At 42.1% G+C, this 72,089-nt stretch overlaps 2 protein-coding genes across 3 annotated transcripts in view; both read right to left on the bottom strand.

Annotated features, from left to right (window-relative positions):
- nell2 (neural EGFL like 2) overlaps positions 1-10,691 on the bottom strand; it is a 257,810-nt gene extending 247,119 nt beyond the window's left edge. The window contains exons 1-2 of the mRNA XM_033038138.1: positions 10,276-10,691; positions 9,056-9,184 (exon numbers count right to left, since the gene is read on the bottom strand). Of these exons, the coding sequence (XP_032894029.1) occupies positions 9,056-9,184; positions 10,276-10,327 (181 nt within the window). The 5' untranslated portion in view covers positions 10,328-10,691. The remainder of the gene's footprint in view (positions 1-9,055; positions 9,185-10,275) is intronic.
- A 36,563-nt stretch (positions 10,692-47,254) lies between these two features.
- On the bottom strand, positions 47,255-56,942 carry dbx2 (developing brain homeobox 2). Of its 2 annotated transcripts, XM_033038136.1 has the most exons (4): positions 56,501-56,942; positions 54,312-54,407; positions 50,703-50,902; positions 47,255-48,007 (listed from the first exon to the last, which is right to left on the bottom strand). In XM_033038136.1, exons 1-4 carry the CDS (start codon positions 56,811-56,813, stop codon positions 47,693-47,695), a joined length of 924 nt encoding a protein of 307 aa, XP_032894027.1. In that variant the 5' UTR covers positions 56,814-56,942; the 3' UTR covers positions 47,255-47,692. The 2 variants fall into 2 exon arrangements, with proteins under 2 accessions (XP_032894027.1, XP_032894028.1); XM_033038137.1 differs by lacking the exon at positions 54,312-54,407.
- Positions 56,943-72,089: the final 15,147 nt, after the last annotated feature.

Genomic DNA, 72,089 nt, shown 5'->3' with positions numbered 1-72,089 from the left:
TGGTCAGGACCCTTCTTCAGACTTCAGACTATTGTGTATATGGTTTTATCATCTTATTCAAATAGTTTGCCGAACTTTAAGCTGCCCAGCACAAATAAAGTCCTGGGATTGAACCAATTGGACTGTGGTTGTATGAGTTCAAAAGTGGCAGAGTTTCAAATTTGATTGTTATTTTCAGGTTGGAGGGTGTATAGTGCTGCCCTCCCATGGTGGGCGGTGGAATCACTACATATTTTAATAAAAATGCTACATAATTTCAAAGTCTGCATTTGACACAAAACTCAGAAGTGTAGTTAACAGTGGATACCCTTATAATGAACTCCCTGCGAACAAAGATAGTCAGGTATGAAACACATAAGGATAGGTAGGTGAAGTTTAAAATGGAGAAGTAGAACTAATTTTAGAAAAGTGCTGGAGTAGCTCAGTGGGTCAGCCAGCATCTTTGGAGAACATGGATAGGTGACATTTCGTGTCGGGACCCTTCTTGAGACCCAGTCATAGAGCTAATTTAATTTGGTTGGAACATTTAAGGAGTTGTAGGAAAAACATTAGATGGTAGAATGTTAAAGGGAGATACCATAGCTGCGGATGTTGGAATGTTGAGCAGAAAACAAACTGCTGGAGAAACTCAGTGGGTCAGGCAGCTTCCTCAAAAGGAAATGGACAGACTATGTTTCAGGTTGGGACCCTTCTTCAGACTAATGGAGTAAAGGGGAGATAGTTGGGAGAAAGAGAAGAGGTCAATGGGGTGGGGGAGGGGGGGGGGGGCAAGAGTGGGCAAGTGATATGTGGATAGACACAATATGCTGGAGTAACTCAGTTGAAGAAGGGTCTCGACCCTATAAGTCACCTATTCATTTTCTCCGGAGATGCTGCCTCACCTACTGAGTTTTACTCCAGAATTTTGTGTGTATCATTTCGTTCCTCTTGCCTCACCCCTTCCTGTCTCTTTTTTACACCAGTGATCTCCCCTCTACTCAATCAGTCTGAAGAAGTGTCTCAACCTGAAATGTTGGCTGCCCACCTACTTCCACAGATGCTGCCTGATCCAATGAGTTTGTTCAACTGTTTGTTGTTTTGCACAATTTTAAAGAGTGTATATGAAAAAAGAGATGTACTTTGCAGGTCTTTGACTAGATATGTTTCTAATGAGGAAAGTAGGATCCTTGATAGAATAGTAACATGGAAAAGAAAGCAGAATGTAGGCTGGACCTACATTGAACATTAGTTAGGATCCAGCTTGGGTTAAATTCAAGGGACCACACTTTAAAAAGGAAAACAAGACCTTGGCAGCAGCAAAGAAGAATTCATTTAAAATGCAGCAGGGATGACATACATGTAAAAAGATATTGATATTGTTCTCGTTGCAGCAAAGAAAGTATTTAAAGAGGATATTGAAAAGCAGGAAAATATTCAAATTCTGGAGATAGAACCTATTTCCATGAGCATTATTGTCATAGCCAGAGGACACAGATACAAAGCAATTAACAAAAGAACCAAAGGCAAATTAGGAGGGAAACAGTCAATGGTTCATAGTCATACAGCATGGAAACAGGCCTCTAGGCCCAACTTGCCTACACCGACCAACATGTCTCATCTACACTAGTCCCACCCGCCAGCGTTTGGCCCATATCCATCTAAATCTGTCCTATCCAATTTTCTTATTATCATAGTGGATGATTTTTTTCACCTGATGATGGGCCAAAGAAACTGAGTCTTTGCAATCAACTTGTCAATCATCTTGTCAATGCCGACCATGATGCCCCATCTGAGTTAGTCCCATTTGCCCGCATTTGGGCACATATCACTCTAAACCATTCCTGTCCATGACTGTCCAAATGTCTTTTAAGTCTCTGTACAAAGAGTTGTCATGTTATAATTAGTTGTTATGACGTGAAAGCTGATCAGAAGGCGATTCAATAATAATTTTCAAAAGGGTATTATCTATATGTTGTAAAATTTATAGGGCTGTGAAGAAGAATGAGAGGGAAACAATTGGACAGTTTGAATAGCCAGCACATGCATGATGGGCCAAATGCCCTCCCTCTAAGATGCATCATTCTACATTCCAATTAATGTTTAGTAAAGCAGCATCAAGCGCCCTTCTTCAGCTGGTAAATCATTAGCATCTGTCAAAGTTTGCTTTATTGGAATAGCTTCCAGCGCGCTCACCGGCAAGCTGAAAATTATAAGATCCCTTTCCCTGGAACCAAATGAGCACTAAAGGCCAGGCAGCAGAAGGCTGGCATTATCAAGATGCTCCAACACATTGCAGCTCACGTGACTTTATTCCCTTGAAAGAAGATTGTGGCTTTATTCGGAAAGCACTTAGAAAGCTGCATTCTATCTTTTTTTTCCCCCCATCTCACATGGTGAAGTACAGGCAAAGAAAGATTCAATTCATTGGATATTAAATACATTTTGCACTGGCATAAGAAAAAAACAATGCCAGTGCAACACTTGAATAATTTAACATTCATGGCATTAACAAAAATCGAGTTCAATCTCTTACCATTCATTTCAGCATAAAAGTCTTTGAGCCAGTATTCAAAACCTCCTGAATGCTTTCTTGATGAAACATGAAAGGTGTAATATGTACAAGACCTTAATCAAATACTTCAGTGCCTTTTATAGTGAATTATACTTTTTCGTTCTTGCAGAACCTATACATAGGTATAAATAAAAGCCATTTCTACTAATCATTTTGACAAGCAGAAGCCATCAATTTGTTTTATATGCTTCAGAGGCAGTGTCTTGATGTCACCGTAGCTGCATACAGTTGATTCTAATCATAAGCCATATGTTTCATTTTAAAGTCCATGCACATCCCATAATCAGACTCCTATTTATTGACTATAGTTCTGCCTTCAACACCATAATCCCAATTAAATTCACCTTCAAATTCCTGAGCCCCTCTGCTACTGGATCTTTAACTTTCTGAACCACAGACCTCAATCCATGTGGTTAGGTACCAAAATATCCTCCACAATAAATCTCAACGCTGGTGCCCCATCAGAATGCGTTCTCAGCCCCTTCAATTTATTCACTATACAATCAAGAGCATGTAACTATATTCCACTCTAACTTCATTTACAAGTTTGCAGATGACATTGCCGCAATGGGCAGGATCATTAACTATGAAGTTATTAATAATAGGATATTAATAATGAGACGGAGTATGGGGAGGAGATAGAGAGCTTGGTAACATGCTGTCAAGACAATAATACTTTTACAATCTTAGCAAAATGAAGGAGCTTGGCTGAAAGCCTGGTGGAGTACACACCCCAATCAACATCAATGGTGCTGAAACGGAGATGGTTGAGAGCAAGTTTCACTAACAATTTGTCTAATAAGTTCTGTGTTTACAGACCTGTTATGCTGTGGCAGGTAAGTATTTTATTGTTCCATTTCAGTACAATTAAACAGTACTGACTCTAAACATTTGTCAATTAAAGACAATTAATTAAATGACAATTAAACAGTACTGACACTAAACGTTTGTCCTGAGCTACACATATTGAAGCCATGGCTGAAAAAGAACAGCACTGTATCTACTCCTTTAGACCCAGAAAATTAAACATGTCTCCAATGACTCTTACCAACTTCTACAGATGCACTGCAGAAATAGTACTATGGAGATGCATCACAGCTTGGTTTGGCAACAGCTCTGTCCAAGACCACAACAAACAGCAGAGAATTGTGGATTTAGCTCAGTCCATCGCACCAACCAACCTCCCCAGCATTGAATCAGTGCCTTAAGAAAGCAGCCAGCATATTCAAAGACAAGTTTCAACCTGGTCATTTCCTTTTCTCCCCTCTCTTTTCATGCAGAGATACAAAAGCTTATAAGCAAATACTATTGGATTCAGGAACAGCTTCTTCACTGCTATTTTCTGACTACTAAACAGTTCTCCCATCAACTAGGGCGTAGTCCTGAACTTCCAACCTACCTTAAGTTGGACCTTGAAGTTTTCTCTGTAACTGTAACATTATAATGTTGAAACACTATATTCTTCACTAGTATTTTTCTCTTTGTACTACCTTTGTACATGCATATGGTTTGACTGTACTCATGTATAGCATCATTTGACTGAATAGCATGCAAACAAAGTTTTTCATTCTATCTTGGTACACGTGACAATAATAAACCAACATCAAAATAATAATTATAAAGAAACAAACAATCCAAAAGCAGCCAAAGAGTCCTGTTGAAGGAAAGGATGGTACAGTGGTGCAACTGGTAGAGCCACTGCCTCACGGAGCCAAAGACAAGGGTTCGTTCCAGACCTCTGGTGCTGTCTGTGCAAAGTTTTCACATTCTCTCTGTGACATCCTTCCACATCCCAAAGACCTGCAGATTTGTAGGTTAATTGGCCTCTGTGAATCACCCTCAGTGGGTAGGGAGTGGATGCAAAAGTGGGATAACATAGAAAATTGTGCAAATAGGTGATTGACGGTTGGCATGGACTCGATGGGCCACAGGGCCTGATTCCATGCTGTATCTGTAAACTAAACTGGACTAAACTGATTAAACAAATAAGAAGTTGTGGGTTTATGAGGGGAAGGAGGAATGTGCCTGCTTGTATCAGCGTGGAATGCTTTGAGAGTAAGTATTGATTAAAGTGACCAAAAAGACCCCTTCCATGCCATATGAGAAATATAGATGAGTAGTTTGAGCCATACCGAGGTGGAATATACACTGTCCCATGCTAGACTTCTGGCAGGTTGACCTGGGTTGAAGTGATCTCAGGACAAGGCCGAGAATAGGCTGTCAATGGCCTAAACTATCTTGGGAGTACAAGAGTTGCTGGGTCCACTTAAGATGGAAATATTTAAGCAAGCAATAAGCACACCACCACACCTCTTTCAGATGAGTGGGCTGCTTGCTCAGTATTAGGTGAGATTGAAATTTGAAAATTGCTTTCAACAATACTTGGCCATCAAAACAGCAGCTGTCAATTTTAAGCAACAGAAGAGTCCAGCTGTCAATTTTAATCGCTGGCTGCTGGAATTGAGAAATACTTGAGATGTTGTTCAGAGCTTTATGTACCAAATAGTGAAAATATTGGCACAAGTGAAAATATCATTTAGGGACATGTGGTAATTGCATTACTTTCTGTTCAAAGCAGCCCCCCCACCCATTAATCTAGGGAGGGAGAAGAGACAAAATAAACCGTAAATTTTAGGATGTGTTTCTTCAATTCATTAGTCCTTTTCGTTCAGTCAGTGTCATGCCCGCCTCTACATCCAGAGTTTCAAGCCACATTCTAGGGCTCAAGCACATGGTCAAGGACAGCAGAATAAAAAGGTGTTACATTCGGAAATGGCACAGTCCGTCAAACAATACATAAGATTAGAGATACCCTGATCATGTGTCTATACACTGTAAATGGATTGATTGTAATCATGTATTGTCTTTCTGCTGACTGGTTAGCACGCAACAAAAAGTTTTTCACTGGACCTCCCTACACGTGACAATACACTAGACTAAACTGAAACTGAACTGAACTGACATTCACCCTCTTCTTTGGTCAAACTTAGCGATCACTAAACCTACTCAAATATATATTTCAAATATCCTGATCGACAACATACCCTTGGCAAACACCAACAACCTTCTCGCAAATTGATCATTTAGTGAATGATTGCTGCAGGATATTGCTGTGTGAATAATGGCTGGTGTATTAATCCATACAATAACGTATTGTATAGTAAGCGCATTTTGTGTAAAGAGTATAACGTTTTAATTATAGAAATCTTTTTGCCTTTCTTTGTTTGACAGAATCCCACATGGTACATGAAAAGATGTTTAAACTCTGAAATATAAACAGAAAATTATGGATGTATTCAGCTAGTTGGGCAGCATCATTGGAGGGGGAAACAGAGTCAACAATTGATATCAATGAGTTTTTATAAGAACTAATGAAAGGTTATTGACCTGAAACATTAACTCTGTTTCTCTCTGAGATGCTGCCTGAACCCCTCAGTTTTTACCCCACATGATCGATTCTAATGATGTAGAAAATCTTGATTGACCTTGATAAACTCTAAGAAGCTCCTATATTGATAAGCTCTACTGACATCAATTGAATAATAATAATAATAATAAGTATGTGTAGGGCGGAACTGCAGATGCTGGTTTAAACACAAAGATAGGCACACTGGTTTTTACATCCGGGGGCGCTGCATGATGGCTGCCTCTGCCTACAATCTGTTTGTTTTTCTAAGTTTTTTTTATTTTTAGTTTGTTTGAAGTATGTTTTTTTTCAGTATTTTATGTGGGGGAGGAGGATAGGGTAAGGGGTGAAACCGTTTTCAGTTACTTCCTGGCGAGGATGCGAGTCGCGTCCTCGGCCCCCTCCTCGCGGCCTACCAACTGGATTGGCGCGGCCTTTCCTGCCGGGGACCGGACCAGAGATTCAGCAGCGGTGGTGCAGCGCTGGATACATCACGGAGCAGGCGATGCCTCACCTGGGATCGCCATTTCAAGCTCCGGAGTGTTGGGTCTGCTGCATCAACATCGCAAAGCTGTGGTTTGCGGAGCTCCCAACGTGGGTGGCGCTGACCAACATCGCAGAGTCCAGGGACCCTTTGCCGAGGGCCGCCAGCGTTGAATCTCCACCCAGCTCGGCCTGTGGACTTTGGGAGCAGCGGACTCCGATAGGAAGTGGCTGATTCGGAGGTCCAGGCCACTGAGGATGTTCTTCCGTACCGACGTCGGAGTTCCATGAGAGGGGCCTGAACATCGGGACGCCCGTAGTGGCGACTGCGGGGGCTCGGGTGGCCCCGATCACGGGTGAACATCAAAGAACATCAACGAGGAGGTTGACAGAACTTTGGTGCCTTCCCTCACAGTGGGAAACTTTGATACCGCTGTGGGGATGTTTATGTTAGCGACTATCGTGTTCTGTGCTTTTATTTTTTTTTAATTTGTATTGCTGTATGGAAAAAAGCATTTTGTTGTCTCAGTACTTGTACTATGGACAATGACAATAAAGTTGAATCAAATCAAATCAAATCAAATCAAAAATCTAGAGTAACTTTGCGGAACAGGCAGCCTCACTGGCGAGAAGGAATTGGTTACTTTTCGGGTCGAGACCCTTCTTCTAATAATTCCAGTGTGACTAATTTTATGATAGGTTAATATATGTTCACTACTGCACCCGTTTTCAAGTGCTTAATTGCCTCCTGAGCCTTCAATATGGGAGCCAGGAGTATGAAATCTTTGCAGCCATAGACCATAAGTAGAAATTTGCCATCAATACCTGCAGCAAATAAAGTGTCTATCTCCTGACATCTGCATTAATCTGATGTATACACCACAAATGTCTCAATTTAGCCTTTAAAGGGGCCAGTATATCCCAGAATAAGCAAACTCTGTGTTTAAAATAAACATGCTTCAACATGGCCAGGAGGAGCACCTTTCCAGACCCCACCTTAAATCTACACAAGCCAAAGCTGACAGTGCATCATATGATTGCTGCCACAATATCACTACCTTCCCCATTTGTAACCCTAGACTTCTCCCATCACTCATGATCACCTTCCATCACCCATAGTTGATGTGCTGGCACCTCTTAATGCTACACACCAAGAGAGGGATGGTTGGATTGGTTTAAGTGGCTCTTTGTTGACCTCTGTAATGGATCAATGCTGTTGGGTTTGGAGTGTTGACCTATAGATTTGCAAGCTTGTGATTTTCCATCCACCTGGCCCAGTTGCGCCCTGCTATCTTTGCAAGAGCAACTAGGATCGGGCAATTAATATAGGCTTTGCTAACGACAATCACATTCAAAGAACTGACTTTTCAAAAGAGCCCATGATCATTTTCTTTGCACAACTGATAATAGGAGGATTTGTTTGTAATTTATAGTAAAAACATGTTTATTCAGTATTCCAAGTAACTTGAATGCATGATTGTGCAGTTTAACTGTTTGTTTAGTTTTTGTGATATTACATCTGTGCTGAAAATGCAAGTCCATTACCTTACAATGACTTACATTTACATAATGCCTTGGACATGGTGAACAATCAAGAGTGTTTCACGGGGTCATTATCAAACAGAATTCAATACTGGTAAGCCATCAGTATGTTATGTTCAAAAATGGCTTGCACAGCTCAAAATCCCAATGAAAATCAAATCCTAGCTTGGATCTCTTGCTTATCAAGATTGTGTGGGATACTCTTAGATGTGCCTGTTCTATTAAAGAAGGATCTTTGTGTTGGTTCCGCTACATCTTGGGGACATTCAAAAGCCATCCTATGGCTAATCTAATACATCTGAAGAGCAACCATCTCCCTGATGTTGACACAACAGCCAATGTGTGCACAGTAAAATCCTAAACAGCAATAACGTTTCAGTTGTTTTGAGCATCGAAGCTACAATAAAATGATTAATAAACCCAGCATCTGCCCTCTAAGAAAAAAAAATACCATCATTGTACCCAATCCCATTTTGTTTAAGTCACAAGCAGAGCAGAATGAATGAACGCGCTCTTAAAATCTTTTGAATATGTACTGGACTTACATGTACACATTTGCCAGGAAGGTCTTATCAACGCGCCTCGTTCATTAGTTTCAGTTAAGAGAATATTTTAAATCTATTTTTTGTTTGCCATAAATATCTTTATGTTCACCGACTGCCGCGGATGTTTTGTGTGATTCGGGTAAAGAAAGGGGATTATCTGTGTATCAACTCTTCCTGTCGCTTGATTTACCATATGACATACCGATAGTAGCTTATTTTTAAGTGTTGATCTGGCGTTAAGTAAGGTTTCACACAGCATCTTATCAAACCATGCAGGGGGTTCTACTTTGTAATTTCATGCAAACAACATGTTTAACATGCAGGCAGGTGCACAGCGAAACCCAGTGACTATCTCAACCTGTACGTGCTTTCCCCGTGCCGGGTTCGAATCTCGAACATGTCCCCAATTCGCCCACATTCCCTTCCGCGTTCGCACTTCTCCTGAACCAGTCGTTTAAACTATAATGTCATTTCAGTTTGGATTCTCGCCCAAGGAAGGTTTGTTAAAGGGGCTGGCGCCCGGGTTACCTCGGAATAAGAACGCCCTGCTTCCATTGTGGTATCCCTGGACTTGTACGATTCCCTCTGTAGACCCATCCAGTTCCAAAGCAGAGAAGAGGTCGATTTCCAGGGCTGGATCCACACCGAATCCTAAAACTGATATCCACCGGATGTTACTGGACTTTCGACCACCGAACCGAATGATAAAAACAAGCGTGCAAATTAAAAGCGCACCATTCTTGCTCTTAAATCCATCCGCGGTATTTGCATTAAATGTACGTGGTACAAAGATCTAATGAGCGGTGGGAAATAAAGCAAGCGCAGCTCAAAAAATATATACAGTCGTTTATTTTTAATATATTTACATTGAACTCGGGATTATATTCCAGTCAACTACTCAAATTGATTGTCTGCCAATATTCTAACGTGGCACGCGTTTCCCCAAAAGTACCTGCGATTAACTAGGGAATGGCTCTGGTTTGAAATCGTTCTTGGGTTGAATCTTTTTGCGGGATGTTAGAAGTGGGTTGATCTATCTACAGTACACGATGTTAAACCCTTCTTACTGCAATGTTGAATCCACATAATGCTAAACCTTGGCTTCTGTTACAGGATGTCAGATCCCTTGTATATCATTCTAGACTACGCTAAACCTCGCATTAATCCACGGGATATTAAATCCATCTTTCATTTAAATGATATTATACCGGGTTCAGACAGAGTGTATTCAGATCGCCGCTGATCTGTCGGGTGTTAAAACATTGATCCACAGCCGAGACGTTAATTCCTCGCGTCTATCTCGTGGATATGAAACACTATTTTTATATACAGTGCTCGTACTGGTGACAATCTATAGGGATCTAAAACTGCTCGTCCAGCTATCGGACGCCAAACACCTTGTGTACATACACTGTGCTCCATCTCTTGCTCGCCTGCCTGACATTAAATCCCCCTCTTCGCCCGTAGAATGTTAAAGTATTTATTTATTGTCAAATACCTCGTTTATCTATATAATCTCAAAGCCTCGCCACCAACCCAACGCGTTTATCATAGTCTTAACCAACTAGGTAATTAATAAAATATTAGCCCTTGTCCACCTATACAATGTTTAAAAAAAACTTGTCTCTCAACAGGCGTTCAGATGGTAAGATGATAAGACTTTTTGCTTATGCAATGTATGCCAATCCCCTGTCACTTTACAGACTGGTAACATTTTTTGATAGCCGCGGGGAAACTGAGGACATTACCTGGTGTGATGTGAACAAGTGCAAGGACTGTGCTGAAGATCGTGAATGCCATTGTGTAGAAGGGGGGTAAAAAACAAACCCTCCTAGTCCATAATATCCGTGCGCTTTCACTTCGGTGACGGCAGCTCAAAAGTGGAACAGAGCGGGATGAAATCTGCTGGTCCCGCGGTCCGGAAGATCAAACAGCCCAAAACACAGACAGTGTGAGTAGCATCGCCAAGCTGCAGAACATACTTCGCCCTGGCTTCACAGTACCGCCAGTCCCACAGTACCGCCAGCTATACGGAGAGGGAGGTCTGGAGAGAGAGTTTGATAGCTGGGGCTTTTGGTAGCGGCAGTGGCAGCGCTGGAGGATGAGAGGGTGTGTTTCAATGTCCGGGAAACTGAAGAGAGACGTCCCCCCTCCCCCCCCCCCCACAGCGTTATCTGGAGATTCTGCACCTCTTGCAACGCGCACGCACTCACACACACGCAACTGGCAGTTCAGGGCGACTTACAGCCCCTTGTGGGTTTCTTACAGGAACGAAAATCTCCTCTATCGAGCAAATGCAGGATGGACCTTTCTAAATGTATCCGGCTCCCGTGCATTAAGTGGTCCTAATCCGCCCCGATGCTCAAATTAGCTGCCACAGTTTCACAGCAGGCAGGGACTAACTACCCTTCAAATGGATTTGCTGTGAAAAGCTCTGGGAATTCAGAATGAAACATTAAAAACACCATATAAATGCAAGCTTTTCTTCTCACACCCATTGTAATGCAAAGCATTTCGAAAAACGATCGTTAATGTCTGTGGCTCCAATAGGTTATGATTTTTTTTTTGCCTGCATCATGGTGGTGGGGGTGGGGGGGGGGGGGGGGGGGGGGGGGATTCTGCCTGTAAGTTATCATCAGCAAATAAGTTATAGCAGAAACATAATAACAAAAGGCAATCTAACTCGGAGGGAAAAAAAGTAAATGAAAGTTGCCTTGCACGTTATTTCGTGTACAATGAATGCAAATATCTCTCAGCAGGCAACCGGGGGCGAACTTGATTTACTTCGAAATGAATCTACACAGTGTCTACGGTGTCAATCTCGCTTGCCATTGAAAGTCGTGATAAAGTGGGCATTTTGCAAGGCCTTGCTTGCATTTCTTAAAATAAGTACCATGTTGTTGAAACGGTTCTTATTGCAAAAGGACACGGCTTGAGATTATAGTTCTCTTCACTTTGGATAAAACGTATTCCTTGTATTTCTGTAGGCATTAGTGATAACAGCTGAGAATTATTTCCCCAAATGTGTATGATTCATATCTATATTCATTTCGAATCCAATAGGTGTTCACATAAGATGTGCGGTCTATAACTCTTGCAAACTTGAAAAGACAAAATCATTTTTTATTGCATTTTGTGGAATCGATTTTGATCCTTCCACTGAAATTCTTTCCATGTTTCTCCCCATGGTTGATGGGTATCTGGCCTACAACCATTTCATATGTCACACCCAGCCCAAAGCATAACTAACATTATTTATCACTCAGTTCTGTTTATTCCCTTCCTCTCTGGCTCTCTCAAAATGCCAGACGTTGTATTGTGTCTTCAAGGCCACTTCGCCCCTAAGAATGGGAAATCACATGATGCCACTTGGTGGCGTAGTATGTCAGTGCACTCAATTTGATGGAACTATCCATCTAATTCTCTGAGCTCTTTATTTAACAAGTTACAACACATAATCATTCAATATCCACACATAAGTATTTCAAAAGCAGCCTTGTTACACTGTATATTGATAAAATAACTAACGTTTTGCAAAATAATCTTAGTCCAAGGATGGCAAGGTGGACATTAATTTAAGATCAACAACTTTCCATTGCAATAAGAAGATTAAATCAACCTGTCTGACTCTCTCTGTACCATGCCACCAAAACACCACTTATCTTACCCATGCTTATATATAACCAACTGAGCACTAGATTACATAAGTAACAATTGCAGATTATAAATAAGAGTCATAATTCAACTGTCCCCACCTTGAGTAAGGTCTAATTTAAGTCACCATGAGATGAATTGATCGGATAGATGTACCGAGTCTCTTGCCCAAAGTATGGGGAATCAAGAACCAGAAGACATAGGTTTAAGGTGAGGGGTTTAATAAAAGCAAGAGGGGGTAACTTTTTTACAGAAAGGGCGGTTCATGTATGGAATGAGGTGCTGGAGGAGGGAGTTGAGGCAGGTACTATCACAATGTTTAAGAAACATTGAGACAGGTACATGGATAGGACAGGTTTAGAGGGATATGGGTTAAAATGCAAGCAGGTGGGACTAGTATAGGTGGGACATTTTGGTCGGTGTGGGCAATTTCAGCTGAAGGGTCTGTTCCCACATCGTATAGGAAAGAAACGGAAGAAGTTACTGCTCTTAGATCAATGCCAGAGTACAAACAAACAAAAAACTTCTACTAAACATTGTTAAGGTTGGGAGGAATATTGCTTTTAAATAACATTTTCTTTTGCGGTTGATACTAATTTATTCAAATCCAACTCCCAAGTCCTGAACTATTTTCAAATCTCTTCAATTTATGGGTAAAAGTTTCACCTTGGATTAGTGGTGCAACTCCACACACAGTGCATTCAGAAAGTATTCAGGCCCCTTCACCTTTCCCACATTTTGTTACGCTACAGCCTTATTTTAAAATGGATTAAATTCTTTTTTTTTCATCAATCTACACACAATACCCCAGAATGAAGAAACGAAAACAGGTGTTTAGAAATTTTTGCAAAGTAATGAAAAATAAATAACTGAAATATTGTCACGCAGATATTGAACCCGGCGTTCGGAAGCCGCGGTCACGTGACTCAGGAGGGGCTGTTGTTTTCGCACGGTTTTTCCCCTTGTGCACGTTAGTTCAGCGCTGACCACCGTTGTGGGCAGACGTGTCTGATAAGCCTGTATGCTGCAACTTGAACTTTTGAATAAAGATCTGTTGAAACTCCAGTAGTCGTTTCTCAGACCACTAAAATATCACATTTACGTAAGTATTCAGACCCTTTGCTATGACACTCAAAATTAAGCTTAGGTTCATCCTGTTTCCATTGATTATCCTTGAGATGTTTCGACAACTGATTGGGGGCCACCAGTGGTAAATTAAATTAATTGGACATGATTTGGAAAGGCACACACCTGTCTATATAAGGTCCCACAGTTGACAGTGCAAGTCAGAGCAAAAACCAAGCCATGAAGATGAAGGAATTGTCTGTAGACCTCCGAGACAGGATTGTGTCGAGACACAGATCTGGGGATGGGTATAAAACAATTTCTGCAGCATTGCAGGTCCCGAAGAGCACAGAGGCCTCCGTCATTCTTAAATGGAAGAACTTTGGAACCTCCAGGACTTATCATAGTCGCCCGGCCAAACTGAGCAATTGGGGAGAAGGGCCTTGGTCAGGGAGGTGACCAGGAACCCGATGGTCACTCTGACAGAGCTCCGGGGTTCCTCTGTGGAAATGGTTTAACCTTCCAGAAGGACAACTATATCTGTAGCACTCCACCAATCAGGCCTTTATGGTAGTGTGGCCAGACGGAAGCCACTCCTCAGTAAAAGGCACATGACAGTCCACTTGGTGTTTTCCAAAAGGCATGAGAATGAAGATTCTCTTGTCTGATGAAATGAAGATTGAACTCCTGGGCCTGAATGCCAAGTGCCACATCTGGAGGAAACCAGGCACCGCTCATCACCTGCCAATACCATACCTACAGTGAAGCATCGTGGTGGCAGCATCATGCTATGGGGGGGCTTTTCAGTGGCAGGAACTGGGAGACAAGTCAGGATCGAGGGAAAGATGAACGGAGCAAAGTACAGAGAGATCCTTGATGAAAACCTGCTCCAGAGCGTTCAGGACCTCAGAGTGGGGCGGAGGTTCACCTTCCAACAGGACAATTATCCTAAGCACACAGTCAGACGGCTTTGTGACAAGTCTGTGAATGTCCTTGAGTGGCCCAGCCAGAGCTCGGACTTGAATCGGACATCGAACATCGCTGGAGGGACCTGAAAATAGCTGTGCATCGACGCTCCCCATCCAACCTGACAGAGCTTGAGAGGATCTGCGGAGAAGAATGGGAGAAATTACCAAATACAGGTGTGCCAAGCTTGTAGCATCATACCCAAGGAGACTTGAGGCTGTAATCACTGCCAAAAATGCCTCAACAAAGTACTGAGAAAAGGGTCTGAATATTTATGTATATGTGATATTTCAGTTATTTATTTTTAATTACTTTGCAAAAATTTCTAAACACCTGTTTTCACTTTTTTATTATGGGGTACTGTGTGTAGATTGATGATAAAAAAAAAAGAATTTAATCCATTTTAGAATAAGGCTATAACATAACAAAATGTGAAAAAGTGAAGGGGTCTGAATATTTTCTGAATGCGCTGTACATGGTGTTGCTCCTTTGATTAATGAACTACCTACGGCTGCAATGAATAGATATTGTGGCATTCATTTCAAAAGATTGAATGACTGAGGCAGGAAGGTAATCAGAAATCTAAAGCAGAGTTGACAATACCTGACTGATTAACACATAGCCATTCTAAGCCTGTCACAAGTTCAGATCCAGAATGAGTAGTAGTTACTGTATTTTCAGGCAGCATTAACGGGCTGTCCCACTGCGCCGACCTAATTTGCGAGTTTAGAAGAGTTTGTGCTCGACTCAAACTCGCAGCATGGTTGCCAGGTGGTCCTAGGAGGTCCTAGGAGGTCACTGGAACTCTCCTTCATGTTCGAGGGAAGTTCCCGCATACTCGCAGCCTCAGTTTGGTCAAGGAACATTTTTCAGCGTGCTGAAAAATTTTCTGTGAGTAAAAATTGGTCGGCATGGTTCTTTTGAACTCGTAGTGCAGTGGAGTGGGTTCGCTAGGCAGTCGAGGTAGCCGTAGGCAATCTCCTTTGCTGACCGGGCATTTTAATTGGCTCATTGGAGCTTTCAGAACCAAGGAAAACCGACCGGTAATGTTAAATGCCCGCTAAACTTTATTAAAAGTTGTCTGGCTTCTTAAAAGGGTCTCCACTCCTTCTCCTCCCCTTCTCCCCCCCCCCCCCCCACCAACTCCGCGCTCTCCAAAGGAATTACCGTGACTGTGCCAGCCGTCTTTTACCTTCCTGTTCATCGCGGGTGTGAATTTCAGACAGCGCTCCCCAGCTTTCCCTGGCCCCCGCCTTCGCAATGTGTTTGTTTGTGTGTGTGTGTGTGTGTGCAGACAGTCGCGGTTTCATCGCAGATGGTCAATCGAGCTCGAGGTTTTTCAGGCTAGTGCCCTCGAGCTTGAAGGCGAAGACAGTCGCTGAAAAGTTGCATTAGTGGGACAGACCCTTAACTCCATCTTCGGAGTGTAACATTTATTAATTATTTTCTCATATGATTTGCAACATAGACAGACACTATTTGGCTCATCAGGTCTCTGCATTACCCCTGTCCCATCCCCAACTTATTTCCTATTCACCTATTCCCACTCACATTTCCATTGATACCCCCAAATTCTCCTCCAACCCACTGACTGAGGAAATTCAACATGTGTCCAATGACCCTTACAAACCTCTACAGATGTACCGTGACAAGCCTAGTGTCAGGTTGCATCACAGCTTGATTTGGAACCAGCTCTGCCCAAAACTGCAAGAAATTTCAGAGTTGTGGATGTACCCAGTCCGTCACACAGACCAGACTTCCACCATTGACTACATCTACACTTCACGCTGCCTCAAAAGAGCAGCCAACATAATCAAAGGCTAGTCCCACCCCGTTCATTCCTTGCTCTCTGCTCCCATCCAGCAACAGGTACAGAAGCTTGAAAACAAGCACTACCAGACACAGAAACAGCTTCTGAATGTTTCTTCCATTAGCTAGGGGACCTCCAATTGACCTCCACCCGGTTGTGTACATTAGACTTTGTCTATGGAACTGATGCACAACAGTGCTGAGAACTATATTCTGTACTCTGTATCTTCCCCTTTGCTCTACCTATTGTATTGGAGTTTGACTTGATTGTATTTATGAATGGTATGTTCATATTGAATGGCGGTGCAGGCTCGAAGGGCCGAATGGCCTACTCCTGCACCTATTTTCCATGTTTTCTATGTTTCTATGTGCGATCTTTTCGGATAGCATGCAAAACAAAGCTTTTCACTGTACCTCAGTACACATAACAGTAATAAACCTAAGGTACACAAAATTGCTGGGGAAACTCAGCGGGTGCAGCAGCATCTATGGAGCGAAGGAAATAGGCGACGTTTCGGGCCGAAACCCTTCTTCAGACTGATGGGGGGTGGGAGAAAGAAGGAAAAGGGGAGGAGCCCGAGGGCGGGCGGATGGGAGGGTGGGAGGAGACAGCTAGAGGGTTAAGGAAGGGGAGGAGACAGCAAGGGCTAGCAAAATTGGGAGAATTCAATGTTAATGCCATAAGGACGCAAGGTCCCCAGACGGAATATGAGGTGCTGTTCCTCCAATTTCCGCTGTTGCTCACTCTGGCAATGGAGGAGACCCAGGACAGAGAGGTCGGATTGGGAATGGGAGGGGGAGTTGAAGTGCTGAGCCACCGGGAGTTCAGGTAGGTTTTTGCGGACTGAGCGGAGGTGTTCGGCGAAACGATCGCCCAACCTACGCTTGGTCTCCCCGATGTAAATCAGCTGACATCTAGAGCAGCGGATGCAGTAGATGAGGTTGGAGGAGATACAGGTGAACCTTTGTCGCACCTGGAACGACTGCTTGGGTCCTTGAATGGAGTCGAGGGGGGAGGTGAAGGGACAGGTGTTGCATTTCTTGCGGTTGCAACGGAAAGTGCCCGGGGAGGGGGTGGTGCGGGAGGGAAGGGAAGAATTGACGAGGGAGTTGCGGAGGGAGCGGTCTTTGCGGAAGGCAGACATGGGGGGAGATGGGAAGATGTGGCGAGTGGTGGGGTCACGTTGGAGGTGGCGGAAATGGCGGAGGATTATGCGTTGTATTTGGCGGCTAATGGGGTGAAAGGTGAGGACCAGAGGGACTCTGCCCTTGTTGCGAGTGCGGGGATGGGGAGAGAGAGCAGTGTTACGGGGTATGGATGAGACCCTGGTGTGAGCCTCATCTATGGTGGCGGAGGGGAATCCCCGTTCCCTGAAGAACGAGGACATTTCCGATGCCCTGGTGTGGAATGTCTCATCCTGGGAACAGATGCGGCGTAGGCGGAGGAATTGGGAGTAGGGGATGGAGTCTTTAGAGGGGGCAGGGTGGGAAGACGTGTAGTCCAGATAGCCATGTGAGTCAGTGGGTTTGTAATGTATGTCGGTCAGGAGTCTGTCCCCTGCGATGGAGATGGTGAGGTCAAGGAATGGTAGGGAAGTGTCGGAAATCGTCCAGGTGTATTGGAGTGCCGGATGGAAGTTGGTGGTGAAGTGGATGAAGTCAGTCAGTTGTGTGTAGGTGCAGGAGGTGGCCCCAAAGCAGTCGTCAATGTAACGGAGGTAGAGGTCGGGGATGGGGCCCTGGTACGTCTCGAACAAGGATTGTTCGACGTACCCGACAAAGAGGCAGGCGTAGCTGGGGCCCATGCGTGTGCCCATAGCTACGCCTTGTGTTTGGAGGAAATGGGAGGAGTCAAATGTGAAGTTGTTGAGGGTGAGGACCAACTCCGCTAAGCGGAGGAGAGTGTCAGTGGCTGGGTATAGGTTGCTCCTCTGGTCGAGGAAGAACCGGAGGGCTCCGAGGCCATCCTGGTGGGGGATGGAGGTGTAGAGTGACCGGACATCCATGGTGAAGATGAGGGGGTGAGGGCCCAGAGAGTGGAATGCGTGGAGGCGGCGGAGAGTGTCTGAGGTGTCTAGAACATAGGTGGGGAAAGATTTGACCAAGGGGGATAGGATGGAGTCAAGGTATGTGGAGATGAGTTCGGTGGGGCACGAACACGCAGAGACAATGGGTCTGCCGGGAGAACCGGGTTTGTGGATTTTGGGGAGAAGGTAAAAACGGGCCGTGCGGGGCTGGGGAACGATGAGGTTGGAAGCTTGGTCGGGCAGGGCGTGGGAATTGATGAAGTCGGTGATGGTGCTAGAAATGGTGGCCTGGTGCTCGTCAGTGGGGTCATGGTCCAAGGGTAAGTAGGAGGAGGTGTCCGAGAGTTGGCGCGTGGCCTCAGCTTTATAGAGATCGACGCGCCAGACTACCACGGCACCTCCCTTGTCGGCTGGTTTGATGACCCAATCTGGGTTTTTGCGGAGTGATTCAATGGCAGTGCGTTCAGCGGGGGAAAGATTAGAGTGAGACAGGGGAGTGGAGAAGTTGAGGCGGTTGACGTCGCGGCGGCAGTTCTGGATAAAGAGCTGGAAAAACCTAAACCATCTGGTGCATAACTTTTTAATAATGCAACATGAACGCTGGAAAAATTATAAAGAATTTACCTGAAAATTATAACAGTTCAGCTAGTGTTATCATTTAGATGGGCAGCTAATAGTCAGCTAATAAATAATGTAAGAAATGCCTGAAGAGTTGGAACAGTTTCATGGAACTAGAGCCAACCGTACCAGGCACCAAAACCAAACACCAGATGGCACAAGGCCACCACCTGCCTTGTACTAACTGGAAAGCCCTAAACTGCCTCCGCACTGGAGTGGGACATCGTGGACTCAACCTGAAGAAGTGGCGTCTCTCGAACTCTGACAAGTGCAACTGTGGAGAGGTACAGACAATGGTCCACCTACTCACTTGTGTCAGAGAGCCATGCACTGCGGACGATCTCTGTAGAGGCACAGATGTGGCACTGGCTGTGGCAAAGCGATGGCAGAACGTCGTCTGACACGCGAGCAAAAAATTGATTCATAATATTGGAATGGTGACATTCCAGTCAAAGAGGAATTGCATTTTGTTGGTACTCAGTGTATAACACCAGTAAAAACTGACCTGAGAGGAGTTGCTTCTTTTTAGTTTAGTTTAATTTAGAGATACACCGTGGAAATGGGCTCTTCAGCCCATCGAGTCCTTGCTGTACACTAGTTCTATCCTACACTCTGGAGATAATTTACAGAAGCCAATAAACCTACAAACCCACACGCCTTTGGAATATGGGTGAAAACTGGAGCACCTGGAGAAAACCCGCGTGGTCACAGGGAGAATGTGCAAATTCCTTACAGACAGCACCTGTAGCCAGGATCGAACCGTGGTCTCAGGCGCTGTAAGGCAGCAACTCTACTGCTGCACACTTGTCAATATGCATCTAAGTAAGTTTATAACATTTATCAAAAAGAAACAAGATGACATCTTTATTCATTTCATTAGTTAAAACAAGTGTAGGGAAGGTATTTTTGTTCTCTTATTTAATTTGTGATTATTTATTTTTAAGTTCTACTTATTTGATTCCATGTAGACTGCTAAAATGCAGCTTCAGTTCTGAAACCCACCATCTTGCAGAGTACATTTTCCACCCTCTTAATATGATTGCATCTTCCTGCTTTATCACCAGAATAATAGGCTGAGCATAAGACTCAATAAAAATCATGCACAGAAGCAAAGCACAAGAAATAAGTTGACAGAATCCCTCCGTTAAATCAAACATGAGAGGTTCTGTCAAATAAGTGATTAATTTTTCTCTGCTAAAACAATTACTGTAATTTTTTCTCAGCGCCAAGGGATTCTATGAAATCTCACATATAATTGGGGAAATTGAGATGGATCCAATGTCTTCACTGTCGTAATTATGGATTCCAGTAACCACATTCTCCTCCTCTAATTACTGACACTTTCGATGTTTCATTTTTCATTCTCCATTTCATTAATTATTGTTATTTCCTAATGAGTTACTGTGATATATAGATGTCGGTGTCTTGATAGGGAACAAGCACAAAAGAAATCCGGGCTTTATAATCTGTGGTAATCTCTTGATCTTTTTTTTCCTGCATATTGTAGTCTCTGGAAATAAAATAGCTATAAATCAAATTAGTAACTCCTCATGCAAATGTGCAAACCATTTCCAATGAATCTGAATTACTTCACAAAACTAGGACAAATAGATTTCATTTTTTTTTTTTGGTAAAATAAATATATAGCAGCTGCAGAAACTTCTTGTTTATTTTTATTTATTTTATTTAAAATCAAGAGGAAAAACATATCACTCAATTGTCAAGTTGGATTGTAGCATCTTTTGGATTCACAAATAATAGATCAGTAAAGGTATTACCTTTAATTTAAATGGTATTAATCTGAAATCTGCAGCACCACTGATAATTTACAAGAGGTTGACATATCCCAAAATCCATCTGATTGGGTGAAATGAACTGGCCCATCTTTATGCCGAGCACCCTTCAGGTCACCTCGATAAATTCCAATTTGTTTCAGTTCCACATATGTAAAGATGGAATGCTGCCACAAGTGAGGAGATAATAAATCAGAGGAACTGGAGGTGAAGAATAGTGTCAAAGCCGAGAGGTTTCAGGTCCAGAAACAGTAACAACATGAAATTGCTTGTACAACTCTCCCAAACATGTGAGCAGAAAGACAACTGGTAATTGAAGAAATACGCTTGAGGCCATTTGTCTGTCTGACAGCGTTGATAATCCATTGGCCACTCTGCCAGTGTCCTGCTGTTGCCATTTAACCTGGACTGCAGCCGCTCACAATTAGAGAAATAACAGGAAGTGGACTGAGGAAATATTTTTCTTTCATTTCATTTACTTGCAAGTGATGTTGCCATCGCTAGCATGTCAAGATTTAACATCATCACTAATTACCTTCAACATGTCAGTAGTGAACTAGCTTCCTGAACTGCTGCAGTCCTTGCACTGAAAGGGTGTCCACTTAAAATGGATACACAGCAAAGAAACAAGCCATTTGTCTCCACCAGTTCTTGTCAGCATTCACACTTTATTTGAGTCTCTTCCTCTATGTCCTCATCTAAATTTATCAAAGCAACCTCAAACAATCTCCCTGATGTACTAGTGGCCAGAGGATCTAGGGTGATGGAGGAACTGAAGGAAATTCACATTAGACAGGAAATGGTGCTGGGTAGATTGATGGGACTGAAGGCTGATAAATCCCCAGGGCCTGATGGTCTGTATCCTAGGGTACTTAAGGAAGTGGCTCTAGAAATCGTGGGTGCAATGGTGATAATTTTTCCAATGTTCTATAGATTCAGGATCAGTTCCTGTGGATTAGAGGGTAGCTAATGTTATACCACTTTTTAAGAAAGGCAGGAGAGAGAAAACAGGGAATTATAGACCAGTTAGAAGAGGAGGGAAGAGACAGTAACCCTAAGATTTTTGCCTCCACCACAGTGAGGAGGTGCTTGGAGGATACACTGTGGTGGATGTTAATTTGTGTTTATTGTTGTTTATTATTGTATGATTGTATGTATGACTGCAGGCACGAAATTTCGTTCAGACCGTAAGGTCTGAATGACAATAAAGGTATTCAATTCAATTCAATTCAATTCAACATGGGTGGTGGGGAAGATGCTGGAGTCAATTATAAAAGATGAAATAGTGGCACATTTGGATAGCATTAGCAGGGTCGGTCCGAGTCAGCATGGATTTACAAATGGAAAATCATGCTTGGCTAGTCTTCTGGAATTTTTTGAGTATGTAACTAGGAAAATGGAAAGGGGAGAGCCAGTGGATGTAGTGTACCTGGACTTTCAGAAAGCATTTGATAAGGTCCCACATAGGAGATTAGTGGGTAAAATTAGAGCACATGGAATTGGGGGTAGGTTGCTGACATGGATAGAAAATTGGTTGGCAGACAGGAAACAAAGGGTAGGGATTAACGGGTCCCTTTCAGAATGATGGCAGTGACTAATGGGGTACTGCAAGGCTCGGTGCTGGGACCGCAGCTATTTACAATATACATCAATGATTTAGATGAAGGGATTCAAAGCAACATTGGCAAATTTGCAGATGTCACGAAGCTGGGTGGCAGTGTAAACTGTGAGGAGGATGCTATGAGGATGCAGGGTGACTTGGACATGTTGGGTGAGTGGGCAGATGCATGACAGATGCAGTTTAATGTGAATATATGAGAGGTTATCCACTTTGGTGGCAAAAACAGGAAGGAAGATTATTATCTAAATGGTGTCAAGTTGGGAAACGGGGTCCTTGTTCATCAGTCACTGAAAGTAAGCATGCAGGTACAACAGGCAGTGAAGAAAGCGAATGGCATGTTGGCCTTCATAACAAGAGGAGTTGAGTATTGGAGCAAATAGGTCATTCTGCAGTTGTACAGAGCCCTAGTAAGACCACACCTGGAGTATTGTGTGCAGTTTTGGCCTCTAAATTTGAGGAAGGACATTCTTGCTATTGAGGGAGTGCAGCGTAGTTTCACAAGGTTAATTCCCAGGATGGCGGGACTGTCATATGTTGATAGAATGGAGCGGCTGGGCTTGTATACTCTGGAATTTAGGAAGAGAGGGGATCTTATTGAAACATACAAGATTATCAGGGGTTTGGACATGCTAGAGGCTGGAAACATGTTCCCGATATTGGGGAGTCCAGAACCGGGGCCACAGTTTAAGAATAAGGGGTAAACCATTTAGAACGGAGATAAGGAAATACTTTTTCACACAGGAGTCTGTGGAATTCTCTGCCTCAGAGGGCGGTGGAGGCCAGTGCTGTGGATGCTTTAGAGGGAGTTAGATAGAGCTCTTAAAGATAGCGGAGTCAAGGGGTATGGGGAGAAGGCAGAAACGGGGTACTGATTGTGGATGATCAGCCATGATCACATTGAATGGCGGTGCTGGCTCGAAGGACCAAATGGCCTACTGCTGCACCTATTGTCTATTGTCTATTGTATATTGTCTATCCCTTACTCTCTCATACTCTTGCCAGTCTCGCCTTAAATGTATCTATATTACGGACTTCACCACTCCCTACAGTAATCAGTTTGCTCTGAATCGCCAAGTGGATTCTGGATGACTAGTTTATAATGATATCCTCAAATTATGCTCTTTCACACCAGTGGAAGCATTTTCTTGGTTTCCACTCTATCAAAGCCCTTCTATGTTTCAAATACCTCTTTTAGGTCATTGCTCAACCTTATCTCTGGAGAGATTGATTAGATCACCTATTCTTTTTCTCCAGAGATGCTGCTTGACCCGCTGAGTTACTCCAGTTTTTTGTGTCTGTCTTCGGTTTAAACAAGCATCTGCAGTTCCTCCCTATCACTGGCCAAGCTTTGCCCAACTCTCTTTTAAATTCTCCCCCCACCCTTACTGACGAGGAACACAAAATGCTGGAGTAACTCAGGCAGCATCTCTGGCGAGAAGGAATGGGTGATGTTTCGGGTCGAGACCCTTCTTCAGACTGATGTCAGGGAAGAGGGGGATACATAGATAAGGAAGTGTAAGGTGTGAAAGCAGGACAAAGGGAATGGAGATGAAGGAAAATGTAGAATGGATCATTGTTAGCTGGGAGAAGGTAACAACAAAGCAAACAGAGATAAAATGTAATCAGAGACAGTAAGACTGGTCAGAGAACTGAGAAGGAGGTGGGATGGAGAGAAAGGGAAAGCAATGGTTACTTGAAGTTCGAGAAGTCGATGTTCATACTGCTGGGGTGTAAGCTGCCCAAGCGAAATATGAGGTGCTGTTCCTTATATTACTGAAGAGGGATTTTGACCCAAGACATTGTCTATCCATTCCCTCCACAGAAGTAGCCTGGCCCCTTGAGTTCCTCCAGCACATTGTTTTATTTTGCCAGTACCTTATTTAGTTGCATGAACCAACACCCATTGAAGTTGGCATTAGGTTCTTGCTTAAAATATAAATAGAAAGCTGGAAGGTACACAAAATTGCTGGAGGAACTCAGCGGGTGCAGCAGCATCTATAGAGCGAAGGAAATAGGCGACGTTTCGGGCCGAAACCCTTCTTCAGACAGCTGCATGTTGTCTGCAAGACAGGTATTATCTTTGGAGAGTGAAACTGAGTTAACGTTTCAGATCAATGAAACTAGGTGCTTAGCTCATCGAGGAACACTTTGGCAGTTTTCTTGTCAGCTTGACTTGGAAACTGCACAGCTGTTGCGTGGCCCATTAGCAAACCACTGAAATTGTTATTTTATCCACTTGTGGTCAGTATTTGAAGTGCTACAGGACTGAAATTAGAAAGCTAAGCAGCACATTTATTCTTATTTACAAGCACAGCTGCAAGAACCATCTTCAGACTCCTTACGACAGTGTGATCACTTGTGAAGTCTTCCCTTTCATCAACATTATGTTTGACAAAATAAACTTTATTCAGAATAAAAAATATAATCAGGTCGATGAGGTGAAACTTTTCTCGGATTCACTGATGATGGACAGAGAGGAAGGCGAATAGAGTTCAGACCTCAGCTCACTCTGTTACTGTAGAGGAGAACCCATCCTAGAATACCCAATGTGGCATGGAAGCAAAGGAACTGGTTTCCCTTCAACCAAGCAATTAATGTATACGCCATCGACCATTATACTTCTTTTCAGCCAATGGTGCAAGGCATGAATTTCACACAACAGACCATGACATCTCAATGCACAGTGTGCCCCTTGTGACTGTGCCTGGTCAACAAAGGCCATAGATTCTAATCAATGAATAGTATAACTTTCAAAAGTATATTCAGTATTCAGATGTGGTAAAAAAAAAATGTGCATATATATGTCTGCTGTATGAAATGTGCATGGGCTTATTATGGATGGAGCATGGTCTGTGTGCATGCCTGTGTGTGCGTGTGCGTGTGCGTGTGCGTGTGCGTGCGTGCGTGTGCGTTTGTGTACGTGTGTGTGTGTGTGTGCGTGTATGTGTGTGTGTGTGTGTGTGTGTGTGTGTGTGTGTGTGTGTGTGTGTGCATGCGTGTGTGTGCATGCTTATGTGATGTGTGTGTGTGTGTGCATGCGTGTATGAATTTGTACATCTATTCCTAGAGGTTTTAGAGATCTCAGTGCATTTTGAAGTCTTTCATGATGGTTTGATTTTTGGCTTAGTGTTACAAAGTTCTTACTGTACAGCCCATTTCACTTTCAAGTGCAAGTAGGAGTCTGCAAAACCTATGAGGCTTTCACCATATTGACTCAGCTGCTCTCTCTGTTCCAACCCTCACTCCCCAAAACCAGTGCTTCATCGAACAGCAAAGGACAGCTGTGCCAGCTACTGCAGCACCTGTGGTGCCCAAACTTGGAAGAATTTTTGGATGACCCCAAAGCCAGAATTTTGAGAAATCTGCATAACATCCTAAAGATAATAATTGTCTTAACTTATTTCATAAGGACGCGTGCAACAACAATCTCAAAACTTATATCCATATTTCATAGCTTGACTAAATTCTGTATTCACAAAGGCATTTTATAATTTTCTTGTTAGCTTGTGTTAGTGCAGTCATCACTGTAGTGATACTAGACATCTCTTTTGCAACATTCTGTTTTAAATGTGCTTTCCCTGGAGCCTTTGTCAAGTATCCAACAATATTTATGACTGCAATCATTTCATAGCATTTCACAATTAAGCCTCGAAGCATTTTATGTGTATATTTTGTTCTGCTGCATTATTGTGTTGTAAATTGCAATGCCTGATCCATGGAATTAATAGATGAAACAATTTCTTACATAAACCTTCAAATCATTTGCACTTAATGGATACAATGCACATCAGGATCATTAGAAACCCTTGTCTTGACAACTCTGTACTGTAGATGAATCTCTAAGCAGCTCTTGAATAAAGGAAGTACTGCAATGATGAAGTAGCTAAGGCACAAACTTAGAAAAGAGAGCCATCTAGAGCAAAAAAAAAGAAACTGCTGATAATTTTGTGTTGGAGCACACAGAAATATTAATTGGAGGGCATTCTAGTATGTGTGTCCTCTGTCAGTAAGTCAAAGTTAGCTCTTCAGTAAGTAATTTTTCCTCAGATTTCGATGATATATTCTGACAGGCATTCCGTTCCTGCTGAATTATTTTCATGTTCCTGGGAACGATTATATGAAACTGAAAAACAAAATTTCAATCTTAGCTGAAGGTAAAGAAAATCACTTCTTTGTTCATGGGGCCATCTGGTGGCTGTGTGGCCAGCTTACAGGCAGATGAATGATGACATTTATGTCTTAAATGTGTGTCTTCTTTTGCAGCTTTATGCCAGGACCAGGGCAATGACTTATGCGTAGTAAGGAACTGCAGATGCTGGTTTACACCAAAGATAGACACAAAAAACATGGATAGGTGACGTTTCATGTTCAGACTATGAAGAAGGGTCCCTGACCGGAAACGTCACCTATCCAAGGTACATATTATATATATATTTTTTTTAAATGATGAGTCAACAGTTTTGAATCGCAAAAAGTGACCGTTATGTACTGTTTATATTTCAGTCTCCACCCAGACATCTCGAACCTGACATCCTGCTAGCTTCACTGCTTTTATCTGTTCATTATCACTTCTTCCACAGCCAACAATGGACCATTGTGGGCTCCACCTTTCCTAGGTCATCAGTGCCGGCTCTGATCCTTTTCATACCTCAAGTGTCCCTCTCCCCTGACTCTCAGTCTGAAGAAAGGTCTCAACCTGAAACATCACCTGTTCCTTTTCTCCATAGATGCTGCCTGACCAGCTGAGTTACTCCAGCTCTTCGTGCAGTTCCTTGTCATTATAGTCGGTACCTTGATTTTTCAACAAATAAAACACTATAAAAAAGCATGTCACTTCCCCGAACAATAATTTCACATACAACACCATGACATACAAATTAAAGTTCATCATTCTATAATCGATAGATTTCTGTCACAGAAAATGATCAAATAGCTAAGATTTGGTTCCTTAAAAGCAGAAGAAAAAGAAAACTATGTAAGGGTGAGGAATCACAAACATACAATTAAGAGTAAGAGTTGACCCTTGTCCATTCTGCTCTTTCATAAGATCCCGGCTGATGTAATTTCTTATCTTAGAAACTGTTTCTTCTCGCCTCTGGGAGTCTAAAACCAAGAACCATAGTTCCTATTCTACTTATTCCTTATACTGGTAGTATATTCCACTACTGAGATGTGTAAACATTTCTTCAGGCAGAGGGCTGTTAATTTTTGAAATTCGCCAACTCAGAGTAGCAGAGACTGAATAATTGAATAGATTCAAGGCTAACTCTGAAAATATTTATGCACATCAAAGTTATGGGGACTGGGTGGCAAACTAAGTGCGAGCCATGATCTTAACAAATGGCAGAACAGGCTCAAGGGGTGATATGATCTTCTCCTGCTTCTGTTGTATGTTGTAATGGAAGGTGCTTTGATATCCTCTTTCTACTTTAATATGTTTTATGCACTGAAGCAAGGCTGGAAAATTGGTTTAATTGCCAAACTTTTGATTGTTATGTAATCCATCAACATAAAATTGAAGAATTATGGAATTTTGGAATCATTTGGCCAAATAAGTCACTTCGAGTACAGTAATCTTTTCAGATTTATTGTGCTGCTCTTACCCCAGAACCCTGCACATAAGTTGGTGGTGAGAGAAGGCCAGAACAGCAGAGGTTTACCAGGATGTTGCCTGGATTATAGGGTATCACCTGTAAGGAGTGGTTGAGCAAATGTTGCATTGTTTTCTCTGAAGTGCCAAGGCTGAGGGAAAACGTGACAAAAGTATATAAAATTATGAGAGGCACAGAGTGGGTAGACAGTCAGAACCTTTTATCATAGTGGAAATGTCAAAGACTAGATGGTATAACTTTAAGTCGGGGGGGGGGGGGAGGGGAAGGTTTAATGGAGATGTGCGGCGTAGGGTTTATGCACAGATAATAGTGGGTGCATGGTATGCGCTGACAGGGGTGATGGTCGGGGCTGATATGATAGACCCCAATAATAAAATATACAACAACACAACCAAATTTTGATTTCATTCTTGGCAAGTATGAACTACCAGTGCAAATGATGACATGGTTCACATCAAGGGACAATGCAGATTTCTTCTCATAGCATCGTTCACCATCTAGAGACAGAGAGAGGAGAGCTGCATGAACCTGCAATGGTAAATAAGGTGCAGGGATGCTTGCCTTCTTATGACAGGTCATTGAGTACAAGAATTTGAACATCCTGTTATAGCTGTGCAGGACATTGGTTGAGATCGCAACTGGAATATTGTGTGCAATTCTGCTCACCATTCTAAAGGAAGGATATGATTAAGCTACAGAAACAAGGAAGGGTCCTGACCTGAAAGGTCACGTTCTCTAGAGATGCTGCCTGACTCGCTGAGTTACTCCTGCACTTTATGTCCTTATATGATTAACTAGCGAGGGAGCAGGAATAATTCACAACCATGTTGTCAGGACTGTGGGCTTGAGTTATGAGGGGAATCCGTATAGGCTGGGCTACTTTTCCTGTAGCAAATTAGGCTAAGAGTAAAAAATATAAAGAGTTCTAAAATGATATCAGACTTAGATGAGATAGATTCCTGGAAGACTGCTGTGTGCTGATCTTCACAGAGACCTGGCTCAGCGCGCTGGTTCCCGATGGGGCTGTGGACCTGACCAACCGGTCACTGCATCGTGCTGATAGGACAAAGGACTCCGGTACGAGCAAGGGTGGCGGGCTCTGCATCTACATCAACAATGACTGGTGTACCAACTACACTGCAGTAGAGAGCTACTGTTCCCCTGACCTGGAATACCCACTGCTTAAATGTAGACCGTTTTACCTGCCTCGGGAGCTTACTGTGGTTTTCATCATGGCCATATACATCCCACCACAGGCTAATGCTAACCTAACACTAGCACAGCTGCACTCGGCCATCAGTAAGCAGCAGGATGCTCACCCCGACGGTGCCTTCATTGTTGCAGGGGACTTTAACCAGGTCGACCTACGTGCCACACTCCGCAAATTCCACCAGCATGTGCAGTGCCCTACCAGGGGCTCAAACACGTTGGATAAAGTGTACACCAACATCAAGGACGCATGCAGAGCTCTCCCCCTCCCATCCCTGGGACAATCCGATCACCTCTCACTGTTTCTACTGCCTGCATACAGACCCCTCATCCGCAAGACCAAACCTGCAATAAGGACGGTCAAAATATGGCCCAAGGATGCCACCCTACAACTCCAGGACTGCTTTGATCGCACCGACTGGGACCTGTTTGCACAACAGGCTACCAGTGGTACAGAGATAGACTTGGAGGAGTACACATCCACTGTGCTCTCCTACATCAACTGCTGTGTGGAGATTGTCACAGTGGACAAGCAAATAAAGATGTTCCCAAACCGGAAACCCTGGATGAACAAGGAGGTTCAGGATCTACTAAGGGCACGCAACAACGCCTTTAAATCCAGGGACACTTCTGCTTACAATGCGGCCAGGTCGAACCTGAACAGAGGCATAAAAAAGGCCAAAGTCATCCACGGGCAAAGGGTAGAAGACCACTTCAATACCGCGGACACCAGAAGCATGTGGCAGGGTGTCAGGGACATCACTGACTACAAGAGCAGCCCCGCCTGCCCCCACGGTGATATCACACTGGCCAACGAACTAAACACCTTCTTTGCCCGGTTCGAAACTGGCAACACCACCAGGTGTGGAATAACCCCGGCCATTGCGGAGGGACAGGCCTTAACACTGAGCACTCAGGAGGTACAGTGCGCTCTGCGTAGGATCAATCCACGCAAGGCTGCAGGCCCGGATGGAGTCCAGGGAAGAGTATTAAAGGACTGTGCTGGACAGCTGGCGGAGGTATTCACGAGAATCTTCAATCTATCTCTATCTCTGGCAACGGTCCCCAAGTGCCTGAAAACAGCCACCATAGTACCGGTGCCGAAAAAGTCTAAAGTCACCAACCTCAACGACTACCGCCCGGTTGCCCTGACTCCAATCCCTATGAAGTGCTTCGAAAGGCTGGTCCTCTCCCATATTAAATCCAGCATCCCTGCCTCACTGGACTCCCATCAATTTGCATACAGGGCAAATAGATCAACAGAGGATGCTATCTCTCTGGCTCTTCACACTGTCCTGACTCACCTGGACAGACAGGGCACGTATGTGAGGATGCTCTTCATTGACTATAGCTCTGCATTCAATACGGTCATCCCCACCAAGCTCACCACCAAACTCCACTAGGCCTCAGCTCACCGATATGCGCTTGGATCCTGAACTTTCTCACGGAGCGACCGCAGGCAGTGAGACTGGGCCCGTACCTGTCCTCCACCATCACCCTGAGCACCGGCACACCACAGGGTTGTGTACTAAGCCCCATGCTCTACTCCCTCTTCACTCACGACTGTGTCCCTGCATTCGACACCAACACCATCGTGAAGTTTGCAGACGACACAACAGTGATTGGGCTGATCACCAACGGTGATGAAACAAACTACAGAGCGGAGGTGCAGAACCTGGCGGACTGGTGCGCCAATAACAACTTGGCACTAAACACCTCCAAGACCAAGGAGCTGATTATTGACTTCAGGAGGTCCCATTCTGGAGAATACGCCCCAATCTCCATTTACGGGGAAAGTGTGGAGAGAGTGTCCAGCTTTAAGTTTCTGGGCACTCACTTTTCAGAAGACCTCACATGGTCCACGAACACCGCCGCGCTGGTCAAGAAGGCACAGCAACGACTGTTCTTCCTGAGGACATTAAAAAAGACTGGTCTGCCCCAACAGCTGCTGACAACGTTCTACCGCTGCACCACAAGAGCATACTAACGTATGGCATCTCTGTGTGGTATCTCAGCTGCACGGAGGCGGAGAGGAGAGCTCTTCAGCGCGTCGTCAACAGAGCGCAGCGGATCATCGGGACAGAGCTACCAGCCTTGGAGGGCATCTACCACACGCGGTGCCTCAGGAAGGCCCTCAGCATCCATAAGGACTCATCACACCCCTGCCACGGTCTGTTTCAACTACTTCCCTCCGGCAGACGTTACAAGGCCTTCTACGCCCGAACCTCCAGACTCAGGAACAGTTTTATCCCAAGAGCTATAGCGGCTCTGAACCGGCCCTAATGAGTGCCCCCCCACTCACCCCCTTTGGACAGTCTCCCTCAGATGGTCACGTCAATCAATTCAGCTTGCTTATTTATGTATTGTATTTATTTACCTTTCTTGTACATCAGTGGAGCTGCACACTAAATCTCGTTGCACTGACGTGCAATGACAATAAAAGATATTATTATTATTATTATTATTATTAGCTAGATTTTTCCCAAGGTATTGGTTGTCTGCATTGAGAGTGCCTAGATAAGGTGAGAGGAGAAAGATTTTAAAGGGACCTGAGCTACCAGAGGAAGTGGTGGAGGTGAATTAAACTAGATCTAAATACTTTATGACAGATACATAGATAGGAAAGGTCTAGAGGGATATTGGCCAAAGGCACAATTGGCACAGGAAGAACCCTTGGTCAGCGTGGACGATTCGAGCCACAGGGCCAGATTCCATGCTGTATAACTCCATGAGTCTACACTCTACCTTCACAGAGTGTTCTTAGTTAGCTTCAGGCTGATAGCAAATGTAACTTTACAAAATAGTTGTTTGCTCAATTACAAATTTAATGATGACAGAGCAGAGAGCTCGAAGCCTTTTGAAACATTGATCCAAATGTCTATCCTGTGCCAGTTGCAGTTCGGTAGCCTCAGCACACAAATCATTAGCATAGGCTCACCATGGCAACCTTGCTGCAAATGTCTAATTACCAACATCTGTGGAAAGATTGGAATTATATTGTATATATGATAGTATTCTAAACATTTGAAATACAGACTTTAGCTTGCACCCAAAAGCACAAAAAAAATCCGCATGATATGAAGAAGTGCCATCTGGTATTTTGCATTTAACATGCCGATTTATTGATGTTCTATGATTAGTATTAATCTAACTTGTATTGGCTGTCATGTTAAGAATATAAAAGACACCATAAACTATGCAAGGCAATGTATGATTAGCTAGAGACCTGATTAAGACCCAAAGTGTGTTTGAGTGTTTTAATTAGCTCATAGTCCTCAATCCAGAACTAAGCATGATGGACCATTCATTACAATCATTAGACAGCATTATGTAAAATTCTAGATACTTTGAATGAATACAGGGGCTTGTGGGCCCTTTGATAATTGGCATACTGTAGGTTCAGTCTCAAAGTCCATTTATAAATCTGATGAATTTAAAATGCATTAACAGTGTCTCCCTTGGAGAATCTGAAAGATTAAGAAGAACCGATCCTCTAAATATTAATGACACAATTGGATTAAATGCCTTTTTTATAGGCAACATGCATTGCTGAAGTCTCTAACAGCAATCATCATTTTGTCAATTTCCTTTTAAAGTTTTCTATAACTTTATGAAGAATTCCTCGACTATTCCTGTTCACAGAACTTGAATTGGGAGAGTTAGGCTTAGATTTTAGAAATACAGCGTGGGCATAGGCACTTCGGCCCAACGAGTCCGTGCCGAACGTCAATCACCCCTCACACTAACACTATTCTACCCACTAGGGACAACTTACCGAAGCCAATTAAATTACCATCTTGTATGTCTTTGGAGTGTGAGAGGAAACCGGAGCACCTGAAGCCAACCTACACGCTCACAGGGAGAACGTACAAACTCAATTCAGATTGCGCCCATAGTCAGGATCGAACCCGGGTCCCTGGCATTGTTAGGCAGCAATTCCACAGCTGCGCCACAGTGCCACCCTCTGTCACAGTTGTCATAATTACTTCAGAATTCCCATTGAAATCCCTCAATAAGACTGGTGTACAACCTAAAATACTGTAGGTTTCGTGGCCACGAATGTTGCTTAAACTTAGCAAGAAGTTCATTACTTTCTTAGCGTGCTTCGAAAAGGGAGAACAAGGGATTTGAACCATGTTGGAGGACATACCTGATTCCAGATTGAGTTTGCTCTTTCAAAATTGATCCATCATTAAATTGCTGCCAACATCGTGTTGAATAACCACATTTTAAACTTACACTACACCAGCAAAACATTATTTTAAACTTCATTTGGCCATGTTATTCAGATTAGTTTCCTCCTCTTTACTGTCAAACACAGAATGTTATTAGCACCTCATATGCTATCCTGGGGAGCACAGATCCCAGTTGTCTGGTAGGCTGTGTGGCTGCTTCTGCTCATAAAGTCAGTACCACAGCAGGAAGCCTTGAAACAGTTTCTAACACTCATGTGTTTTCTGGAATGCAGTTATTGTTGTTATCCAGGCAATTACATTTGCTAATTGCCCAGTGAAAAGCTGTACAAACAGCAGTTGAGATTAATTAATGTGTTTTTTTATTTGACTGTGTTGGCTGAGAGTACAATGTTGCCTAAGGCTCTCCAAATAGTGCCAGAATATCATTCTAATCTGTCTGAACAATTAATGATGATTTGATTTAACCCCCAAAAATCAGCACCTCCAATAATGCAATGATATTGCACATCACTCTCTATTATTCTTAAATCCTCAATCTCAATTTGAATCTAGCGTTCTCGTACATTGTGGGTAATAGTACGTGTGGGTACCAAATATTAGACAGGTGCTAGACTAAGCGGGACCCGTTGGGTCCCAGTCACACTGGAGGCCTGGTCCCCCAACACAATCCATTCCCCAAAGCAATATTCCACCACTCACCCGTTGTGGGGGGTGGGGGGGGGGGGGTTGTGGGGGGAGGGGTTGTGGGGGGAGGAGTTTTGGGGGGGTTGGTTGGGGGAGGGGTTGTGGGGGGGATTGTGGAGGGGAGGAGTTGTGGGGGGTTGGTTGGGGGAGGGGTTGTGGGAGGGGAGGGGTTGTGTCGGGGGCTCTCGTGCTGGGCAGCTCTTGGGCTGGGCGGCTCTCGGGCTGGGCGGCTCTCGGGCTGGGTGGCTGGGCGGCTCTTGGGCTGGGGAGCTGGGCTCTCTCGCTCATGGCTTCTGGACTCTCTCACTCACGGACTCTGGACTCAGCCCCGCCTCCGGGGCTTTATTTTCCTCGTCCCGGTGATTGACAGCGAGTGCCGGAAGGGGCGTTACCTTCATGGTGACCGACAGGTGAGAAGACCAATCTGCTGATCTCACGATTTTTAAACCTTCATAACGTTTGTAATATTCCACCGATCGGAACAAAACTTGGTGCGCTTGGAGCAGAGAAGAACAGTAAGGTGGCAAAAAAACCTAGTGATATAGGGTACTGTTTTTGCGCAAATGGAAAAAAAATGCAAACCGGAAGAGGACAAGATGACAGTTTTAGTAATAGTATAGATATATCGTCTCGGACTCGGAGGGCTGAGGAGACCTGTTTCCATGCTGCATCTCTAACCTAAGTCATGTTGGATCAACCTATCGCAACAATTGCAGAACACGATGTGCTTGAGAAGATTATGGTATCAGCACACACAACTAGCAACTTTAATCTTCGCTGTCTCACTGCAGTGATAGGCCTTCCCGAGATGCCACAGCCACAGTGCCTGCCCAGAAGACCCAATGGCTCAGTGGGCCACAGATCCGGCAACCCAACCCGAGGACCTGGAGTACGGCGGTACCAGGAGGGAGCCGCTGGAGACATCGGACGCGAGGAGCAAAGGTGAACTAGAGTAATGCCTCCAAGGTCAGCTGCAGGAGGTGCCCCCGGGACAAATAGATGGCCGGGCGAGGAGAGGGATGTCGGTTCATGGCAGATCTGGTCAAAGGCGATGGAGGAAGGCCCTGCAGGAGCCTACTGCTTACCTAGATGGGGAACTGCTCCATTAGTGCTCCAGTAGGACTTCGGAAATGGTGCCAAAACATGGCAGCACCTGCATGTGTAAATATGCAAATAAAGCACCAATGAACCATTGAAACATTGGAACCTTTGTCATTGTCTGCAGGTTTAGGGTGTGTGTATGTTTGTATGTATGTAATGTTTTGTGCATATGTGTATTCCTGCACAATGGGCAGGATTGGGCCAGACTCTGATCCCTCAAAAATCAAAACCATCAATTATTGTTTAGTTTTAAATATCATTAAATTTCAAATTCTAGAGACCATTCACTGCAATGACCAAGTGCACAATGGATGAGAATTTCCATTAGATTCTCTGGGTTTTGCACAGGACCTTCAGTGAATATTGTCTGAATTCCCAGAGCAATGCTGCAGACAACTACGTTTTAAATATCAATGCTACATTCTACTGATCATAAGGTTTCTACCAAGTAAGGTTTAAGATGAATCATGGAAAAACATTAGAAGTAAAATAAGAACTTCAAGTAGAAACAGACTTCTATTATTTTGCACACTTGATCGATGTGATTTGCGAGGTTCTGGACTGAACAAAATATACATTAAAAATTGCCATATGCTTTTGAGTTTAGAAAATGTTAGTAAAAATAACACTTTACCATAAGGACTGGGTAATCAGCTTTGTACCTTCTCTAAATCTTGCCCAAAATTGTTTCAAACATTGATTTGCAACAGACTTATAAAACTCAGTATTCAGAATACTCTTTAAGAAGTATGATGTCTTGTTTAATTTTCTTTTCAGAAATAGAATCAATCAGCACCCTCAAAAGGGAATTGGATTGGCACTTAATAGAAATATGTTCCGGGCTTTGAGCAAAGAGCAAAAGTCATGTCAAGTCAAATTAATTGTCACAAAGTCAAGTATCAAGTATCCTTTATTGTCATTCAGACTTTTCAGTCTGAACGAAATTTCGTGCCTTGCAGTCATAACATAGAATAAAATAACAAAACACACAATAAACACAGATTTAACACCCACCACAGTGAGCCCACCAGGCACCTCCTCACTGTGATTGAAGGCAAAAGTCTTAAAGTCCTTGTCTCTTCCCTCCTTGTTCTCCCTCTGCGCTGAGGCGATCCAGGCCTCCGATGTTGTGACCCCGCCGGGTAATGGTAAGCAAGTCCCGCGGCTGAATCCGAGCTCCGCGAACGGGCCGGTTCAAACTCCGCGGCCCAGTGCGGTCAAAGCTGCCGAAGCTGCCGCCCTACAGTCCAGCGGACGAAGCTGTTGTTGCGGGAGCTCCGGAAAAACAGGTCACCAACTTGTGACCTGTGAGCTCCCGACTATGTTGTCCACTGGGCCCGCGGCTGAGCCTCCGAGGCTCCGAAGTCGGGTCACCACCGCCCAACGCCGCCACAGCCCCGAAGTCGGGTCGCCGCCGCCGCAACGCCGCCATGGCCCCGAAGTCGGCCAGCCTCGCGTTGGTAAGTCCTGGCTGGCTCTGCCTCCGGAGCCCCGAGGTTGGTCCCAATTGGAGGACTCCAGCTCCGCCATTAAGCCTCAGCACAGACGGAGACGGGGGATACGACAAGAAAAGGTTGCATCCCCCCCGAAGGAAAAGACCAAAAACATGTTTATCCCACCCCCCCCCCCTCCCCCCCAGATACATACACAACCTATATAAACTAAAATTAACTAAAACAGGACAAAAGAAAACAAAAAAAAACCAGACGGACCGCAGGCAAGCCGCAGCTGCTAGGGCAGCACGGGCACTTGTGCATATGTGCAAAGGTATAGGTATAATGAAAATCTTGCTTGCAGCTTCATCAGGGGGATTTTAGCTAACAAAGATCTTGAAGAAATACAAAAGATAGCTAAAGTTCTCAAAGGTAGTTGTAATGCACAAGATATCGACATGAATATAGAGTTTGTAGCTTGTTTCAGGTATGCACCAGTGACCTCAGCTGGGGTAGAAAGACGTTTTTCACAACTGAAGCATATTCTGTCTGACAGACGGCATAGTTTAACACCAAATAATTTGAAAAATATGCTAGTAATTATGTGCAACCAGGCAACTTTGGTCATTTAATGCAGCATATATATATATTCATTTTTAACCATATTTTGGTGGCAGAAATAAATGCCTTTTATGCCTTTTTTTGTCAATAAATGCCTTTTTCGTGCCTTTTTTGTAATTTTATTATACCTTTTTGCCAGCCTATTTCAGAGATTTTTAGTGCCTAAACATCCTGGCTCTAGTCATTAGTGTTTGGGACTTTGAAATAGAAATATCTACTTACTTCACTACGAAGTTTGTATTTCCTATTTGATACTTCTGAATAAACTAAAACAAAATGTGCAGTCAGTTTTCAAATCGTAATTGGGAGCAAGAACATGGATACTCAAGAAATGGAGAGATATGGATCATATGCAGGCAGAGGAGATGAATTTAACTTGGCATCATGTTCAGCACGGACATTATGGGCCAAAGGGCCTGTTCCTGTGCTATATTGTTTTACTATGTGTTCAATATTAAATTTGGGCTTCTTGTACATCCCGTACTTCTTTGTCCCACCACGGGTGAATCTTCCTTAATCTCCCTTAGCACAAGGATAGAAATTCACACTTTAAACTTCTCAGACTGTTCTTAAGATGCTCCTTAAAATCTTGTCATGACCCCTAATCATTCTCTGCCTCAGTGTTGGTGTTGTTTTCCTTTACCCCTATAGATTCCTTGTTTTTTTTTACTGCATTAAAGATATTGCACAAATGAAATGTAGCTCAGTCGTTAATCATTTTTCTTCAGCCAAAAAAATCAAGGGAAATTTTCGTAATTATATCTTTGCAAGTTGCAAAATTATTGCATGAATAAATATTCTGTAAATGAGTTTGTCAGAATTTCTATTGAATTAATCCAAAATCATACACAAAGGCTTTCCAATAATGCTTCATGCAGGAAGTTACATTTCTTTGCAGTCTGCATATAAATGAGCTATAATTCACAGTGGAGCAATTCAATTTGCATTAGGAATAGGAGAGTTGAATGTCAAAGGACTGTGTAAAGGTAAAGATTGCAAACTAGAGCTCTCAAGGCTAATGATTTAACAAACAAAAATTGATCACGAATGCTCAACACATAAAATGTTCATGTTCGTTAATAGAAATCAACCCTATTAGAGGCTGCTGCAACATTTCATTGCATTTTTATACAAGACTTGAGGCATACATTCAGACCTCATGCCACCAATTATTCAGTATCTTGTGCTGTTACTTGTATTTAAGCTGACTGAATGTTTTTTAGTCAAGAGGGCTGTAGGGATAAGCTAAGTATCTTCAAGCTGGTGAGCCTTACAGTTGTGGAAGGGAAATTTGGAGAAAAACCCAAGGGATAGGGCTTAAATAAAATTTGGAAAGGCAGCGACTGATCATAGTGAGCATGACCTTATGTGTTTAGTTTTGTTTAGTTTAGAGATACAGCGTGGAAACAGGCCCTTTTGGCCCACCGGGTCCACGCAGACCAGCGATCCCCGCACATTAACACTATCCTGTATCCACTAGGTGCAATTCTTACATTTACCAAGCCAATTAACCTACATACCTGTACGTCTTTGGAGTATGGGAGGAAACCGAAGATCTCAGAGAAAACCCATGCATGTCACGGGGAGAACGTACAAACTCTGTATAGACAGCACCGGGACCCGTGTAGTCAGGATCAAACACGGGTCTCCGGCGCTGCATTCGCTGTAACGCAGCAACTCTATTGCTACGCCACTGCAGCGGTAGTGACATTTTATCTCACTAATTTGCTTCAGATTTTTGAGGAGATAATTAAAACGATGGATGAAGGCAAGCCAGTTGATGGTGCCTTTGGGACTTTAGTAAAGCATTTCACAAGATTCTGCATGATTGCCTGGTCAAGAAGATTACGGCACTCTGGGATCCAAATTGAGCTGGCTAATTGGTTCCAAAATTGGCTTGGTATTAGGAGACAGGGTGGAAGGATACTTTTCCGATTTGAATATTCATAATGAATGTGAATATCAGAGATATGAATACTAAGTTTTCAGATTGGCAATTTGTGTTGATTGCATGGAAGCTTGTGTTGCTGCGGATAGCAAAAATGGTTGTCTAAGTTTACATCAGGATATAGATCGGATGGAATTTAAGTAGAGCATAGGCAGATGCAATGAATCTGAACACAAGAAAATGATACACTTGGGGAAGACATACACAGGAAATGGTAGGACACCAAGGACAAAAGGACCTTGGGGTTCAAGAACATTTTTCCTTAAATGGCAATGGTTAGATAGGTTGATGAAGAAGGAATATGGCACACCTGTCTTCACAGGTCAAGGCAATGAATATAAATGTCTGAATGTCATGTTACAATTTTACAAAACAAAGGTTAGACCGTCTTTGTAGTATTATATGCAGTTTCATTGCTTGCAACTCAGTGACTCTCTGACCGGAATCTGAAAGAACACAGGAAAATAATTTACAGGGCCGCAGGTGAAGATCAGGGTCATTAAACTGATTTTGTTTCTCTATTAAGAGACAAGAATGGAATTATTGGACTCAATAGCCTGTTTCTTCACAGTTTCAATTTTATAATTATGACTTTAGCTGTCCATATCTTGTCAGTGAGTTTCATTTGCAGGCATTCCTATTTGGAATAACATAGACTTCCATAGAAATTTCAAAGCAGGAACAAATTATACAATTCGACCAATTAGGGTTGAGCTTAGCCTTCTTGTGGTCAGGATACCAAAAGCCATGCGTCTAACCATTTGCCCATCTTACTTATTTGAAAATATTGGCATAATCTTATGAGAGGAATAGATCGGGTAAACGCACAGAGCCGTTTGCCAAATGTTGGGGAATCAAGAACCAGAGGACATAGGTTTAAGGTGAGGGGGGAATGCTGGAGAAACTCAGCGGGTGAAGCAGCATCTATGAGCGGAATAGGTGACGTTTCAGGTCGAGACCCTTCTTCAGACTAATCATATTGCTTACTTTAAACAGAGTTAACATTTGATGAAAGGTTGCTGATCTGAAATGTTGACTCCATTTCTTTCTCCACAAATGCTGCTTGATCCCTAGGGTATCTCCAGCATTTGCTGATTTCACCTTGCATCATCCCTAATACCTGCAGTATTTTGCATGATATAATCCCATCCATCACATCATAAGAGAAGGAATGGGTGACATTCGGGAGCTCCAAATGTGGGAACTGCGGACTTTAATATCGTGGAGCTGGTTAGAGACCGACTTCAGGAGCTCCAATCCGCAGGAGCTTCCACCGCCCCCAACGTGGGAGCTTCGACCGCCCCGATTGTGGATGGTTCAACTGCCCCGACCGCAGGAGAATAAAGAGGAAGAATATTAGACTTTATTGCCTTCGATTACATTGAGGAATGTGAGGAATCCGCTGTGGTGGATGTTTTTGTTAACTTTTATGTAGCTGTGTGTCTTGTTGCTTTTTTTAGTATGGTAATTCGAATTTCACTGAAACTTAATTGGTACATGTGACAAGAAACTGACCTTGAAACCTTGAATCTTTGACCCGAAACATCACCCAGTCCTTCTCTCCAGAGATGCTGCCTGTCCTGCTGAGTTACTCCAACATTTTGTGTCTATGTTGTGTTTTCCTTCTGACACATCATGTCATAATCTATTCCCGCCAAATGAAAAACAGCTCAAACACCTTTCTATTGTCATTATCTAGTGCAGCTGCTGTTTAGATTGCCTGAGCACCCTTGTACAGTGTGGAACCAAAATCTGGTACAAAATACTCGTGAACTGTTTATATAGACTCTCATTTAATTTCTATATTCAATACCTTCTGTTCTATACCTTCTGAGATAACTGTCAGCTTTTTATTCATATTCAGCTACATCTTTGCATCTCTAAGCCTTTTCAAATCACATCACAATAAATGGGCCTATTGTACGCAAGAGCGCCATGCCTCATTCATTAGCAGTGGCATTTATCATCTTCAGCTGTCCATCTCCTCACTTCCTTGGGATCTTGCTGCCGTTCCTGCCTCTTGAGCAGGACGACTGGGGAGCATTTCAAAGCTAAAAAAACTGCACACGTTGGAAAACTGAGATAAAAACAGAAATCGCTGGAAATACTCAATGAGACAGACACCATTTGTGGAAAGAGAAACAAAGTTAATGTTTCAGATATGAGATCCTTTGTCAGCAGTTTTGGATCTGAAACTTTAACTCTCTTTCTCCTTCCGCAGATGTTGCCTGACCCGCTTCCAGTATTTTCTGTTTTAACCTCACACAATGATACCCAAGTCCTATTTCCTATTAATCCCATGTTCCCTCATTGTCAGTGATTTTCTGAGAGACTTTGGCCTGGAAATATTTTTTGTTGCTCGTCCCTCTAAATATGCTGCACAATATCTGTAAAATATTTGGTTTTCCCAAGATGTTAAATTCCTTTTAAGTCAATAGACTGACTTGTAATAACCCAGATTAGATCTCACCTTTTTTTAAAGTAGTTATCACATTATCCATTATCTTTTTTTCTGCACTTATAAAATGGGATCTGAAATGTAATGTCTTAAGTCTCCAGTTGATCTTCACCTCATTTTCTTCAACATCCTTGAACGCTTCCCATTAAATCTTAATAATTCCCCCCCCCCCGTTTTGCTGAACTAAACTGGAAAATATATATTTTTTGACTTCCTACTGCCCTTCCAGTGAGGCTCCTCATTGTATTACCAACTGTAGGTATCAAATAAATTCAAAGCGTATTCCTCCTCGGAGCCATTATAAGTTGAATAGGCCTTGATTATTTGAAGGCCTTTGTAATTTTGGTGATTATCATTTATGGTACTGAACTTTTTTAATTGCACTTTGATGAAATGCTTGTTGGTTTCATGATTGTATGGAGATTTTAGCTCATAGACCCATTGTGTTGTGCATTAATGCTGTGTGAGTGATATTCAAAATTCATATCATCTTTTTAGGGTAAACACGAACTATCACTTAAATCAAAATCAAACAAAAGGAGAAGTTTATTATTTGTTTCCATATAAAATGCTGCTACTTTGACATCAACTCTGCAGATGACTAGTTTCTTCAACAACCACATCCCATCCTGCATCCAGGTCGTTAAACAGCTTGGACTTCTGCGTCGACCCCGTTTCATCCACAGAGGCTCTCGGCGCAGGCTTGTTTGCTTCAACCACGGACATTCTATTCCATCCATCTGCTCACTACCACGCTCTGCCCCCCCCTCACCCGCGTCACCCCCCATCCCAGCTGACCGCACGCACTGTCAACCGGGACAACCTCAGATCTCTCCAGCCTGCCCCCATCCCTCCACCCTCTCATAATGCCAACTTTGCCCTCCTCAACGCCAGGTCGCTCAACAACAAAGCCCTTGCCCTCCATGAACTAATCCTTGACAACACTCTGGACTTCCTTCTGCTCACTGAGACCTGGCAACAACCCAATGTCTTCTTCTCCCTCAATCAAGCATCCCCACCTGGATTTAATTACATTTCCAAACCCCGCCCCTCCCGCCATGGAGGTGGCCTCGCTGTTATTTTCAACCAGAATTTTCGTATCACTGAACTCACCCTCCCCCCCAGTAGCATCATTTGAATTCCTCGCCTTCAAAACCCTTTCCTCCATGACAGTCATCCTCATTTACCGGCCACCTAAACCAAACCCCTCCTTCCTATCTGACTTCACTGAACTCCTCACACTTGCCTCATCCCTCTCCCCACGTCTGCTGCTACTTGGTGACTTAAATATTCACATGGACTCCCCCACCTGCAAGCTCGCATCTGAATTCGCCTTTTTACTTGACAACTTCTCTCTCACTCAGCACGTCACCTTTCCCACCCATGACAAAGGTCACATCCTTGACCTGGTCTGCTCCACAAATCAACCGGTACTCGACCTCCATCCTTGCCTCTTCCCCCTCTCTGATCATAAGCTTACACGGTTCACCATCCCTTCTCCGACACCTCGCCCCCGCTTCCTCCGAGAAATCAACTTCCGTAATCTAAAATCCATTGATCCCCACCATCTCTCTGACCTGCTCTCCACCACTCTCCCCCTGGACTCAGCCCCCATCTCTCCTGATGATCTCACAAACCATCTCAACTCCACCTTGTCTACCTCCTTTAACACTATAGCCCCCCTCAAAACAAGAACCCTAACTTTCAACACATCTTCACCCTGGTACACACCTGCACTTCGTAAACTGAAACAGACTGGTCGCCGACTTGAACGACTCACAAATAAATCATCTCTCACAGTCCACCTTGAAGCTTACAAACTCCACCTCACTGACTACAAAGATGCTCTCATTGCTGCAAAATCTGCCTACCTCTCCTCCATATTCACCGATCCCTGCCTAAACCACAGATCCCTCTTCTCCACAGTGGGCAACCTCCTCAAGCCTCAAGCCAACACTCTCCCTACCTCTACTCCGGGTCTCTGCAACTCATTCCTCCACTTTTTCGCTGATAAAATCGGCACCATCTATCAATCTTTATCCCCTGTACCCGACTCCCCAGCATCTACTCCAACACCTACCAAGGCCCCTCCTTTCAACACCTCCACTGACCTCCTTACCCCTCCTCCACACTGCTTCCTCTCCCAGTTTGACCTGGTCACCCCTATTGAAATCTCCAAACTCATCAGCTCTTCCAAACCCACTACCTGCTCCCTCGACCCTCTCCCCACTCCCCTGTTGAAGTCCTGCCTCCCCGTTCTCTGCCCCTACCTCACTAATCTCTTCAACTCCTCATTGTCCCAAGGAATTGTCCCCTCCGCTTTCAAAACTGCTGCTGTTACACCAATCTTAAAGAAACCTGGTCTTGATCCCTCCTCTCTCATTAACTACCGCCCAATCTCAAACCTCCCCTTTCTTTCAAAAACCCTGGAGCGTATCGTTGCGTCGCAACTTCATTCCCACCTCCTTGCGTATAACCTACTTGAACCCCTCCAATCTGGCTTTCGCCCCCTCCATAGCACAGAAACTGCTCTCCTCAAAGTCCTCAACGACCTCCTCACCTCTGCTGACACTGGTTCCCTCAACATCCTCATCCTCCTCGACCTGAGCGCAGCCTTCGATACAGTGAACCATAACATCCTGCTCACCAGACTCAAAGACCTCGGCATTGAAGGCTCTGCACTCAGCTGGCTCCATTCCTACCTTTCCACCAGATCCCACTTCATCTCTCTCCACAACCACACCTCTGCTACAGCCACAGTCACTCAAGGCGTTCCCCAAGGCTCCGTACTCGGCCCCCTCCTCTTCATCATCTACATCCTCCCCCTTGGTCAGATACTCCGCCACTTCAACCTGGACTTCCACTGTTATGCTGATGACACCCAGATCTACCTCAGCACCAAATCCCTCCCCCTCCCCCCCCCCCTCCCCCCTCCCCCCCCCCTCCCCCCTCCCCCCCCCCCCATATCAACTCCTGTTTGTCAGCTATAAAAACCTGGATGCAACATAATTTCCTCAAACTCAACAGCGATAAGACAGAATTCCTCCTCATAGGCTCCAAAGCCACGCTCAGCAAAATCAATAACCCCACTCTCACCATCGACGGCACCACTGTCTCCCCATCTCCCCAGGCCCGCAACCTTGGCGTGATCTTTGATTCCACCCTCTCCCTTGAGCCTCACATCCGCCATGTCATTAAAACCTCCTTCTTTCATCTCTGCAACATCGCCAAACTCAGACCCTCTCTCACACCTCCCGCTGCTGAAAGACTCATCCATGCCTTCATCTCCTCCCGACTGGAGGACTGCAACTCACTTCTCCTTGGCATCAGCTCCACCTACATCAACCGACTCCAACTGGTCCAGAACGCAGCCGCCCGACTCATCACCCACACCAAATCCTGGCATCACATCACTCCAGTCCTCAAACAACTTCACTGGCTTCCCATCTCCCACCGGATCAACTACAAAATCCTGATCCTCACCTACAAAGCCCTCCACCATCTGGCCCCCCCATATCTCACTGACCTCCTCTCCCCCTACCAACCCTCACGGTCCTTCAGATCCACATCAGCCGGTCTCCTCTCCATCCACAAGTCCAACCTCCGCAGTTTTGGGGCCAGAGCCTTCTCCAGGGCAGCTCCCAGGCTCTGGAACTCCCTCCCCCAACTGATCCGCAATTCCGTGTCCCTCACCATCTTCCAGTCCCGCCTCAAGACCCATCTCTTCACCTCTGCCTATCCTTAGCCCCACGTCCCCCTCCCTTTTCATCTGTGCATTAATTGCCTCATATTGTGTTTTGTATTAAATTCTGTCTTTACTTTGTGCACTAGTCATGTCTCTACTATTTACTTAATTCCCCTTACATGTTTTTCCTCTACCTGCTAAATTTTTGTAAGGTGTCCTTGAGACTCTTGAAAGGCGCCCATAAATAAAATGTATTATTATTATTATTATTTATTGATAATAGTAACAGTTTTGTGAATTACTAATATGCCATATAATTACTCAAAAAAGTTTCAGTGGCTAATTAGTGTAAGATTAAATTGTTCGGACCAAATGCACATATGCAACCCACAGACAGATAAACTGTGAAAACATTGCAAATAAAATGTTTCCAATAAGTCACCTTAGGACATTAAACTTTCTATGTAGGGAGATTAAAATGAATAACAGGTAAACATAGTCTTCATAAATCCAGCTGTGTAGTTAGTTAGCAGTTGTTACTGAATACACTGAACACCTATGGTCTATGCTGCACATGGTATTATTAATGGGTAAACTAGATAAATATGTAGCCATGTTTGGAGTTTGCAATCTACTTCAAAATGTGATTTTATCTAGAGATGTGCAAAAGCTGAGCATACATTATATATTATCCAAGGGATCACTGATGCAACCTGCTGTTGACATCAATATATATGAAAGTTGTTGTTAAGATGGAAAGGATGCAGAGAAGATTTACGAGGATGTTGCCAGGAAGCTTAGGCCTGACCTACAGGGAAAGATTGAGCAGGCTTAGACTTCATTCCTTGGAATGCATGAGGATGAGGAGTGAACTTATAGAGGTGTATAAGATCATAGGTGGAATAGATAGGATAAATGCAGAATTTTTTACCCAGTGAAGGAGAATCAAGAACCGGAGGACATGGGTTTAAGGTGAGGGGAGAAAGATTTACTGCATGCGACATACATCTCTAATCTGCCAGCACTTCCTCCTTAACAATACTACCCAAAAGGAAAAGGTGGCACAGAACTGGGGTTTATCGATGGGGAAGGAGGGGGCCCAGGCATGCATCCAGCCACAGTGTTGTTGGTGCCCAATATCATGCCGCTGACTAATGGTGAGACCATGGTCAACAACAGACTGAAATTATAGGTCACACTTTACTCATCCCTGCTCCTTCTCACATCTTACTCATCCCATCTTCCTGCGATCTCTTGATTTACATGCTCTTGATGACACCAACAATCAACACTTACTTTTCCTTCCACCTAAACTGCAATCTTGCCTTCATTCCTTCTTCTTTCAGATATCCATGAACTTTCCAACATTTTCCGTTTTTATTTGGTCACCATGTTATAGCAAAGATGGTGTCAAATTGTAAAAGGTGTAGAGAAGATTTACCAGGATGTTGCCAGGACTCTAGGGCCTGAGATACAGAGAGAGATTGAGCCGGCTAGGACTTTATTCGTTGGAGGGCAGGAGGATGAGAACATCTTATAGAGGTGTACAAAATCATGAGAGGAATACTGTAGATCTGGTAAACGCACAGAGCCTTTTGCCAAGTGTTGGGGAATCGAGAACCAGAGGACATAGGTTTTTGAGGGAGAAAGATTTAATAGGAAGCTGAGGAGCAAATGTTTTTACACCAAGGATGGTGGGTGTATTGAACAAGCTGCCAGAGGATGTAGTTAAGGCAGGTACCTTCACCTCATTCCAAATCATCTACATACACTGTATGTAGATACAATGCACACTGCAAATAACATAGATCATTTCCAGCACCATCTATTACATCTCCAAGTATATTTCTCATCCACGTGCTAAACAGGCTCATGTTTACTTATTGTCTGATATCAGCACCGCCAGAATCATGTCAACAGGTAATAGGTGAAGTAACTCAGCGGAACAGGCAGCAGACTGAAGGGTCTCGACCCAAAACATCACCCATTCCTTCTCTCCAGAGATGCAGCCTGTCCCACTGAGTTACTCCAGCATTTTGATTCTATCTTCGGTTTAAACTAGCATCTGCAGTTCCTTCCTACGCACATCGTGTGAACGGGTGCTTGATGGCTACTTATATCTACATGGTTAATAAAAATATGCCTATAATGATTAAATATGATGGCAATGCTAAATTTTGTATTACCCAACATCCTTCCAAAGGAAAATGATACATTGACACTTGTATTGATGCCCTTGTATTTTAATATAAATGTTACAATGTAGAATACAATTATTATCCTGTATTAGACTCTGCTTTATTTGTTTTAACATATCAAACCACTGTCCATGGTGGCCGTGTTACATTTGGCAAATTCAAATTGAAAAATATTGGCCAAGTGTAAAAACATGCATATTTTAAAGTCAACGTCTTTCCTAAAATAAAAATGAACAAAGGTAATTAACTTTGAAGATCTAGAAATGAATCACTGCTTGATAGCATCTGAATGCAATAAATTACATTGACAGCATTATTGCAGGCATGCAATATTTCAGGCACTGGTGCTAAAGTTGCAGGAAATGTCTCCAAAAAAGTGCGAGTCCCTTATTTGAGAGGGGAATGGATCACTTGAAATACAGTATCAGTACAGTGATGACTATTGGTGCCCACTGGGAATTTAATGCTCAGATGTATTTATCATGCAGAATAGAGTGGGAGTGTGGAGATGTTTTTAATATTTCTACTTTCACATCTGGAACTCTGTTCTCGCCAGACTGACTACTCTGAGACATTGACGTTAATGCAGTGTATTTGCACGTTGGAGACTGGTCCAAATGTGTTGATTTTCGGTCAGGGTCATTTGCAATACCATTGTTTGAATCAGTGGTTGAGAGACGTTTCTCTTGTAATGTATGTTCCAGGGAATATCCTTGTGTGAGCAATTCTCTCTCTTTAGTATTTCGCCATTTCATTCTTCGATTCTGGAACCAGATTTTTACCTTTTGAGTTGAAAAGATCAATAACAAATAATGAAATTAAGAAATGTTCAGTTCTCTAATTTAATTCCATACACTTAATATCAAAATAATTAAAATTACTGCATTGTAAATAAATATTTGTAATCTATTTGGAAATCCTAGAGTAAAAGTACCTTGTAAGGATAAACAAAGTGCAAAACAGTTAAATAATACAATTTCTTAACATTAGCAATTAACTATTACAACAACTTTACAACAGTTATATAAAACTCTGCAAGATTGTCACTAACTCCCTCTCCTAATTGGAGAGATAGTCAACTCTTATAATTCCAATATTCCTTCTTTCTTTTGACTAAGAAAATTTGCTTTAGCATAACAGATACTTCCATTATGCAAGTCCTGTGCAATAAAACTAATCAGAACTATTGTAGATAGGAATACATCATCCATTATGTAGTAGCATGAGCAAATCTTGTTTGTTAGATCTTTGAACAAATTCTTTTTTCATCTCTAACCCAAGGAGTAGCAATCTTAGACGTTTTAGCAAATAGACCATCACTGTACTAAGAAGAGCTCCAGTTTAAGTAGAAATCCAGCCATGAAGGGACCCATCATTCTCTGTAATAACAGCACTCAATCTGTCTCTTGGAATTAAGCAGCAATTCTTGTAAGATTAAAAGCAGCAAGAATGGAGCCTACTTTGGTAGCACTGTAGGTTTAGTGGACTGGGCACTTTGGTACATAATGTGTAAAGTACGTATTGAAATTGTTACCCTTTAATTGGATTTGAACCTTTGCATAAATAGTGTCCAGGTGAATTAGCTTTTATTTCTTAGAGCCCAACAGGACCAAATCATATGTGTTGGGTTGAGACGAGGTTGGGTAAATTTTTTGCTAAAACATTTAGGGTCTGGCTGACACAGTACTTTATCCAGAATTGGTTGACTTGGTGTCAGTGGGTGGACACTAAGCCAGGGAGCGGACCAAGTACTAGAAGATTATTTTCAGGAATGCTGGAATAAATGATGGAGTAACTCAGCGGAATAGGCAACAGACTGCACAGTGGTATGTGTAGGATGGAACTGCAGATGCTGGTTTAGACCGAAGATAGACACAAAAAGCTGAAGTAACGTCACCCATTCCTTCTCTCCAGAGATGCTGCCTTTCAAGCTGAGTTACTCTGGCTTTTTGTGTCTACCTTCTGTGCAGTGGTATGATGTAATGACACAGTGGTATGATGTAATGACACAGTGGTATGATGTAATGACACAGTGGTATGATGTAATGACACAGTGGTATGATGTAATGACACAGTGGTATGATGTAATGACACAGTGGTATGATGTAATGACACAGTGGTATGATGTAATGACACAGTGGTATGATGTAATGACACAGTGGTATGATGTAATTACACAGTGGTATGATGTTATGACAGTGGTATGATGTAATGACACAGTGGTATGATGTAATGATACAGTATGACATGTGTGGGCAGGAATTGTCACCGAGCTTGGAAAAATAATTTTCTGCATCTTTTACAAGTTTGACTCAGTATCAGTGACAGGATGTGATCCCTTGTGAGAGTGTGTGGTTGGCAACCTTTACCCAGGCTTGCAGTATATTACTCAGGCTTCCATTTCAAGTGCCAGGGTCAGGCAGTGGCATCCTTCCGTGGAGGTTGAATGAGGAATAAGGGGCTTGAGCACCTTTCTCAGGAGTGGACGTCAAATCTAATTCAAGTGTTTCCAGATCAGGTCAAATCAGCTCGGCTCATGCATGAAATACATTACAAACATTTTGGCTTAGATTGGGTTTAGAATGACAGCAATCTGATCAAGTTGTTAGGTTTTAATTCTTGACTCCGTAGATTTACCTGGCTTGCAATACTAACATGGCAGGAGAATTAGAGGGCCAAGATACAGTGGATGTGCAGAGGATGTTTCCAGTAATGGAAGATTCAAGGACCAAAGAGCACAGCCTCAGAATAAAAGGACGTACCTTTAGAATGGAGATGAGGAGGAATTCCTTCAGACAGAGGGTGATGAATCTGTGGAATTCATTGCTACAGATGGTGGTGGAGGCCAAGTCAGTTGATAATTTTAAAGTTGAGATTGAGAGATTCTTGATTAGTAAGGGTGTCAAAGGTTACAGGGAGAAGGCAGAAGAATTGGGTTGAAGGGGAAAATTGATCAACCGTGATTGAATGGTGGAGCAGACTCATTGGGCCGAATGGCCTAATTCTGTTCCTATGTCTTATGATCTTGTAGACACGAAATGCTGGAGTAACTCAGCGGGTCAGGCAGCATCACTGGAGAAAAGGAATAGGTGACGTTTCGGGTCAAGACCCTTCTTCAGACTGAGAGTCAGGGGAGAGGGGAAAATAGAGGCATGAAAAAGTACAGAACAATCAGAGCTGGCACCAATATAGAACAAATCAAAGCCTGCACTGATTGTGTTGAGAACTGGCTTGGACTGAAAGGCTTCCTTCCATGTCATAAGAAGTGGAACTGACTCTAGTGCTGATGAAAAGTGAGCAAGTATGGGCTGAAAGGCCTCCCTCAGTGATTTAATAACTATGTTTCTGCACAATATTTATGCTGCAAACACTGTAACATCTGATGTTTTTTTCCTTGTGTATAATGTATGAACTTATAGCATTAGCTTTTGTTCATCAGTTACTAACCAGTGAGGTAAAGAGGCTGACATCCAGTACCTGTGAATCTTTAAGACCAAGATGAGTGGCCAGTTTCTTTCTGTCGGTCTTACTAATGTATTTCTGCTTTTGAAAGGTCTTCTCCAGTGATTTCCGCTGTTCTTCAGAAAAGACAACTCTCCGCAGGATTCCTCTTCGCACCTTGTTGTGACTAACCTGAGGCCAAAGGGGAAATTCACAGCTCCTGAAAGAACTGCTAACTAGAAAGTAAAACAGCATAAATGTAGGGATATTAGACATTCTGTACATATTAGACATTCTGTACAGCTACTTAGTTACTGTACATCTGCTGTTGAATGTGGAAATACCAAGGCAATTATCGGTGATTTATCAATCTATCTTACACAATCTTCTCCACTGTAATCAGAGGAGATCAGTGAATTATTAGAATTTCAGGACTCGTGAACAATTCAGCTAATGAAATATCTTGAATACACCACACTGTGCTGTATGAAGGAGTACATTTTCAATGATGCACTAAACCAGATTTAATGTTTAATACTGACTCTTTCCTTGAAAAAGGTACAATTTGTTTTGTGGATTGTAAGTCAATGAGAAAAATAAAATATAGTGGATTTTAAAGTAATTGATTTTATTCATAAGTTTTAAATTTTGCCTCCATCTTAATCTCATATCTATGAATATTTTATATTCAGTAAATCAGGGTATAAAATTTTAATTTGTAATTGCTGGCTTGCTCTCAGTGAGAAGTCTTCACTATAACTAACTGCTAGCCAACCTGATGAAAACTGTTGCTCTTCACCAGGAAATTATCACCCAAAATGTTTGAAAAGGATACGTTCACCCCAAGAGACCGCATGATCTTTGTGGAAAAGGTTCTTTAAAGACAGCAGCAATTGGTGATGAAAAATTCCATGGCATTAATGCCTGATCCCAGTGCTACCAGAGCACCGCCTGCTTTCAGGGGGTAACTGCCAAGCCGGTCCCCCGAACGCAAGACCCAGTTGGCCGCGGCCTACAGGGGGGAGCCCGCTGAGCGAGCCCCTGCTCGGATAACCCGGTGGACCACGGACTGGAAGGGAAAGCCCCCCCCAGCCGACCCAACCCATGCTCATCCCCCGAAGACCTGAGACCGGGAGGATGGAGCGTGACGGAAGACCTGAATGACATGACTGGGAGGAGCGAGGCTGGTAGGAGAGGGGATGGAACCAGGGCCTGGTCTACTGCGCCCTCAAGGTCGGCTGCAGGAGGCGTCCCCGATGGCACAAAGGTGGATGGGCGAGGAGAGTAACGTCCATTTGCAGGTCATCCCCCACGTTCAAGGACAGCCGACGGATGGAGGCCCACAGCAGCCTGGGGCTTGCCCAGAACGGGCACCGCTCATAATACCTGGAGCGTAGACTAGACTTTGAAAATGGCACCAAAACATGGCTCTTCTTGCATGCGGGATCAGTAAATTATTTCTACACAAGTTGCTAATCAGGGCCGCAGGGCGAAGACTGAGGATGCAACTAGAATTAATGAATTCATCAGGAAGGCTGGCTCCATCCTGGGACGGAGTTGGATTCATGAGGTGTGGTTTTTGGCGGGGAGTATGCTCCTCAAACTGCAGAGCATCCTGGACAATACAGCTCACCCCCTCCATGACACACTGGTCAACCTGAGGAGTACCTTCAGCAACAGACTGGTTCCACCAAGATGCAGTACAGAACACCACAGGAGATCCTTCTTCCCTGTGGCTATCAAACTGTACAACTCCTCCCCTTTCAATGGTGGGGTAGACTGAGACTGACACTGAATTCCTAATCTAAATTATTTTGGATATCCACCCTGAACAGATTTTCCATCTTCTGGATACTTCAATTAATGCATAATACTACCACCATATTCTTTCCACAATGTTACTTGAACATCCACAACACTGGATCCCATCAAACTCTCTGTGCCGCATATTTCTTTGTCAACTTTTATATGCCCCCAAGCTATCCCCAAGACTCCCTTTAGCCCGATATCTGCACTTTGAAAAGGGCCAACTATATTTTTATGTTTTATCCATTGGCAAACACTCTCTGGATCATGTTGCTTTATTCACCCTGGATTTCTCCATCAAGATCCAACTTAATTCCATTGTGCAGTTAAAAGCCTCTTGGAAATTTCAACATTTCTTTTGCCAGTGCCTATACTACCTGTAACTCAGAGCGCTGAAAGAAATTGACTCCAGAAAACATACGGATGCATCTTTGACAAATGTGGAGTCCAGATAAAAGCGCATTGCCATTCGGATAGGGCAACCAAAAAAAAAAGGACTTTGACTTGAGAATTAAGGGACAGAAGTTTAGAGGTAACATGAGGGGGAACTTCTGTACTCAGAGAGTGGTAGCTGTGTGGAATGAGCTTCCAGTGGAAGTGGTGGAGGCAGGTTCGATTTTATCATAAAAAAATAAATAATATATGGACGGGAAAGGAATGGAGGGTTATGGTCTGAGTGCAGATAGATTGGACTAAGGGAAAATAAGTGTTCGGCACGGACTTGAGGGGCTGAGATGGCCTGTTTCTGTGCTGTAATTGTTATATGGTTACTTAGCTGTAATTTAATCACATCACCAAACAAAATAGCAGTTTTTTGCTCTGTTGATCCAGTGATCTCTATTCAGATAGACAGAACGTTGGTACCCTGATTAGTTGAAGAAGGTCTATAAAAGTCGATTTCATTTATGTCTCAATGAACTGATCCCAATGCTGGTGCTTCATAGGATCCCACCCCCCCCCCCCCCCCCCCCAATGGAATGTGAGAGACAGGACCCAAGACTTGCAAACAGAGCTTTATTTATGGCTGGACGAAAGGGCACCTGACCCCCATCCAGTACTTTCTTAACACAGGCCGATTTGGAAAGTTCATCTGTACTGTGAAAAATAGTGGCAAGGTCGCGTGTGGATGAAGAAAGTGAAAGTGAAGATTGGTCATGGCCCTGTTGCCCATTGTATGGGCGCCACAGCCATGTAAAACTCTCTGTGGGAAAGCGGCAGCCCCCTGAAAACATTTCAAAGAGTCTCAGCTCATTAAACAGCCAGAATTTGCTGCCTCACTTGTCAAGAAGCATTCAGGTTTGCAACTCAGTTTTCCGAGGCTTTTTCTTCTAAAGCTATTTATTCACCGAAACTCTGAATTCACTAAGCAGCCAGTTTGACTTAAAGTGACATTGCCTTTGGAAATTCAATGTAATGCCTCAAAGGCGCCACCAATGCCTATTAGTATATTTGATATTCGTACGGCATTACCTCTTTCCTTTATAAATATGCTGAATCAAAGTTATTTATAATTTGTGCAGATGATTTATAAATAAAAGCAATATTTCCCCAAGGGCATTCTGCAAAATACATTGAGATCAATTAACAGGTACCCACAATTAAATACTAGCACACATTTTGAAATGATGTATGCTTGATGCTAATGACTTTTTAAGCCATGCAGTTCATTGTGGAAATTTGTAAAATGTCATTGAGAAAGCCATACATTGAAATGACAATACATTAACTGTCCAGCTGTAATGTGGCATTTGACATGGAACCATTTTCAGACCACATGAAATCGTATTGCTACGGTATACAAAACAAATCAGGCATTACTGATGCAGCACAAAAACTTACTTGGAAAATCAGTGGGGGAGACCTGCTGTTGACAGGACCCACCACAGCAAGCCAAGAGGACCTGCGGGAAACTTGGCAGAAAACACTTGGATAAAGCTATAAGGATAAAGCAGAAATATGATAAACAGTGGTACAGTGTATTTCATCCAACCTCTATGAAAAACGATTATGTCTTAAAGTGATGCTGAAACAACCTGCATTCTAATGAGTCAAAGACAAACGTTTTAAAATATTCTGTATTTTAGAAGGTTTAGGTGTGGCTAGCACTTTGCTTTATTCCAAGTCAGCACAAAAAGATGATTCCTTCTTTGTTTTTCATGTACTAAGGGTGATAAACGTCGTAAGGTTCATCAGTTTTGGCTGCAGAGAGGCAAGATTTTGTTTGACATTTTAGATAATGGAGTTCATTGATTTTAATTCTAAGCATGAAAGCAAAGACAGGAGCCAATTGGGACTGTGCCCTTTTCTTTAAACCCAAAACAGAAAAAAAGATCTTAAACAAACTTTAATAAGATGGCCATGTTTTAAATGCGGCTTTAGAGAAATCTTGCATTTTGTCTTCACCAATGTAAACTCAAACTCACGCAAGAGACCTCCAGTGGAAATCACACGCCCCTTCTTTGACCACACTTAGGTCCTTATCTTTTCTGTTTAAACTTGTATCAATGCAAAATTGACCATTCAATACCAGATGAATTTCCTAGTAATCCCAGAAATGGTTCACATCTTCCACGAAGAACAAGAATCGCATTTACGAAACTTTGTTGAAATGCAAATTAAGAGCGTAAAAAAAAAAGATTGAACCGCAGCAGAAAACAGAAAATTATTTAATGTCTGCTTCCTAGCTTGCTTTGAAATTACTTTTTCTTTAACCTGAGTTACTTCCTTTAACAATTGAACATTTTTCCTTTCTTGAGAACTAGCTTAAACATGGGCATTCAGGTATTTGAGTGGCACTGTTAATTGCAGGGGACCGGTAAAGTTAAGTTCTGCGTTCAATGCGCATTTTAGAATGTTCTTATAATTTGCACCAGTCTTTATAGAACCAACGCAGTCCTGTACTTTTCAAGCAATGTCTTCACATTATTTGGCAACATTTATTTTTGCTAAGTTGACAAGATTTCATTCATTGAAAATAATGCCAGAACATATATTGAAAATACGTAGTCAGTTAATAATATATTTGAAATACAACTGGTCACATGACATTGAATATTGTCGATGAATTGAATCGTGCCTTATAAGAAATTTTGAAAGAGTGAAATTGTTATCTCTCTTTTTTTGTGGTGAATACAAAATAAATCAGACCACCAGTCTGAGCGTAATATATGTCCAACGTGTAAAATGTGCAACCACCAAGCCCAAGTCATACGCCAAATGGACATTGTTGTCGATCAATGAGGCGCAGGCTCAGGGCTAGGCTCGTGTTCAAACACAAACAGAAAATGCTGGAAACAAACAGCAATTTATGTTGTGCCCGTGGGATAAGCAGGCAGGTAGAAGTTTCAACCTAAGTAGATGAAATGCACTGTTCACTCCACGGAAATTAAACGATGCTATCTGTGTGTGCATTCACCACTATCGTTCTTTTGTTTCCTATTTGTACTAGTTCTCATTCCTTCTGAATTGTTTGTGAACATCTGTGAATGATCCACGACCAGAGGGAGATACTTTATTTAATGCGAACTCAAAATGTGCGATGCAATCTCCTATAACGAAGCCCTCATTAGCCGGATTAACTGCAGTCACGCCATGATTTATGGTGCAACTTTTATATTAACCTGCTAACTTTGTTATTAGTTACATTGGTGCTAACATCATATTATACTTCAGCACTTTATGTTATTTTTTCACATTATACTTTTGCACTTTAAAGGGTATCTTCTACAAGGGCTTGTAATTTCCAGCAGCTTTAAAATTACCAATAAAAATATCGTATAGATTAGAAAAAAGCGTGTCGAATATTGGACGTATTGCATGGGGAATTTAGGAAAAATAATCATGCCATCCAAAAAGTTTAGTATAAGCTATTTTAGATGGACAACAGTAAAAGAACCAACACTAATAAATAAAGCTTTTAAAGGCAAAAAGCTAACATAAGACGCGGTTAAAAAAGCGACGAAGAAATCAAATATTAAACTCCAAATAAGGTATCTCCTTGATGGAGTGGAAATGGAGTGAACCCTTACCTATATCAGGGTATGTGACTGTTTGGCTGGTGGAGGTGACTGGAGCCGGCTGGTTGTCTGAGGGGTTAACGAGCTGAAAGGAGGATCTTGTAGGATGTGGACCTCCCGATGGGCCGATTTGTTCCGCAGTTTGGGCCACTTTCACTGGCACAGGGTTTGCAGGAATTGGTCGAAGCGGGGGGTTCAAGGGACCATTTATCCGAAGCAAATTGTCAATTAGAAAACTTTTGCCCAAGTTGTGCAATGCAGGGAGCTGAGGTGGGCCCAGCACCTGCCAGGACACTGAAGGCGTTGGAATCAGGCTGGGAAGCATGATGAGGAACAAAACAAAATAAGAAATAATGTGAGACGGAGACTTCTTTGCTCAATCGCTCCACATAATTCGAAGCGGAACGAGGACGAAAACGGTCGTCCCTTGTTAAAGAGCGACTCTTCCCAATGTTATAACTTTTGGAAAAGTCTAGTGCCTTCCTTTCTTAGTGCAGAGTGTGATGTGATTGGCCCGAAGGTGTACATGTGATTACTAATATAATTGTACAGGGAAGGGAGGTGTGTCTGCTTTATTCAATGCAGGGACGAATTTTAACTATATGGGGAACCATGTCAAATTCCACTAACTTTAATAAATAAAAACCTTTGGATTAAAGACAAATGCAATTTTTCTCATTCACGGATATTTTTACAGCCTTAAATATTAACTGCCCCGCTGAGTTCCTCCAGCACTTTGTGTTTTGTTTAAGATTCCAACATCTGCACTTCCTTGTGTCCACTACAAATTTCTAACCCTAGTGACCATATTAAAAAGTGATGTAATTGACTACTTATAATTATACCAATTGCCAATGTTTACAGTTGTTTTAATTTTCAAGTTATAATCAAATGAAAATAAAACGTCAAATTTTAGAGTGAATACTCCAAGAGTTCATCCGATGCTATCTCTGGTGGAAATGCTTTCCCCAGATTGTTCCATGCCGAAGAACTGGACATGCAGATGCAATGCTGCACATGGAATTTTGCGGAGTTTGGTCAGGAATGCAAGTCACTCGCACTTTGCGGTGGTTACCTGTTTGACTCGGATTTACGCCCGCTGCTATCTCTGGTAACGGTAATCTAATTGGCACTTTCCGTCAGTAGCACCGAAATCCTTTTCGTCAAATGGCAGATTAACTCGCAGTCAAGAATTATAAATGAAAGCGACTCCTACAGTAAAGCTTTATTGAACCAACATTTCTGTTTTCTTTAGCGCCGGATTAGCAATATCAGTAGCCCATGTGAGGAATACTCTGTATATGTCATCCAATTCTAACCTAATGAACAATAATTGTATATAAATTACCGACAGTGATATGCCTTTATTATAATTTAATCCCAGCGACGATCCTACATAATAGACAACTATGATACTTATAAAATCATTTCAGATTTAAACGTTTAACATCAATCTGTAATATTCTTCGTTCTTGCATTTACAATTTCCAGTGTAATAGTTTCCAGTGTTATCCGGACATATCCCGGAGGTGTGGCGGTTTATAACACACAACTCGCTCTTTTTAGTTTGAAATTCAACTTTAAAACGTTCCCACCCCACACACTGGTCTCAATTCTTGAGATGATGCAGTTCTTTCGTATTATAGTCACGAGCACTTTGTGTTCGTCAACAGTTGTCTGATGAAAATTATTTTGAGCTTTAATGAAAACTTTATTTTGCATGACCCTGTCTCTCAACAAAGTAGATTCATTTTACGAACTAACAAAAATTGTATCAACTGCGCTGCTAATGCGCTATTTTTAGAGCGAGTCGGCGCGGGAAACCTTGAACAAAATGAAAACCGACAGTCATAAAAGTGCATTATTTTAAAATCATCACATATACATTCATAACATGTCTAAATTGCGGGACACGAGTAGAATGTGCCTTGAATTTTGTGGTGTTTGTTTCGATTATTTTAACTCTTGAATTCTTAAAGTTCTGTGTAAATCGATTGTCAATTCTTATATAACACCCGTCTTTTTAGTCGTTAAAATCAACTTATTTTTGTGTAGAATCTGGTGGGCGCGTTTTACATTAACGAATAATTATTGGGTACAGTGGTCCAATTCAACCTCCTTCAATAATTCACAATGCAACTAAGAAGTCTACATATGTTAGATTGGGGAGTTCTGCGAGAGAATTCCAAGATAAAGCGCCTACATTCTGTCACGATATTAACATGTGTTAACAGAAGGAATTTACAAATCTCAGACACGAAGATCTAGGATTGTTCGACAGTTATCGAGATAGTTCATATTATGTTTACATGTTTTTGTAAAATAATTGATTGATGTTGAGATATGGTAGAATGTTTTCAGATTTTCTTGGAAGTCAGGTTGTGTTTATTTTTTTGTAAAATATGTTTTATGATAATACAATACTCAATGAAAGTTTCAAAGTTACTCAGTTTTGAAATGAGAGACATGTTCAACTTACTGGTTACGTTTAAGCCAATTTTACTCAACAGACGCTTTTATTTGCTTGAGTTATTTCCGCATTTCTGATTCCTTTGCCTCGGCGACTTTCAGAGAATATTTGCTGCAAATAACCCGCCACTTTTGTTTGATATTTCTTGTAATTGTTTCATAATATTAATGCGTATGATTCGAAAGCTGATTTTTTGAGGAATGCATATGGACACTGAAGATTTGTATTCTGTAGGAATTGCAAATGAATTAGCAACGTAAGAACTGCGTTATCGATTTTCTCTTTATTTCCCTACCTAATTATTTGCCCGTTCCGAATGAATGTAAGAGGTACCAGTTTGTTTAAAGTTTCTCATTTTCTGATTAGCAAAAAAAAACATGTTGGTACAAATTTGTCCCGTTTATGTATCAGAATGCAGATATCCAAAAGAGTTCGGGTTATTTTACTAGGCAAATTACTGGGAATTAAACAGTTGACGCCAATGGAACACTAAAGATTCAGGCAAGTTTGAAGTAACTAATTAACTACCCCGGGGGAAAGAAAGCCTGCGAATTATTTAATATGGCAATTTATCATGTGCCTGAGTATTTTATATCGTGATGCAATAATATCTACAGGTAGAGGTAACCGAAAGCAAAGTACTGCAGATGCTGTCAATCTGATATAAAACTGAAAATGCTCAGCAGATAGCGTCAGCGGGAAGAACATATGGTATTAAACTGAGTCTGAAGAAGGGTCTCGACCCGAAACGTCACCAATTCCGTCTCCTCAGAGATGCTGCCTGTCCCGCTGAGTTACTCCAGCTTTTTGTGCCTATCTTCGTATTAAACTGCAAGGTTAATTCTGTTTCTCTCTTTTCAGATGCTGCCCGATTTGTGGAGCACTGCATAATCCAGTGATTTTTTTAAATTTTAAGACAAGGTTGGCACTATTTTGCACAATGTTTGATGATCAACTGACACGTTGAACCCAAAATTTTATCAGGCTGAAATATTGGTCGGGTTTTGTGTTTTTCTTCAATGTAAACCAGCACAGTAGGTAGCATTGTTTGACCTTCACTCTCAATTAGAAATGAACATAACCTTATCTTGAAAAGAGTTTAAATCAGAAAACAAAAAAAATAATGATCCGTGAATAAAGCCCGAAACTTGGTTATCTATCTGACTTATCAGAATAGTGTTACAAAACTGTTGTGTCAATTTTTCACTTGTTGCTTGTTTTCTACTTTAACTCTTACCAATTCACTAAGCCATATATATCTGTTTTACACCCTTTCCAGTTTAATGCCATCATTCCTATAGCAGGGCTACAAGAGCAGTACACAAAATGTGTAGGAAGGAACTGCAGATGCTGGTTTACACCAAAGCTGGATATAAAATGCTGCAGTAACTCAGCGGGACAGGCAGCATCTCTGGATAGAGAGATGCTACCTGTCGTGCTGAAGTACTCCAGCATTTTGTGTCTATCTTAAGAGCAGTGTTCCAAATATTATCTTTCCAAAATCTTATACCGCTCTGACATGACATCCCAATTCCTGTACTCAATACCCTGACTGATGAAGCCAAGCATGCCAAATGTCTTCTGTACCACCCTATCTCCCGGTGATGCCACCTTTATGGAACTGTATACATGCATCCGTAGGTCTCTCTACAACACACCCCAGGGCCAAACAGTGAGCCATGGAGCCATACGGCATGGAAACAACCCCTTCAGCTCAATGTTTCTACATTGACCATTCATATACTAGAAACATATAACAGAGCTTTGAACCCAACTCGTCCATGTTGACCAAGATGCACCATCTCAGCTCGTCCCATTTACCCACATATAAAATCACTGTTTTTTTAATTTTCCTCTTCTCTAAGCTTTTGAAACAATTGATCACACAGATTGCAGGAGCCATTTATGCTTAAGTCAGTATATTATCGTCATGTCTAGATATTTTTAGTTCTTATCTGTATGTACGCTGGTAGGTGGGTTTTGATACGTCGTGGGGTGTGTATACACCTGGAGAGGCCAGCGCAGGCTCAGAGATTTAGCGTTTAATTAGCCTCGGGGGATGGTGAGGACAACAGTTTTTACCACGATCACATTCACGTTCACGAGAAGCCATACGGAAACAGTTAGTAAGAAGGAAAAGTAATGAATTATTTCTTTGTTTTGTATAACTGCAATAAAAGACCAATTAATCAAGAAACAACGACAGGAAGATTCGTTTTTTGCTATCTGTTAGTGCGTAAACTATATCTCCAAAACATCCCCGAGTAGTAATAGCAATTAAAAGTTGGACATTGAAAAGTTAAGAAATTGCTATTACACAGATCTTACCGGGATAATTAGTGTGATTGTTAAAATATCAGCTGTTGTGTCTTCTTCAGCAAGCAGTTCTTCAGCAACCTAAAAATAATAAAACGCACATTCAAACAAAAGGAAAGTAGTGCAGATGCTGCAGGTCAGGCTGTGCCTGCGAGGAAAATAAATAAAATATTTCAAATTAATGCTGTCCTACCAGGTCCGTTCAGAAGGTAATCAGTAGAGAAGTTACTCTGAAGATTAAGAGATCAACTGGAGATGGCCAAGATCATCTCAAATTTTGAACAATTGAGTTGGAGGTTGTCGTGTGTAACCTGTTATCTGTCAGGTTGTCTCTGGCCCTTCCACTTTTACAGATTCCCCCCCCCCCCCCCTCAGCTCCTCAATCAATCTGAAGAAGGGTTCCGACCCGAAATGTCACCTATACATGTTCTCCAGAGAAGCTGCCGACCAACTCAGTTACTTCAGCACTTTGTCTATTTTTGTAAACCAGCATCTGCAGTTCCCCATATCTAAAAGAATAAAGGAAGTGATGTGTTTTTACCTAGGTTAAGAAATCGGAATGTATTACCAGAAATGATGGTAGGAGTAATTCCACAGTAAATTTTAAAAGTAAAGATACATACCTGTACTGGAAAAATAAAATCTTAAAAAGAATGAGAAATAAACTGGATATTTTTTTTAAAAAACCCTCACAAAGTCATGACAAGTCACAACCAAAATTCCTTCATCTCCCTATTATATATAATTAACATATCATTAGACAGTTTGTATTATCTGATTTTTATTTAGCTTTGGTATTGATTGTTTGTGCCATTCATTTTATCTGTGCCTAGAATCTTAATTAACATAGAAACATAGAAAATAGTTGCAGGAGTATTCGGCCCTTCGAGCCGTTCAATGTGATCATGGCAGATCATCCACAATCAGCACCCCGTTCCTGCATTCTCCCTTTAAACACCGGAAATATATTGATCGATATATCTAATCTGAAAAAGTAAGATTTAAAAAGAAGCAGAGCATACGATTCTGCCAGCAATAGTAAACCAAAACCAGATGGAATGATGGATGTCCAGGAGTGATTAAAGGCAGTCATTTCAAGGATGAACGGCACAATATTGTAAAACCAAGGAAATTAAACACATGCAGGTTTTAACATTAACTAAACTCTGAGATCAGATTGACACTTTGAAATCTGTATACAGTAAATTATTGACTAAATATATGCAATTTTAATTGTATTTCAGGATTTTAAACAGTCTTTAGAAAGTATCCGGACCATCAAGCAGTTAAGAGTATAAATAATAATTTTAAATGCAAAGGACATCTTTGACATGTAACTGGGAATGAGGACGAGAGGAAAGATAAAACACTGGGGTAACTCAGTGAGTCAGGCCGCATCCCCGGAGAACATGGATAGGTGACGTTTCGGGTCAGAACCCTACTTCTGCTATCCACAGTCCTTAGGAAAAAGGACTGTCATGCAATTACTTAAGATTTATTGAGAAATTATGCTTAGCTTAGCATGGGAACTGTTTTGCCAATTTCTTTTCTAAAGTATTATTTTTCAGTTTTGTTTTTGTTCTCACACTACAAGAAAGTAGAATAATTAATCGCTTGTACAGTCCAGCACTCCTTCATTCAATGGAACGTGAAGGAAAGCAGCTGTTAATGTTAATGTCTATTGCAAACTAATTGATTTTTAGCAGACTGCCCTAAATCTAAATTACTGGTCCCGTTTAATTGTTACTAAACCTAGAACCACGGTAAGAAGCTGTGATGCATTCATCTCAGATGAATTGACGGATTTGCCCTGCAGCATATCCCATACAAAGGTATGTACTAGATTAGTGTAAAAAGTCAATTGGTAATCACCCTGCCACTTAAATGATTTTCCACTTGGTATCTGTAATGGCCTTAAGGGCCTGTCCCACTTGGGCGTCATTTGCACGTCACGCAGGTGGCGCGCAAATCACCACGCACCATGCGTGCGTAATGCACGCCATGCACGCGTAATGCACACCATGTGCACATCACATGATCTGAATTCCACTGATTCACCACCCTCTGACTGAAGAAATGTCTCCTCATCTAAATTCCTCCTTTCTAAAGGAGATGGTCCGTTCCCTCCAGAAATGGTCCACTTTTTGTAGGGTCTGATCACTGACCTTTTTGTCATTGTGGGCTCAGGTTTGTAGAATTGTAATTGTGTGGCCCATTTTACAAACCTGTGCCCTTCAGACATGCATATTTGCAATGATCAAGTGCACCTCTATGAATGAGTTTGGTATAACCTTAGTTCTGAAGTAGAGACAACTTAGTTTGAACAGTGTCCTGTTTGCCCTGCAAAATAACTTCACTCCTTTGAGAAGCCTGTCGGAGGTGAATTGCCAGCACATCTGTGAGGAAGATTGAAGTAAGAGCTGGGCAATCAGTTAGAAGCAAAGAAATTCACATATTCCCCTCATTTTATTGTGGTCTGACAATTCCTAAAACATCTATTTGATGCGGAGTAAGACAGAAGTATCAAATCCACAGGTAAATCAGTTAATGATGCTATATGAATCAGGCAATTCTGTCTCCCAGAAGTTTTGCCTTGAGCAGTCAGTGGCCACATTGTAACAGAAAAAAATTGGAAGCCACATGCTGTGTAGTAAAATTGTCCTTAACAAATTGCTCTATTGTTAAAGTGATAGGAAGCCAAAGGTTGCATGTAGGCTCATTTAAACGTTGCCTACAGCTAACGATACTGAGAGAAAAATAAAGTGACATTGCCCTGCCTAAATTTTTTAACAGGCTACTGCTAATGTGAAAAATCACTTTCCATGCCTATTGCCTGTGATAGTGCAAGGAGATTTTCTATGGTGCTTTGTTTAGTGAGATCTGTCAGGGGAGTCTTTCTCTAATGAATGGTGATGCAACAGGACTCAATGAGACTTTACATTTGTAGAGAGTATGTAATCATTTCTTCTAAAATAGATAGCAATGGAAGTAGATGGAAGATGGTAAATTGAGATAAAAAGTAAAGACTACACAGTGCCTGATAACTCATAACCCAGGATGTCTGGATTATCTAACCATCATTTGTGATATAGGTCAGCTGCGTTTTAGATTAAAAGATGTGAGCCATACACTGGCCTGGACTTTAACAGAAAAATAATTGAATTGATTAAGATTATAATGCAATCAACATACTTTTGCCTGTAACCGATGACAGACTACATTTTTAAGAAAGTATCCGAAGTGAGAATTTGTTCTGCTTTAATTGGACTAACAAAATAAATGACCATGGCTTCATAATGAGAGTTTTTTTTAAATGCTCTCACATGCTAAATTTTAGAAAGTATTATAGAAAAATAATTTTACATCAAATTGCAGTTCCATTCATTTGCTGGGTCAGATATTCTCAATGATATCTAAGTAAATCCCACAAGTTTATGGATTTTTGTTGATGTTTTAGGCATTATGATATGCTGGTCAGTTCAGCTACTCCCTTAAAATGATGATCTAGAGACCTTCCTCACTCACATTAGCAACAGCTTTTGGTTTAAAAAATATTCATACTAACCACATCAAAGTTCAGCACAAAATTATAATCGTTTGTGGTAAACAAGCATGATATTGCCGTTATTTAGTCTTTTGCACAAGAACCTACATATTTTTTTTTTTTTCTGATCTACCCATAACTGAAGAGCACTACCAACAAATTGCAACCTGCATTCCGAAAAAGTGATAGCTTTACACTGTTTAAAAGTGATAGTGCTACACCAGCAATAGCAATCGATGGAGCTGTCAGTTATTTGAATGATTCACTGTGTGGGATGGGTGTAATGATCCATTGAAATCCCAGTGACACCAGGCTGTTAATCTGGCAAATATTCTCAAGTGCAACTGCTGGTAATGTGTGAGTATTTATTGTGTTTAGATGGAGTTCCAATGAGCTCCGAGGGTGAGAGTGAAACCTCTTGCCTTTTCACACTGTGCTCAAGACCCCTGAACCTTATGCACATTCAGTCACAGACTGAGAGTAATGAAGCATGAGCTGAAGCTCAATAGACCTTGCATTAACACAAGGGATGAGAATGTCACTAACTGCAAAGTTTCTTAAAAAAAAAGAAAACACAAGAATTACCCTGTTTTGGATGCAAACGTTATCCTTTTAGAAAAAGAACATTTCTATTATAATACAGATGACTCCTGTTATTGTTGCTTTCAATTTGCCAGTCCATAAAGAGTCAATAGGCATGAAGTGACAATAAGGGGGATTCACTCTAATATGAGGCCACTTTCCTGAGAGAAACATTCAAAATAAGTTATTTTGCAACAGATAGTCACTGTTTCCTGCAAACATCATTGAGATTCTTTGGATTTTTTTAACAATTACTTTCCATGTAAATTGGCGGACAGAACATAGATGCTCCAGCAATCATGGTTTGAAGATTTTGATGAGAATTGACAAAAAATGACAAATATAGTAAGAAAATGGGTAGAGGTAAATCAATAAAGATACTTTAGAAACAGTGTTACACAATGGAAAGTGACAGTAAAATAGTTGAATCAACTACCATTTTACAGCACATGAGGCCAATCAGCCCATTTTGCTTAGGACAGCTCTTTGAACGAGCCATTCGGTTAGTCCCAATCTTGTCTTTTCCTGTTGCCATGCAAGCTATTTTCTGTCAAAGTGGTTAACCATGCCCTTTTTGAAAGTTACAGTTCAATCTGCTTCCACCACCATTCCTTGCAGTTCTTTCAAGTGATAACAACACATGGCATTAAAAAATCCTCATGGTGATTTGGCCACTTAGTTTAAGTGAGATGGAAAACTTGGGATATATGAAAAAATGACGACATTTGTGTCACTGGATTAAAAATTAGATTAAATAACAGGAAGAGAGAGAAATGTTCAGAATTATACCACCTGGAATTGGCTGGGAAAAAACCTAAATTAATTTGTGCATAATCAATTTACTCTGGTTTTTATACTGATATATTGTTATGTGCAAATTTCAATTTCATCACATCTGCACTGTAACCTTTTGCTTCTCGTATAGATGGCCTTGCAGTAGATTTAAAAAAAGTCTCTGACTTAAATGATGAGCTGGTGTGGATTAATGCACATTAAACTAGGAGCATATTTTTTTAAATTTGGGGTAAATTCTTCAGCCTGATATCATGTTATGATACAATGAAATTTCCAGATAAGAATTGTTTATCGGACTGGAAGCCTGTGACTAGTGGAGTGAGTGTCTTAGGGATTGTTGCTGGGCTCATTGCTGTTTGCAGTCTAAATCAATGACTTGTATGAAAATATACTGTATCTAAGATGCTTATCTAATATGTATCTAAGTGCTTATGTGCAGTGACACTTGTACTGCACTGTATACAAAAATGAATTTCACTGTACCTCAGTACATGTGACAAATCAAGTACCATACCATACCAGATATTCATGACCTCTAAGAGTGGATCAAAAAGTAGATCAAGCACACGCTGCTGAAGGAACTTAATGGGTCTGCAGCATCTGAGGAAATGGGCAATGTTTAAGGTCAGAACCCTTCTTCAGACTGATTTTCTCACTCCATCAGGCAGTATTTGTGAAGGTAATTGTAAAGTCTGATTTCCAGCATCCACGGTCTTTTGTTTTGCTCTGAGATTTACCGAGTTTAAAATGATTTCCTTAATACTTTAAAAACAACATACTTAAGAATGAACTATACTGAACATTTAACACTAGAGTGCACTGCATTTGTAAAATCTCTGGCCTCCACACACCCACCTTTACATACACAAAAGCCCTAGAATAGCCTTTGGTTTCAGGCATTTCTTGTTCTGCCTTGTAATAGAAGTGGGCACAGTGGCTGGTGGTTCTCCTATTGAGGCAGCACACATAAAATAATCCCTATCTGTGGCATTGGTTTTACACTTGTTTTAGACTTGTGTCACATGTTTATTTTGCAGCCAATCTCCATTTCTGCTAATGTTCTTCATGCTCAAAAATATATTGACCCCCAGATCTGAATGGACTCAATGACTAGGGATCCACAGCAGCTAGTCGCAAAGAGTTACAACAATATACATGTCACTGGTCAAATAAATGTTATACCACTTTTTGGTTTTATGGTTCATAGAAAGATTGGTGCAGATTTTGCATTCTATAAATGACAATTTTTTGCATTTCAGAGTTTTGTGTTAAATAACTGATAACTTTTTTTGCTGTTTATTTTGGTTCTCCTACAAGGACTGCAGACAAAGAATGGTTTGTGACTTAATTGAATTACACCGCCGCCTGGTGGCATATAGTGGCCACAAATGATTCAATGAGAATTGTGAAGCATTTAAATGCCAATAAGCTCAACCATTGTGCCATCTCTTTAGTCGACTAAACCTGCAATTTACATTGGTTTTATCTGATTCTGTGGTTTCCCTCACATTAAATACAACTAGAGCTACCAGACATTACGTCAGTACATTAATTAATCTTTCTGACAATGTTGTAAACACAACTTATTAAAAAATCAATCTTTCCTGTTTTGTAAGCAAGTATTCCATTGAGGCACAATAAACATTGTCATACAAACATTTGAGGACTGCTGAAACAATGCATTTCTGTTGTATAGTTTAAATGCATGAAATGTTTTCCCAGTCAGTTTTTAAGTTTATGTAAAAACAGAAATGCTGTAAGCACAGACTTTTCTAGGTCTATGTTCTATCTCTGAAATGTCAAATATGTTTCTTTTTCCACAAATGCTGCCTTCTGAATGATTACAACATTTTCTAAAGTTCAAGTACTCAAACCGATTCTTTGAAGCCAAATTCCAAGCATTTCTTTCAGTTTTCTCAACATATGAGATGTAAATATTTTAACAAATGGAAATGATTATGTCGAGTAAACTTAGCGACAACGCTTTCTGTATTGGTGGCAATTATGGTGACAAGAAAGTAAGGTCGGGAGTGCAACGGTACATGTGGAATTTGATTTTGTGTTGAAAGAAAATAAGTTTTTATGATATCGCACCTCAAGGCATTGTAAACATGGCATGTCCAGTTGCTGCCTCTTCTTCTGTTCTAGCCTATATTACTTCAAATATTTATGTAAAAACATTGAACAGTACAGCAGAGAAATAAGCCATTTGGTCCACAATGTTCATGTCGAACATGATACAAGGTTAAACTAATCTCCAAAGCCTGCACGTGATCCACATCCCTTCAAGACTCTGAAATGCCACTATCATATCTGCCTCCACTACCCCGCCTGTCACCATGTTATGTAGTTGATCACAGTTAGTTGATCTTTTACAAACTTCCATTATTCTTCTCTTTCAATTTATCACATACAAGAACCTTTTGTCAACCTGGCTCAGTCAGAATCAAAGGATTGTGGCCCCAAGGCTCACTGCAGAGCCAGAGCATACAAACTTCAGAAGAATTGGTTGTGAACTGACATTCTTATTTCTGTCTGAAATAAGAACCATCAGAAGAAGGGCCTCGACCCAAAACGTCACCCATTACTTCTCTCCAGAGATGCTGCCTGTCCTGCTGAGTTACTCCAGCTTTTTGTGTCTATCTTCAGTTTAAACCAGCATCTGCAGTTCCGACAGATTATATGGATCTTGCACAAGTGCTCATTGATATTAAATCTAAAGCCAAAAAAACAAGGTTCAAAACAAGATTACCTGTACTACATAACAAGAGGACAATCATCGGTTAACAAGAGATCCAAAACATGCAATATGAAAGTAAAATGGCATCACAGTTATCATTATGATAATTTATAAAATGCATTAAGGATCAAACTTTGAACATAAGCAGAAAATTGCTAAGTCTTAAATGAAATAGATATTTAAAATGTTACAGTACTGGAGATAGATAAGACTGAACATACAGTTAACTGGGCTCACCCAGAGATTAAAGGCAGTAGATGTTTTTCTGAACTTGAAACAGAGATATATTATTGAAGGGAGGAAGGAGCTTTACTCTGAATTTAAATTTTTGGTCACTGCTATTACCAGATAATAGAAATGGAAAACATTCATTCTTCAATATCAATATCTTTCTCTTTTACATTTTTACTGCTGTGGTCAGCTAGGACTGAGCAAGCAAACTGCTAAATCATTAAAGATACTTTTACATTTAGTGCTTCTCAAGCTGTGTTCCCAGGAGAGCAAAGCCTGTGCATTAGTGTACCTCCACGTTTATTTTGATTCTCATTCCATTGACAGAACTAACAGCTATAATGTTTTATTGTTCCCCAATTCTGGCAAATGGTTAAGAAAGCAGAGAAAATGTGCTGGAGGTATTGATTACTTCCTCTGAAAAAAGGAGCTGTGGAAATCCTGATTGGAACCTATCCATCTTTTTAAAATGGATATTGAAGTTAAATCTTACAATCCAAATAAACAATATTCCCCCTCAATGTTGTAATCACAATCAGGAACAGTAGGCTTTATCACCTTAAGCACAGACGCAGCAAGAGGTGTATGACAGAGTCAAGGGGGTGGTTAGTTTGTGAGGTAAGTGTGCTCCTATGCCCGTTTATGCTGGTATCCTGTGTACTCCCAGTGCATAGAGTTTGGGCTATGAGTACCATTCCAAATGCTGATTCTCCACTTTGAGCAGCGAAGGGCCAGGGACTCCCACGTGCTGGAGGGGGTGTTGTAATTCTTCAATGTTTTGAGGACATTCTTGAATCTTTTTCTCCTCTCTGTCTGGTAATCTCTTCTTGTGACACAACTCAGAGTGGGGACCATTGTGGGAGTTTGGAATCATGCGATGTTGTCTATCTAACAGACCCAATTGAGTGTTATCAGGGTCTTAGCATTAGTTTTAAGGAGGATGCTGATGTTGATTCATTTCCTCTTCCAGTGGATTTGGTGGATTTTGAGGAGACATTGTTGGCAGTGTATCTACAGTATCTTGAAGTGCCTGCCATGTATAGTTCCAGCCTCAGAAGCATACATGAGGGACAGAATCACTGTTGCCCAGTAACGCATGTTTGGAGACATATTTGAGGTCTTGACCTTCTAACACCCTTGTCCTCATACAGCTGAAGCCAGATCTGGCACATTAAAAGCAATAGTGAACTTCATCATTGATTTATTTACTGAGAATAGCTTGTGGCATATGGGCAGTAGTGCAGATTTTTTATAGATCTTCATTCTCAGAGGGTGGTATTGAAAACTGTAGGCAGGTAAGTAGAGGGTCTTAATTTTGCAGATGTTGAGTGTAAGATCTACCTTCTTACTGTACATGCTTCAGTGAATGTGTCAATGCTGACTTGGGGCTTGGCCACAAGATACACACAAGCCTTGATATCCTCTGCATACATCCAGTGGATCAGGCGGCATTTGTGGAAAAAGAAACAGAGTTAACTTTTCTGGTCACATGCTCTTTATCCGATGATCCTGGCTGGCTGCTTAGTATTTCCAGCATTTTCTGGATTTTTTTCCATATTTCCAGCATCTGCAGCTTCTGTCGTAGTTGTTCTTTTTGTAGCTGTTCAACTGTTGTGGTTAGGAGTGAGCTTGGTTCTGGAGTACAGGCAAACAATTTCCCATTAGTTGCATGGATTTGTTTCAGTCTAGTAGGAAGCTTCATGGAGTTGATGTACAGCAGTGTGGCAAGAAGGATGGAATTTGAAGTGTTGTAGCAATGATCAGGGCCGGTGCTAGGAATTGCGGGGCCCAATTAGAAAATTGATGGCGGGGCCCCTACTCTAGAAAAGTAAAAATTTATGTATGTTTATATTTCGTGTCGTATGCTCGTCTTTAACCAAAAAAAACATTAAATGCTTGATATACTAAAATTTTGAAAAACTATATGAGTGTCACACATCTAATAAAATGAGCGGCACTTTGAAAGATTGAATGTGTGTGTGTGTGTGTGTGTGTGTGTGTGTGTGTGTGTGTGTGTGTGTGTTTATGAGTGTATGCGATTGTGTCTCTGTGTCTGTGTGACTGAGTGTGTGTGTTTGTGTGTATGCGTCTGTGTGTGTGCGTGCATGGCCGGCCTTAGGGGGTTTAAACGGTTTAGAGGGCTTCAGATGGGTTCAGGTGTGTTTACAATTGTTTAGAGGGGAATAGAGGGAAATAGGGGGGCTAGAGGGGGTTTAGAGGTGTTCAGAGGGTCCCAGAGGGGTTATAAGCCCCCCGTGAGAAATTGTATTTCTCTGAAATTGAAGATAGACATAAAGCTGGAGTAACTCAGCAGACAGGCAGCGCAGCGACTCTGGAGAGAAGACCCTTCTTCAGACCGAACTGAACTTGTGTCGGTGAGAGTACTTGTGATTGTCTGAAGAAGGGTCTCGACCAGAAACACAACCCTCTCCCCAGAGCCGCTGCCCGTCCCGCTGAGCCACCTTCAACTTCAGAGCCAAACAAAAAACACAGAGTGCTGGAGGAACTCAGCGGGCCAGGCGAATGCCTCACCAGCTGAGTTTCTCCAGCATTTTTGTCTACCGCTAAACATCAATGATTCCGGGAATGCTGAGGGGACAGGGTGATAGAGAGGGAGTAGGAGAGCTAGAGAGAGACGAGATGGGGAGCGGGAGAGAGAGCGCGAGAGAAAGAGGGAGGGAGGGAGTGAGCAAAAGACAGAGACACAACGTGGGTCGGTAGGTGAATGACTAACCTGCACACCAGGAAGAAGCCCCTTCTCGCGGTCCGGGGCCCTCACTCATGATGGTGAGTTAAATGAAATTCTCAACGTGTCATCGATCTACATTCCTCAGTAATGTAATTGTGTTTTAAACAAGTATTAATGACGCCGCGTGAATTTTATTCAAAGGAACACGGCGTCATTAAATTAGTCTGAAGAAGG

This window comes from Amblyraja radiata, chromosome 19, assembly GCF_010909765.2.
Source record: "Amblyraja radiata isolate CabotCenter1 chromosome 19, sAmbRad1.1.pri, whole genome shotgun sequence".
Classification (NCBI taxonomy): Eukaryota; Metazoa; Chordata; class Chondrichthyes; order Rajiformes; family Rajidae; genus Amblyraja; species Amblyraja radiata.
Note: the sequence above shows the minus strand (reverse complement) of the source record. Positions and strands in the feature narration are given on the sequence as shown.

Coding starts and splice junctions, on each gene's coding strand:
- dbx2 (XM_033038136.1), bottom strand. CDS start 56,813: ATGCTTCCCAGCCTGATTCCAACGCCTTCAGTGTCCTGGCAGGTGCTG. Junction 54,408..56,500: donor AGTCACATACCCTGATATAG/GTAAGGGTTCAC, acceptor TTATCCTTATAG/CTTTATCCAAGTGTTTTCTG. Junction 48,008..50,702: donor TTGGTCTTAAAGATTCACAG/GTACTGGATGTC, acceptor TCAACTCAAAAG/GTAAAAATCTGGTTCCAGAA.